The sequence below is a fragment of the Bombina bombina genome, chromosome 3 (assembly GCF_027579735.1).
Source record: "Bombina bombina isolate aBomBom1 chromosome 3, aBomBom1.pri, whole genome shotgun sequence".
NCBI lineage: Eukaryota > Metazoa > Chordata > Amphibia > Anura > Bombinatoridae > Bombina > Bombina bombina.
The window spans coordinates 409,296,455-409,368,543 of NC_069501.1; the positions used below are offsets into that span (position 1 = coordinate 409,296,455).

Genomic DNA, 72,089 nt, shown 5'->3' on the forward strand with positions numbered 1-72,089 from the left:
ATTACTGGCAGCAAGAGGGGTGGTATTACTGATCTGTGTGCATTACTGACAGCAAGAGGGGTGGTATTACTGATTTGTGTGCATTACTGGCAGTAAGAGGGTTAGTATTACTGATTTGTGTGCATTACTGGCAGCAAGAGGGGTAGTATTACTTATTTGTGTGCATTACTGGCAGCAAGAGGGGTGGTATTACTGATCTGTGTGCATTACTGACAGCAAGAGGGATGGTATTACTGATTTGTGTGCATTACTGGCAGCAAGAGGGTGGTATTACTGATCTGTGTGCATTACTGACAGCAAGAGGGGTGGTATTACTGATTTGTGTGCATTACTGGCAGCATGAGGGTTAGTATTACTGATTTGTGTGCATTACTGGCAGCAAAAGGGGTAGTATTACTGATCTGTGTGCATTACTGACAGCAAGAGGGGTGGTATTACTGATTTGTGTGCATTACTGGCAACAAGAGGGATAGTATTACTGATTTGTGTGCATTACTGGCAGGAAGAGGGGTAGTATTACTGATTTGTGTGCATTACTGACAGCACGAGAGGTGACATTACTGATCTGTGTGCATTACTGACAGCAGGAGGGGTGAAAATACTGATCTGTGTGCATTACTGATAGCAAGAGGGGTGAAATTACAGATCTGTGTGCTTTACTGACAGCAAGAGGGGGGACAATACTGATCTGTGTGTATTACTCACAGAAGGAGGGGTGGTATTGTATTACTGACAGCAAGAGGGGTGACATTACTAATCTGTGTGCATTACTGACAGGTTGAGGGGTGAAAGTACTGATCTGTGAGTATTACTGACAGCAGGAGGGTGACATTACTTATTTGTGTGTATTACTGACAAAAGGAGGTGTGAAAGTACTGATCTGTGTGCATTACTGACAGCAGGAGGGGTGAAAGTACTGATCTGTGTGAATTACTGACAGCAGGAAGGTGACATTACTGATCTGTGTGCATACTGACAGCAGAAGGGGTGAAATTGCTAATTTGTGTGTATTACTGACAGCAGGAGGGGCGAAAGCACTAGTCTGTGTGCATTACTGACAGCAGGAGGGGTAAAATTACTGATTTGTGTGTATTACTGACAGCAGGAGGGTGACATTACTGATTTGTGTGCATTACTGACAGCAGAAGGGGTGAAATTACTGATTTGTGTGTATTACTGACAGCAGGAGGGGTGAAAGCACTAGTCTGTGTGCATTACTGAAACAGGAGGGTTAAAATTACTGATTTGTGTTTATTACTGACAGCAGAAGGGGTGAAAGTACTGATCTGTGTGCATTACTGAAACAGGAGGGTTAAAATTACTGATTTGTGTGTATTACTGACAGCAGGAGGGGTGAAAGCACTAGTTTGTATGCATTACTGAAACAGGAGGGTTAAAATTACTGATTTGTGTGTATTACTGACAGCAGGAGGGGTGAAAGCACTAGTTTGTATGCATTACTGAAACAGGAGGGTTAAAATTACTGATTTGTGTGTATTACTGACAGCAGGAGGGTGACATTACTGATCCGTGTGCATTACTGACAGCAGGAGCGGTGACAATACTGATCTGTGTGTATTACTGACAGCAGGAGGGGTGAAAGTACTGATATGTGTGTATTACTGACAGCAGGAGGGGTGACATTGCTTATCTGTGTGTATTACTGATAGCAGAAGGGGTGACATTACTGATTTGTATGTATTACTGGCAGCAGGAGGGTAACAGTACTTATCTGTGTGTATTACTGACAGCAGGAGGGGTAAAAGCACTGATCTGTGTGCATTACTGACAGCAGGAGGGGTGAAATTACTGATTTGTGTGTATTACTGACAGCAGGAGGGTGACATTACTGATCTGTGTGTTTTACTGACAGCAGGAGGGGTGACATTACTTATCTGTGTGTATTAGTGACAGCAGGAGGGGTAACATTACTTATCTGTGTGCATTACTGATAGCAGGAGGGGTAACATTACTTATCTGTGTGTATTACTGACAGCAGGAGGGGTAACATTACTTTTTTGCGTGTATTACTGACAGCATGAGGGGTGACATTACTTATCTGTGTGTATTCCTGAAAGCAGGAGGGGTGAAAGTACTGATCTGTTTGTATTACTGACAGCAGGAGGGGTAACCTTGCTTATCTGTGTGCATTACTGACAGCAAAAGGGGTGAAAGTACTGATTTGTGTGTATTACTGGCAGCAGGATAGGTGACATAACTTATCTGTGTGTGGATTACTGACAGCAGAAGGGGTGACCTCACTTATCTGTGTGTATTACTGACATCGGGAGGGTGAAAGTACTGATCTGTGTGTATTACTGACAGCAGGAGGGGTGACATTACTTATCTGTGTGTATTCCTGACAGCAGGAGGGGTGAAAGTACTGATCTGTTTGTATTACTGACAGCAGGAGGGGTGACATTACTTATCTGTGTGCATTACTGACAGCAAAAGGGGTGAAAGTACTGATTTGTGTGTATTACTGGCAGCAGGATAGGTGACATAACGTATCTGTGTGTGTATTACTGACAGCAGAAGGGGTGACCTCACTTATCTGTGTGTATTACTGACAGCAGGAGAGGTGACATTACTTATCTGTGTGTATTACTGACAGCAGGAGGGGTAACATTACTGATCTGTGTGTATTACTGACAGCAGTAGGGGTGAAAGTACTGATTTGTGTGTATTATTGATAGCAGTAGGGGTGAAAGTACTGATTTGTGTGTATTACTGACAGCAGGAGGGGTGAAAGTACTGATCTGTGTGTATTACTGACAGCAGGAGGGGTGACATTACTGATCTGTGTGTATTGCTGACAGCAGGAGGGGTGAAAGCATTAGTCTGTGTGCATTACTGAAACAGGAGGGTTAAAATTACTGATTTGTGTTTATTACTGACAGCAGGAGGGGTGAAAGTACTGATCTGTGTGCATTACTGAAACAGGAGGGTTAAAATGACTGATTTGTGTGTATTACTGACAGCAGGAGGGGTGAAAGCACTAGTTTGTGTGCATTACTGAAACAGGAGGGTTAAAATTACTGATTTGTGTGTATTACTGACAGCAGGAGGGTGACATTACTGATCCGTGTACATTACTGACAGCAGGAGCGGTGACAATACTGATCTGTGTGTATTACTGACAGCAGGAGGGGTGAAAGTACTGATATGTGTGTATTACTGACAGCAGGAGGGGTGACATTGCTTATCTGTGTGTATTACTGATAGCAGAAGGGGTGACATTACTGATTTGTATGTATTACTGGCAGCAGGAGGGTAACAGTACTTATCTGTGTGTATTACTGACAGCAGGAGAGGTGACATTACTTATCTGTGTGTATTACTGACAGCAGGAGGGGTAACATTACTGATCTGTGTGTATTACTGACAGCAGTAGGGGTGAAAGTACTGGTTTGTGTGTATTACTGATAGCAGGAGGGGTGACATTACTTATCTGTGTGTATTACTGACAGTAGGAGGGGTGAAAGTACTGATCTGTGTGTATTACTGACAGCAGGAGGGGTGACATTACTGATCTGTGTGTATTGCTGACAGCAGGAGAGGTGACATTACTGATCTGTGTGTATTACTGACAGCAAGACGGGTAACATTACTTATCTGTGTGTATTACTGACAGCATGAGGGGTAACATTACCTACCTGTGTGTATTAATGACAGCAGGAGGGGTAACATTACTTATCTGGGTGCATTACTGATAGCAGGAGGGGTAATATTAGTGATCTGTGTGTATTACTGACAGCAGGAGGGGTAACATTACTGATCTGTGTGCATTACTGACAGCAAAAGGGGTGAAAGTACTGATTTGTGTGTATTACTGGCAGCAGGATAGGTGACATAACTTATCTATGTGTGTATTACTGACAGCAGGAGGAGTGACATTACTGATTTGTGTGCATTACTAACAGCAGAAGGGGTGAAATTACTGATTTGTGTGTATTACTGACAGCAGGAGGGGTGAAAGCACTAGTCTGTGTGCATTACTGAAACAGGAGGGTTAAAATTACTGATTTGTGTGTATTACTGACAGCAGGAGGGTGACATTACTGATCCATGTGCATTACTGACTGCAGGAGCGGTGACAATACTGATCTGTGTGTATTACTGACAGCAGGAGGGGTGAAAGTACTGATCTGTGTGTATTACTGACAGCAGGAGGGGTGACATTGCTTATCTGTGTGTATTACTGATAGCAGAAGGGGTGACATTACTGATTTGTATGTATTACTGGCAGCAGGAGGGTAACAGTACTTATCTGTGTGTATTACTGACAGCAGGAGGGGTAAAAGCACTGATCTGTGTGCATTACTGACAGCAGGAGGGGTGAAATTACTGATTTGTGTGTATTACTGACAGCAGGAGGGTGACATTACTGATCTGTGTGTTTTACTGACAGCAGGAGGGGTGACATTACTTATCTGTGTGTATTAGTGACAGCAGGAGGGGTAACATTACTTATCTGTGTGCATTACTGATAGCAGGAGGGGTAACATTACTTATCTGTGTGTATTACTGACAGCAGGAGGGGTAACTTTACTTTTTTGCGTGTATTACTGACAGCATGAGGGGTGACATTACTTATCTGTGTGTATTCCTTACAGCAGGAGGGGTGAAAGTACTGATCTGTTTGTATTACTGACAGCAGGAGGGGTAACATTACTTATCTGTGTGCATTACTGACAGCAAAAGGGGTGAAAGTACTGATTTGTGTGTATTACTGGCAGCAGGATAGGTGACATAACTTATCTGTGTGTGTATTACTGACAGCAGAAGGGATGACCTCACTTATCTGTGTGTATTACTGACATCAGGAGGGTGAAAGTACTGATCTGTGTGTATTACTGACAGCAGGAGGGGTGACATTACTTATCTGTGTGTATTCCTGAAAGCAGGAGAAGTGAAAGTACTGATCTGTTTGTATTACTGACAGCAGGAGGGGTAACATTACTTATCTGTGTGCATTACTGACAGCAAAAGGGGTGAAAGTACTGATTTGCGTGTATTACTGGCAGCAGGATAGGTGACATAACTTATCTGTGTGTATATTACTGACAGCAGAAGGGGTGACCTCACTTATCTGTGTGTATTACTGACAGCAGGAGAGGTGACATTACTTATCTGTGTGTATTACTGACAGCAGGAGGGGTAACATTACTGATCTGTGTGCATTACTGACAGCAGTAGGGGTGAAAGCACTGATTTGTGTGTATTACTGATAGCAGGAGGGGTGACATTACTTATCTGTGTGTATTACTGACAGCAGGAGGGGTGAAAGTACTGATCTGTGTGTATTACTGACAGCAGGAGGGGTGACATTACTGATCTGTCTGTATTGCTGACAGCAGGAGAGGTGACATTACTGATCTGTGTGTATTACTGACAGCAAGACGGGTAAAATTACTTATCTGTGTGTATTACTGACAGCATGAGGGGTAACATTACCTACCTGTGTGTATTACTGACAGCAGGAGGGGTAACATTACTTATCTGGGTGCATTACTGATAGCAGGAGGGGTAATATTAATGATCTGTGTGTATTACTGACAGCAGGAGGGGTAACATTACTGATCTATGTGCATTACTGACAGCAAAAGGGGTGAAAGTACTGATTTGTGTGTATTACTGGCAGCAGGATAGGTGACATAACTTATCTGTGTGTGTATAACTGACAGCAGGAGGAGTGACATTATTTATCTGTGTGTATAACTGACAGCAGGAGGGGCAAAATTACTTATCTGTGTGTATTACTGACAGCAGGAGGGGTGAAAGTATTGATTTGTGTGTATTACTGGCAGCAGGAGGGGTGACATAACTTATCTGTGTGTGTATTACTGACAGTAGAAGGGGTGACCTTACTTATCTGTGTGTATTACTGACAGCAGGAGGGGTGAAAGTACTGATCTGTGTGTATTACTGACAGCAGGAGGGGTGACATTACTTATCTTTGTGTATTACTGACAGCAGGAGGGGTAACATTACTGATCTGTGTGTATTACTGAAAGCAGTAGGGGTGAAAATACTGATTTGTGTGTATTACTGATAGCAGGAGGGGTGACATTACTTATCTGTGTGTATTACTGACAGCAGGAGGGGTAACATTACTGATCTGTGTGTGTTACTGACAGCAGGAGGGTTGACATTACTTATCTGTGTGTATTACTGACAGCAGGAGGGGTAACATTACTTATCTGGGTGAATTACTGATAGCAGGAGGGGTAATATTGGTGATCTGTGTGTATTACTGAAAGCAGGAGGGGTAACATTACTGATCTGTGTGTATTACTGACAGCAGGAGTAGTGACATTACTTATCTGTGTGTATTACTGACAGCGGGGGGGGGGGGTGACATTACTTATCTGTGTGTATTCCTGACAGCAGTAGGGGTGAAAGTACTGATCTGTTTGTATTACTCACAGCAGGAGGGGTAACATTACTTATCTGTGTGTATTACTGACAGCAGGAGAGGCGACATTACTTACCTGTGTGTATTACTGACAGCAGAAAGGGTAACGTTACTTATATGTGTGTATTACTGACAGCATGAGGGGTGTCATTACTTATCTGTGTGTATTCCTGACATCAGGAGGGGTGAAAATACTGATATGTTTGTATTACTGACAGCAGGAGGGGTGACATTACTTATCTGTGTGTATTACTGACAGCAGTAGGGATGACATTACTTATCTGTGTGTATTACTGACAGCAGTATGGGTGAAAGTACTGATTTGTGTGTATTGCTGATAGCAGGAGGGGTAACATTACTGATATGTGTGTATTACTGACAGCAGTGGGGTGACATAACTACTGATATGTGTGTATTACTGACAGCAGTAGGGGTGACATAACTTATCTGTGTGTGTATTACTGACAGCAGAAGGGGTGACCTTACTTATCTGTGTGTATTACTAACAGCAGTAGAGGTGACATTACTGATCTGTGTGTATTACTGACCGCAGGAGGGGTGACATACTTATCTGTGTGCATTACTGATAGCAGGAGGGGTAACATTGCTTACCTGTGTGTATTACTGACAACAGGAGGGGTGACATTACTTATCTGTGTGTATTTCTGACAAAAGGAGGGGTGACATTACTTATCTGTGTGTATTACTGGCAGCAGGAGGGTTGAAAGTACTAATCTATTTGTATTACTGACAGCAGGAGGGGTAACATTACTGATCTCTGTGTATTACTGACAGCAGGAGGGGTAACATTACTTATCTGTGTGTATTACTGAGAGCAGGAAGGGTAACATTACTGATCTGTGCGTATTACTGACAGTAGGAGGTGTAACATTACTTATCTGTGTGTATTACTGACAGCAGGAGGGGTGACATTATTTATCTGTGTGTATTACCGACAGCAAGAAGGGTGAAAGTACTGATCTGTGTGTATCACTGACAGCAGGAGGGGTAATATTACTTATCTGTGTGTATTTCTAACAGCAAGAGGGGTAACATTACTTATCTGTGTGTATTTATAACAGCAGGAGGGGTGAAAGTACTGATCTGTGTGTATCACTGACAGTAGGAGGGGTAACATTACTGATCTGTGTGTATTGCTGACAGCAGGAGGGGTAACATTACTTATCTGTGTGTATTACTGACAGCATGAAGGGTAACATTACTTACCTGTGTGTATTACTAACAGCAGGAGGGGTAATATTACTTATCTGTGTGTATTTCTAACAGCAGGATGGGTAACATTACTTATCTGTGTGTATTTATAACAGCAGGAGGGGCAATATTACTTATCTGTGTGTATTTATAACAGCAGGAGGGGTAACATTACTTATCTGTGTGTATTTATAGCAGCAGGAGGGGTGACATTACATATCTGTGTGTATTACTGACAGCATGAAGGGTAACATTACTTACCTGTGTGTATTACTAACAGCAGGAGGGGTAATATTACTTATCTGTGTGTATTTATAGCAGCAGGAGGGGTAACATTACTGATCTGTGTGTATTTATAGCAGCAGGAGGGGTAATATTACTTATCTGTGTGTATTTATAGCAGCAGGAGGGGTAACATTACTGATCTGTGTGTATTTATAGCAGCAGGAGGGGTGACATTACTGATCTGTGTGTATTTATAGCAGCAGGAGGGGTGACATTACATATCTGTGTGTATTACTAACAGCAGTAGGGGTGAAAGTACTGATTTGTGTGCATTACTGACAGCAAAAAGGAGTACAGCTCCATTAATGCTAATGCTATTTTACATATATATTTAATAGAAAATATAACAAAGATATCCACCCTTGTTTACTCTCTGTATAACTAGTTGTTTATATAACACATGGTATAAAATATAGTGTCTTTATATGCACATTTCCAGACACAATCCTCTATCATAGTTGCCAACATTTGAGAAAACATTTCAAGGGACACTTTTCAGCTGAGCAAGCAATTATTATTATTATTATTATTATACTATATTTATGAAGTGCCAACATATTCCGCAGCGCTGTACATTGGTACAAATCATTTAAATAAAACAATGGTATCGAACTTGGGTACAATTAATTTAAACCAAACAATGGTATCGAACTTGTAAGAGACAAGACAAATTTTTACAAACACATACAAGAGGAATTGAGGGCCCTATTCCCGTGGGAACTTAGTGTCAAGGTATTTGAAATATTATTAGATGATATACACAGGTATACTTATTATTATTCAATAGATCTGTGGCTGTGTACATCAAATAATTCATTTAGTTTCTAAAAACTGCAAATGGCACAGGATGGGTCACAAAGTCACTTAAAAAGAAATTGCTTTCAGAGTTGTCTTTGAAGAGGTTGTCTTTGCAGTGAGGACTGCAAGATTGAAAAAAGATGTTAATGCAGAGTTAGATTAGGGAAATGTTAGGTAAGTAGGGTTGCCACCTTTTTCTAAAAAAAATACCACCCATGGGTGAGGGCGGAGCAACAAGAGGGCGGAGCCAAAAAGAGGCAGATTCACTAGATGTTTAGCTTTAGGTGTTGGCACACACATTATACTGCATTTTGTATAAAAATTTTTTTAATAAAAATAAAATTTCTGTAAAGGGAGGATACAGATACTCTATATGCCAAATAGGTGAACCCATCCTAGACCCTAACTTTAATCATGACTCATAACTTCGATGCTAACCCGTCTCACTGTTAAATTAATATTCTCATCGTGATGTACTTGCAACTGCAACATTCAGCTAATAAAATTTTAATTGCAAATAATGCTATGGCCCAAACATGGTCATATATTTGCACATACACATATATAGTCACATACATATTGATGCATGATGTATGTTATTTTGAAAATATGTGCATTGCATAACTGTAAATCTTTTTTGTTATTTATATATATATATATTCTAGTTTAAAAAAAAGACAAAATGCAAATGAGGACTTATTTATTATTATTATTAGTAGTAGTATTATTACTTTTAGTATTATTACTTATAATCATTGCACACTAGCGCCAACTCTTGTCTTTGTTCCCATTTGACTTTATTCTAAGAGAGGTGAGGTTTCTCTTTGCTCTTCAAAGTAGGGCTGCTTATTTGTGCAAGATTTATTAATACTATTTTGGGTGTAACTATCACCTACCACTGTATTTTTAGCGCTAGTAGCTAGGTTAAAAAAACATGCCAAAATGCGAATGACTTAAAATGCTATTAGCATCAATGAATATTTCTTAAAATACACGTATGGTGTTGGATTGTTTTTTCTTTCTCATAGCAATACCCTCATATTTATATATACTATGTTGTTATGAGATTTGACGCTTAGCTGCTGTGATGTCTATACACTTTCTGCTACTAACTGCTGCAGGTGCGATCAGTGGCGTCACTAGGGGGTGCGTGGGGTGCAGACCGCAGAGGGTGACACCACCAGCCCGAATTTTTTTTTTTTAATTGGAATTTTATTGAAATTCAAAGAAATACAATGTAGAGATGCGTAGATTTTTTTTGATTAGAGGGGCCAGCAGTTGTGAACATTAGTGGGACTGGGGAAGTTGTAGAGCCCGCGCCACAATTTCCACAAATAGTTTTCCCGGCTGCTTTTTTGCTTGTTTGTACTTTGCTCCTCCCCTGCCCAATTTCACTATAAATGTTGTGGGCATGCCGTGGGGCTTGCAAAGTTGCGCTGCTAGCCTAAACCTGCCTGTCTATCTGTGCTCACTGCTCAGTGACGTGTGGAGTCACTCAGGGGAGGGGGATACCTGGCACCTGACCGCATGACTGTCTGACACTGGAGCCACGTTTGAAGCCCACCAGACCGGTAAGGTTACTGTACACTAAGTGCACACTAAAGAGGTAGGAGGGGAGGGAGGGCAGGCGGGGGTCTTAGGGTGGGCAGAGTGCAGAGATGATTGGCCATAAGAAGCGGTAGGCACGAGGCCTGGGGCTGTGCACTGACAGAATTGAAACAGAGTCAGAGAGCAGAATTTTCAGAGTTTGCGCACCTAAACATTTTCTTTAGTGATTTATTTTTAGAGTGCACTGTTTATCTTTCATTTGATGCTCTGCTGAGCCAGGGAGCAGCTCTAGGCATGAGATTTATAATTAATGCAGTGCAGTTTACATATTTTGTATGTGTGTGTGTCTGAGTGCTTTTGTGTGTGTGTGTGTCTGAGTGTTTTTGAGTGTGTGTGTCTGAGTGTTTTTGTGTGTGTGTCTGAGTGTTTTGTGTGTGTGTCTGAGTGTGTTTTTGTGTGTATGTCTGAGTGTTTTTGTTTGTGTGTCTAAGTGTTTGTGTGTGTGTGTTTGTGTGTGTGTCTGAGTGTGTTTCCGAGTGTTTGTGTGTGCATCTGAGTGCGTTTTTGTGTGTGTCTGAGTGGGTGTGTATGTCTGAGTGTTTGTATGTGTGTGTGTCTGTGTTTTTATGTTTGTGTGTGTCTGCTTTCTGTCTATTGGAGAAGTTTGCCTTTTTTATGAAATCCTCTTCTTGCAGTAAAAAAAAAAACATTACTGGGGGTGGGGGTGACACCATAACTTACCGCACCGGGTTACACCAACTCTGGGTGCGATTACCTTGGTGCCACTGGGTGCGATTACCTTGAGACTTTATCCTACACGGAGCAAAATGTTCTGATTGTCAGGCCGCTGTCAGTAATGCATTTTTTTTTATTGGTTGCCAGCTCTGTGGCTTCGTCTCTGTTGTATTTCCTGTTATACAAGGGCTGTTACACAACTCAGAGGCCCTTAGAGGAGCTGCTGCAGAAGACATGAGTTGGTGCCGAGGCTCTGCCTTTAACAGCAAGACTGCAGACTAGGGATCAACCTCTCCTTGGTTTTATTGAAACACGTGAGAGAGCAAGTGTAAATGACAGTTAGTGAGTGATGTGTGCAGGTTATAGGACCCTAAAGTGGTCTCAACATCATATGTAGTCACGTGATAGCATGGCCAGATCCATTGTGAAGCATTTAAATGGCTGTGCATCAATGCTTGACTTCACCGATTTAACGAACTGCCAAGTAAAGATAGCAGACTGATATAATGTGAGGTTCACGCTTGTGCTTAGCTGTGCTCCAGGAGAGTCATGAGCGCTTAATATCAGCTTCAACAGAAGCCTTAAACGTTTGTTTAATATGATGCCAAATAAAAAATGGCTTTAGCATTACCGGTATTTTACTAATGCCGGCACCGGATCCTAATCACTGATTACCGGCTGTGCCGGTAAAATACCGGCTGGGTGGCAACCCTATAGGTAAGTGAAAATAAATTTATTACTGAGTTGGGTGGTAGGCTTCTCTTAAAGGGACACTGAACCAAATTTTGTTCTTTTTTTATTCAGATAGAGCATGCCATTTTAAGCAACTTTTTAATATACTCCTATTATCAATTATTCTTCATTCTCTTGCTATCTTTATTTGAAAAATGAGGCATCTAAGCTATTTTTTGGGTTCAGACTCTGGTCAGCACTTGTTTATTGGTGGGTGAATTTATCCACCAATCAGCAAGAGCAACCCAGGTTGTTCACCAAAAATGGACCGGCATCTAAACTTACATTCTTGCATTTCAAATAAGGATACCAAGAGAATGAAGAAAATTTGATAATAGGAGTAAATTAGAAAGTTGCTTAAAATTGCATGCTCTATCAGAATCACGAAAGAAAAAAATTGGGTTCAGTGTCCCTTTAACTAAAAAGTCTTCAGGGAGCATTTAAAGGAAAAAAGATAAGGGCAAAGCCTGACAGCACAAGGGAGAGTTTTCCAGAGGGTAGGTGTCCTGCAGTCTAGCATGGGAAGAAGTGATAGTCGAAGATGCAAGGACTAGGAGCAAGTCATTGTTGGATCTTAGTAGGCGGGCTGGAGTATACTAGAGAGGATAGGTAAGTGGGGAGTGGCATTGGTGAGAGCTTTGTATGTAAGGGTGAGGATTTTGAATTTAATTCTGCTTTGAATGGGGAGCCAATGAAGAGACTCGCAAAGACGTGCAGCAAATACAGAGCGACGGGAAAGGTGGATCAGCCTGGTAGAGGCATTTAGAATGGATTCAAGGGGGGAGAGGCGGGAAAGAGGAAGGCCAGTAAGTACGTTATTGCAGTAGTCAAGTCAGGAAATAACAAGAATATTGACATGCCCACTGCTTGTTGTCATAGCTCTATCCCAAAGCACCTAATGTTAACTGTATACAATATGCACAAAATATTAAATATTGTAATATTCAACTTCATTTGCAAACTAAAATAGATTTACAGATGTCTTTGGATCATCAAATTGTATTTAATATTTTCTTTATTCTGCTCTATGTGCACAATATTCACAAGACCAGTTAAGATCTAATGTTTGCTATGTACATCCTGACATCTATAACAAGTGTTCACTTCACGACAGATTTGGTCAATTTGGGACAGAATATTTGGACAATTCTACCATGAAACAGGAGGCCAAAAACTAGAACTGTCCCAGGAAAATCAAGACAGTTAGTATGTATACTATATGCATAGAGAACATGGTTTATTGTTCCTCAGGAGTGTTTCCAAAACTTAAAAATCTGGGGTTCTGGCAATGGTAAAAACCTGGAGATCTGGGAAAGTTTTCTTTTGTAAAAAGCAGAACTAGGCTAAAACAGGTTGCTCCTAAATGGTGACTCGCCATAGAACAAGCTATTGAGCTGTTGTTCGTTCCTGGTAGAGCGCTTCTCTCTTTGTATGCACTAGTAGGGGGGGGGGGTGGGCATCAGTTTATGGTAGTTATTTCTGCTCCACTTATTTAAAGGGATGGTAAACACTGAGATTGTAATATAAAATGCTTAGATATGCATAATAAAATAACTTTGCATTATACATTTATTATTTATTTTGCCCCTTTACCCCTTAGTTTAAGTCTGAAAACTGTGTATTCACAATCCTAGCCCTGCCACATATATGTATCACATTTGTAGTCTGTTACCTTATCATTTCTGCTGAAGCCAAACAATGGAGATTTTGTTAGTGCAATGATGGTAACAAGCCCTAGCTTCTGCAGAGTCCATTCTGTATTGAACATAAAATAGTGGTAGAGTTTGACCATTGATAAACAATTGTAGCTAACAACATGTTAATTTGTTCTTATATTGTTGGGGGCTCTATGTACTAAGCAGTGAAAGCTGCTCCAGAGCCCTTGTGGGGCAGGTTTGCATATGCGAGCCTGCTTCCCGCAATGTAAGAAGTAGCGGTCATTAGACTGCTGCATCTTAACTCTACGCCACCTCTGAGGTGGCGAGGGAAAATCACAGAGAGCTTGCTCACTCTCAGTGATTGACAGTCTCATCTCTCACGCGATTGGCCGCAAGAGAGATGGGGCGGGCATTACACGCTCACTTGAGCGTGTAATGATACATACGGGCAGCGGAGCCTGTTCGTCCGCTGCCCATATGTTGTGAAGGCGTGCAAACAACTTCTCGAGTTGAGAAGCTTGTTCGCTCTACCTTTAACACATGGGGCCCTTAGACTCTACTGTTTTGTTAATCTATTGGAAGACTAGACTTTTTTTTGTAATTACAAGTTGTCCCTTTAAATCCCCCCCACCCCCACACTATTTACCGCTCTTCTACACCTGAACAGAGCAAATAACATGCTATCAAGGATACCCACATATAGAACTGTCAGGATGCAATAGGACAGATCACATTTTATGGTGTGTAATTTTAGAACAGGAGTGTACAACCTGGGCTTTAACAGCTGCAAAACAAACCAGGGGTCTCAGAATATCCCAGACAAACAGGTCAGGTTGAATCAGCTCTTGTCATGTTAGGGGGTAATGTGCAGCCTTTTAATTCACTGTCTGTGTAATGAATTCTTGACATATCCCTTATGTGCAAACCCAAAGAAACCAATGGTTGAAAAACACATAAGAATTCCCTTACACATGTATGAAAAGCTCAGCCTATTGTGAATGAAAGTATTTGATTTTAAAAAGGGTTTATAAGAAATATAATCTAAAAAAATGAAAGAATTCTGAGTGACCTTGTGAGATTTTTTACAACATATTTTGACATACAAAACCTATGTGCATAGTCTGTGCAGCTCATCTATCAGATAATAATAGAGCACAAGGGAAGCTCCCTCCCAGCAGTGCATTGCAGTTCCTGAGCCTACCTAGTTTTACATTCAACAAAGGATACCAAGAGAATAAGGTACATTTGTTATAAAATTAAATTGGAAACTTGATTAAAATTGCATGTTTTATTTGAATCATGAAAGAACATTTTTGAATTTCATGTTCCTTTAATGTTTCCCTTAAAATCTATGTTAAGACTTTTGTCTACTGTTACTTCCAGTTGTTAACTTTGCAACTGGAATACAATTTATCCTGTGTATTATGAGAGGAACTCTACTTACAAGCAGATACAAAATAAATACTGGCACATTACTTCCTGTTTAATATTGTGCATTGTAAGACATGAACTATTTGGGCCTAGCCTGAACCCTGATGATCTTTGTTATTGTTAGCTTATAGTATTTACATACATTTGTCATCATTGTATTTATTCAGCTGGAATGTAAAAGGAAACAATACCACTTTTGTTTTTATTGGATCATTGAGGTTATTTTTATTTTGTCTACATTAGTCCTTAGCAATAAGGAACCATCTTTGTTAATCTTTTTCTTCTCTGTGATCTGAGTAAATAAAAGAGATCACAATAAGTGAAGTCATGTATTCAATAGAAAGATGCATCCCTGTTTAAAGGACCAGTTCACTCAGTTAAGAGAGATACTTAAAGGGACAGTTTACTGAAAAAAATTCTCCCCTTTAATGTATTCCCAATGATCCACTTTACCTGCTGAAGTGTATTAAATTGATTAGAAGTATTTCCATTACCTTATATTGGAATTTGAATTAGTTTATTTAGCCTGTGGTATCCCCACCCATCTTGAAAGTTTTTGGCCTCAAGGCCAAGCTGTGTTAACACAGCCAGTAGAATAAATTACACTCCCATTGGGTAAATGGGTTATAGAAGAGATAAGGTAATAAAATGTTAATTTTCCATTGTTCTCTCCAAGTATTGGTGATCGGTTTATGGAGACATATAAGATAAAGAAGCTTTTATATGTACACAATGTGGTAAAGTAATGAGATCTGATTATACCTACAAGTTCAACCCATTTTATTAGGTTGTGGCTTCAAAACACAAAATCAGCTCATTCATATACACAAATAAGCCTTATAAAGCAAATCTCATACATTTTATACTCTGCAGCCGGTAAAAAAAAGTAATTGGAAACACATTAAGGGAAAAACTTTTATAGTATACTGTCCCTTTAACATTACTAATAGTTATGGAAAAGTAAAAAAGCATTATAAAATGGAAAACAGAGGAATTTAAAAAGTTTATATATTTTACCTTAGATTTTGCATCCAGAGTGGTTATATATTGTGTTCCTAAGATGCCCTTATAGAAGGGCTGGGCACAGAATATCGAGTAGCGAGCCCCCTTGCCAATCAAAATGATTTATTCAGAATAATTCTTTATTAGGATGTTGTGGGCGTATGGTTGATGATGTAGGCACACTACTGCATCACTGTAGGATTCACTTTATATTGGATGCGATAAATATAATATTCTATATATAAATGTCTTATTAAAAATGATATCCTTTATTCAGAATGGAATTATAACCAATAATTGTCTACAATGTAAACAAATACAGATCAATATATTGATTCAGCAAACGATAATATGAAGACATGATTATGGATGAGCTTTTATTCAGCTTAGCTTTGTGTTCACACTTCAGGTGATGTCACTTGGAAGGCTTGAGCATGCGCTGCAACACACAAGGGAACGAGACTCCAACTCCATAGGGAAAAAAACGTTTACGTGCGTCTAGAAAAGTTTTCATGGGAGGAGCTAAGCTACCTAAATAACCCAGGATAAAAAAAATACTCACATAATGAAAACAAATTGCAAGGATGCATCCTCACTCATATACATAACGGATTATGTTCTTTTAATTAAAAAATATTAAATTTTTTGGGTAAACTGTCCCTTGAATATGTTTTATTTTTTTAACAATTTCCCTTTTCAACCGACACAAACTAAAGATATATGCAGCAGATTATTTGTTTATTGCGTTAACATAGAAATGGGAATTCATTTTATTTTTATTGCCGATGTGTCATACACTCAACAATTTAAAGGGATACTAAACCCAATTTTTTTCTTTCATGATTCAGATAGAGCATGAGATTTTAAGCACCTTTCTAATTTACTCCTATTATCAATTTGTCTTTGTTCTCATGCTATCTTGATTTGAAAAAGCAGTACTGTAAACTTTAGAGCCGGACCATTTTTTGTTCAGCACCTGGGTAGCACTTGCTGATTTGTGGCTAAATGTAGCAAACCAATCAGCAAGCTCTACCAAGGGGCTGAACTAAAAATGGGCCGGCTCCTAACCTTTTATTACTGCTTCTTCAAATCAAGATAACATGAGAACAAAGAAAAATTGATAATATGAGTAAATTAGAAAGTTGCTTAAAATTGCATGCTCTATCTGAATCATGAAAGAAAAAAATGTGGGGTTAGCATCCCTTTAATTAAATACTTACCATTACTTAAAGGGATAAGAAACCCCCAAAAAATATTTGAGCTATTTTAAAACATTGTTAAAAATCAATACTATTTGTAATTAAAAGTTATTAAATGTTTCCTACCATTTACTGGTATTTTATCCTCAAAATGATTATTGCTGCCAAACCCAATGTTTTCCTCATTATACAGTCCCTTTAATGATGGTCTACCCAGGTAAAGCCATCAAGGCAGCCTACATGCTCAATTGTAGTCCACCATCGTCTCACGCTTGTGCAATGCAGATCCCATCTGTGCTCTGTATTGAGGCGCATCACCAACTAAACAGACATACAGTGGGAACATGTGGTTGTGACATCACCATCAGGGGGAGTGGCGCACCAAAGCACAGAAGTTGCCAAGGGAGAAGACAGCTAATTATCACCTAGATTACGAGTTTTGTGTTACGGTTTTAACTCTGAAATAATGTCCATTTCAGCGTAAAAAAACGTAAAGCAGCCATTACGAGTCTTGTCGGTATAGCTGTACCGCAAGCATTTTAGCCTGTAACGCATTGTCAATCCCGCACTCAAAAAAATTACGTTTTTTTGGGATTTCCATAGCGCTGACATTACAAGTTTTGTGGTAAGGCTAAAAAGCTTGCGTTACAGCCTTTATCGGCACAATCCATTCTGCTATCTGAGACCATTAGTTATGAGTTTTGCGCAACAAAAATGTTACACAAAACTCATAACTAAAATGTTACAAAGTACACTAACACCCATAAACTACCTATTAACCCCTATTCCGCCACCCTGCCACATTGCAAACACTAAAAAAAACCTTATTAACCCCTAATCTGCCGCTCCCAACATCGCCGTCACTAATAAAAAGTTATTAACCCTCATTCCGCCGCTCCCTGACATTGTCACCACTATAATAAAGTTATTAACCCCTATTCCCCTGTACCCTAACATCGCCCATACTATAATAAAGATATTAACCCCTATTCCACCGCTCCCTGACATTGCCGCCACTAAATAAAGTTATTAACCCATAAAACTCTGGCCTCCCACATCACCACCACTAAATAAACCTATTAACCCCTAAACCGCCAGCCCCCCCACATCGCAAAAAACTAAATTAAACTATAACCCCTAAACCTAACAACCCCATAACTTTAAATTAAAATTACAATATCCCTATCTTAAAATAAATAAAAACTTACTTGTGAAATTAAAATAAACTAAGTTTAAACTATAAATTGACCTAACATAACTATTATACTAAAATTAAAATAACTATCAATTAAAAAACTAAATTACATATAAAAAAAACCTAACACTACTAAAATAATTAATTCTAAAATTACAAATAATAAAAAATACTAAATTACAAAAAATAATAAACTCTAAATTACAAAAAATAACAAACACCAAATTATGAAAAATAACAAACAAAATTATCCAAAATAAAAAAATTACACCTAATCTAATAGCCCTATAAAATTATAAAAGTCCCCTAAAAAGAAAAAAAACCCTAGCCTACAATAAACTACCAATAGCCCTTAAAATGGCCTTTTGTAGGGCATTGCCCTAAAGATATCAGCTCTTTTTCCTGTAAAAAAAATACAAAGACCCCCCCAACAGTAAAACCCATACCCCAAATAAACCCCAAAATAAAAAAACTAACTAACAAAAACCTAAGCTACCCATTACCCTGAAAAGGGCATTTATATGGGCATTGCTTTTTGCATTGCCCTTAAAAGGGCATTTACCTCTTTTAAAAATACCCAAACCCTAATCTAAAAAAAAAAAAACACCAAAAAAAAGTTAAAAAAACAAACAAACACTAACCCCCGACGATCCACTTACAGTTTCTGAAGTCCGGACATTCAGACGGCAAGAAGTCTTCATCCAGGTGGCGAGGTCTTCATCCATCCAGGCGGCGTCTTCTATCTTCATCTAGGCGGCATCTCCAATCTTCATTCCGGCGGCGTCTTCTATCTTCATCCCGGCAGCACGGAGTGGGTCCATCCTTCAAGACATCCGGCGTAGAGCATCCTCTTCATACTGTCGCCGCCGTACACTGAATCTTCAATGCAAAGGGAGCCTTTTCAAAATGGCGTTCCTTGCATTCCTATTGACTAATTTGATTTTTGAAATTCAATAGTAAGTGAATTTATAATTCTTTATTTTACTTTTCATACTACTACATCGATTTTTTAGGTATGGATGTTTTCAAAGATTTATAACCCTTTAAATTTAAATCAACAATTACTTAAATTTTAATTTGTTTTAAATACCATCATTGATTGGATGCGGCTGAAAACAATGCTTTCTGATTATGAAAAATGTGTGGATGTTGCTGGTCTACCTCCTAGTTTCCTTGATTCACTCGCGGCATTCTGTCCTTTTCGTTGTTGTTAAATATGTTTGTAGTAACTTCTTTTTCTTAAAGGGATACTAAACCAATTTTTTCTTTCTTTAATTATTCAGATAAAGCATGCAATTTTAAGCAACTTTCTAATTTACTCCTATTATCTTTTTTTTTATTATCAATTTTTCTTTGTTATTTTGCTATCTTTCGGCTAGATTACGAGTTTTGCGGTAAGAGCTGCTCGGTGCTAACTTGCAAGTTATTTCCACCGCTTACCTCCCTATAGCGCTGCTATTACAGGTTTGCATAAACCCGGCGTTAGCAGGCAATAAGTGAGCGTAGAGCAATATTGAGCTCCATATCATTTCCAATACCAGCGCTGCTTTGAGCTGGTTTTACGTGCTCGTGCACGATTTCCCCATAGACATAAAAAAAAAACTAACACCTGCAATAAAGGAGCGTAAAGCTCCGTAACGCAGCCCCATTGATTCCTATGGGGAAAGAAAAAGTTATGTTTACACCTAACATAAACCCCGAGTCTAAACACCCCTAATCTGCCGCCCCCGACATTAGCGGCACCTACATTACACTTATTAACCCCTAATTTGCCGCCCCGACACCACCGACACCTACCTACACTTATTAACCCCTAATCTGCCACCCCTGACATCGCCAACACCTACATTACACTTACTAACCCCTAATTTGCCAACCCGACATCGCTGCCACCTACCTACACTTATTAACCCCTAATCTGCCGCCCCCAATGTTATCGCCACCTACATTACAGTTATTAACCCCTAATCTGCCTCCCCCACCATTGCCGCCACCTACCTACAATTATTAACCCCTAATCTGCCGCCCCTGACATCGCTGTCACCTACCTACAATTATTAACCCCTAATCTTCCGCCCCCAATGTCGCCGCCACTATACTAAAGTTATTAACCCCTAACCCTAAGTCTAACCCTAACACCCACTAACTTTAATGTAATTAAAATAAATATAAATAAAACCTACTATTAATAACTAAATAATTCCTATTTAAAATTACTGTAAAATAAACCCTAAGGTAGCTACAAAATAACTAATAGTTACATTGTAGCTATCTTAGGTTTTATTTTTATTTCACAGGCAAGTTTGTATTTATTTTAACTAGGTAGACTAGTTAGTAAATAGTTATTAACTATTAGCTAAAATAAATAAAACATTTCCTGTAAAATAAAACCTAACCTGAGTTACACTAACACCTAACCTTACACTAAAATTAAATCAATTACATTTATTAAATACAATTAACTAAATTACAAAAAAACCCCACTAAATTACACAAATTAAAAAACAAATGATCAAATATTTTAACTAATTACATCTAATCTAATAGCCCTATCAAAATAAAAAAGCCCCCCCAAAATAAAAAAACCCTTGCCTACAATAAACTACCAATGGCCCTTAAAAGGGCCTATTGCGGGGCATTGCCCCAAAGAAATCAGCTCTTTTCCCTGTAAAAAAAATACAAACAACCCCCCAACAGTAAAACACACCACCCACACAATCAAACCCCCCAAATAAAAACCTATCTAAATAAACCTAAGCTCCCCATTGCCCTGAAAGGGGCATTTGGATGGGCATTGCCCTTAAAAGGGCATTTAGCTCTTTTTCGGTGCCCAAACCCTAAGCTAAAAATAAAACCCACCCAATAAACCCTTAAAAAAACCTAACACTAACCCCCGAAGATCCACTTACAGTTTTTGAAGACCCGACATCCATCCTCAACAAAGAGGCAGAAGTCCTCAGCGAAGCCGGCAGAGGTCTTCATCCAAGCGGCTCCATCTTCAAGACATCCGGCGCTGAGCATCCTCTTCTTCCGACGGCTCTTCTCAAATGAAGGTTCCTTTAAATGACGTCATCCAAGATGGTGTCCCTTGAATTCTGATTGGCTGATAGAATTCTATCATCCAATCGGAATTAAAGGTGTAAAAATCCTATTGGCTGATGCGAGCTCAATCCTATTGACTGATTGGATCAGCCAATAGAATTGAAGCTCAATCCTATTGGCTGATTGTATCAGTCAATAGGATTTTTTCACCTTTAATTACGATTGGCTGATAGAATTCTATCAGCCAATCGGAATTCAAGGGATGCCATCTTCGATGATGTCATTTAAAGGAGAATTCATTGTTCAAGAAGACGATTGAAGAGGATGCTCCGTGACGGATGTCTTGAAGATGGACCCCCTCCGCGCTGGATGGATGAAGATAGAAGATGCCATCTGGATGAAGACTTCTGCCCGGTTGGATGAAGACTTCTGCCCGGTTGGATGAAGACTTCTGCCGCTTCCTTGAGGACTTCTGCCGGCTTCATTGAGGATGGATGTCGGGTCTTCAAAAACTGTAAGTATATCTTGGGGGTTAGTGTTAGACTTTTTTAAGGGTTTATTGGGTGGGTTTTATTTTTAGATTAGGGTTTGAGTGGAAGAAAGAGCTAAATGCCCTTTTAAGGGCAATGCCCATCCAAATGCCCTTTTCGGGGCAATGGGGAGCTTAGGTTTTTTAGTTTAGCCCCCCCCCCAAAATAAAAAACCCTAGCCTACAATAAACTACCAATGGCCCTTAAAAGGGCCTATTGCGGGGCATTGCCCCAAAGAAATCAGCTCTTTTCCCTGTAAAAACATAATACAAACAACCCCCCAATAGTAAAACCCACCACCCACACAAACAAAACCCCCAACTAAAAACCTATCTAAATAAACCTAAGCTCCCCATTGCCCTGAAAAGGGCACTTGGATGGGCATTGCTCTTTAAAGGGCATTTAGCTCTTTTTCGGTGCCCAAACCCTAAGCTAAAAATAAAACCCACCCAATAAACCCTTCAAAAAACACTAACCACCGAGGATCCACTTACAGTTTTTGAAGACCCGACATCCATCCTCAACGAAGCGGCAGAAGTCTTTAGCGAAACCGGCAGAAGTCTTCATCCAAGCTGGCAGAAGTCTTCATCCAGGCGGCATCTTCATCCAGACGGCATCTTCTATCTCCCTCTTCAAGACATCCGGCGCGGAGCATCCTCTTCTTCTGACGGCTCTTCTCGAATGAAGGTTCCTTTAAGTGGTGTGATCCAAGATGGCGTCCCTTGAATTCTGATTGGCTGATAGAATTCTATCAGCCAATTGGAATTAAAGGTGAAAAAATCCTATTAGCTGATGCAATCTTCAATAGGATTGAGCTTGCATTCTATTGGCTGATTGGAACAGCCAATAGAATGTGAGCTCAATCCTATTGGCTATTGGCTGATTGCATCAGCCAATAGGATTTTTTCACCTTAAATTCTGATTGGCTGATAGAATTCTATCAGCCAATCGGAATTTAAGGGACATCATCTTGGATGACGTCACTTAAAGGAACCTTCATTTGAGAAGAGCCGTCAGAAGAAGAGGATGCTCAGCGCCGGATGTCTTGAAGATGGAGCCGCTCCGTGCCGGATGGATGAAGATAGAAGATGCCGTCTGGATGAAGACTTCTGCCGGCTTGGATGAAGACTTCGGCCCGCTTGGATGAAGACCTCTGCCGGCTTCGCTGAGGACTTCTGCCTCTTTGTTGAGGATGGATGTCGGGTCTTCAAAAACTGTAAGTGGATCTTCGGGGGTTAGTGTTAGGGTTTTTTAAGGGTTTATTGGGTGGGTTTTATTTTTAGCTTAGGGTTTGGGCACCGAAAAAGAGCTAAATGCCCTTTTAAGGGCAATGCCCATCCAAATGCCCCTTTCAGGGCAATGGGGAGCTTAGGTTTATTTAGATAGGTTTTTATTTGGGGGGTTTGGTTGTGTGGGTGGTGTGTTTTACTGTTGGGGGGTTGTTTGTATTTTTTTTTACAGGGAAAAGAGCTGATTTCTTTGGGGCAATGCCCCGCAAACGGCCCTTTTAAGGGCCATTGGTAGTTTATTGTAGGCTAGGGTTTTTTTTATTTTGGGGGGCTTTTTTATTTTGATAGGGCTATTAGATTAGGTGTAATTAGTTTAAATATTTGATAAATTGTTTTTTATTTTGTGCAATTTAGTGTTTGTTTTTTTTGTAATTTAGTTAATTGTATTTAATTAATGTAATTTATTTAATTGTAGTGTAAGGTTAGGTGTTAGTGTATCTCAGGTTAGGTTTTATTTTACAGGTAAGTTTGTATTTATTTTAACTACGTAGTTAGTAAATAGTTAATAACTATTTACTAACTAGTCTACCTAGTTAAAATAAATACAAACTTACCTGTGAAATAAAAATAAAACCTAAGCTAGCTACAATGTAACTATTAGTTATATTGTAGCTAGCTTAGGGTTTATTTTACAGGTAAGTATTTAGTTTTAAATATGAATTATTTAGTTATTAATAGTAGATTTTATTTAGATTTATTTTAATTACATTAAAGTTAGGGGTGTTAGGGTTAGACTTAGGGTTAAGTTTAGGGGTGAATAACTTTAGTATAGTGGCGGCGATTTTGGGGGCAGCAGATTAGGGGTTAATAACAGTAATGAAGCTTGCGGCGATTTTAGGGACAGCAGATTAGGGGTTAATAATATTTAACTAGTGCTTGCGATGCGGGAGTACGGCGGTCTAGGGGTTAATATGTTTATTATAGTGAAGGCGATGTCCAGAGCAGCAGATTAAGGGTTAATAATTTTATTATTTGCGATGCGGGAGGGCCTCGGTTTAGGGGTTAATAGGTAGTTTATGGGTGTTAGTGTACTTTTAGCACTTTAGTTATGAGTTTTATGTTACGGCGTTGTAACATAAAACCCATAACTACTGACTTTCAGTTTACGTTATGTGTCTTGACGGTATAGGCTGTACCGCTCACTTTTTGGCCTCCCAGGCAAACTCATAATACCGGCGCAAAGGAAGTCCCATTGAAAAAGGATTTTTGGAAAGCTGCGGTAGTTACGTTGCGTTACGGCCAAAAAAGTGTGCGGTGCATCTAAACCTGCAAGACTTGTAATACCAGCGGTAGTGAAAAAGAGCCTTAACGCTGCTTTTTCACTCATACCGCAAAACTCGTAATCTAGCCGTTGATTTTAAAAAGCAGGAATGTAAGCATAGAAGCTGGACAATTTTTGGTTCAGCACCTGGGTTGTTCTGTCTGATTGGTGGCTAATTGTAGCCACCAATAAGCAAGCGATATTGAGGGTGCTAAACCTAAAATGGGCCAGCTTCTAAGATTTACATTCCTGCTTTTCAAATAAAGATAGCACGGGAACAAAGAACAATTTTGTGAGTTAAAGGGCCATTATACACTCATTTTTTCTTTGCATAAATGTTTTGTAGATGATCTATTTATATAGCCCATAAAGTTTTTTTTTTTTTTTAAATGTATAATTTTGCTTATTTTTAAAGAACATTGCTCTGATTTTCTGACTCCTAACCAAGCCCCAAAGTTTTATTTGAATACCATCAGCTACCTTCTCCAGCTTTCTCCTGTTTGTGTAAAGGGTCTTTTCATATGCAAAAGAAGGGGGAGGGGGGGGAGTGTCTTATTTCCCACTTGCAGTGGGCTTTCCAATTGCCTTTTCAACAGAGCTAAACTGAAAGCTTCTAAGTAAGTTTTTAAACCATTTTATACTGGATTTTTATATCAGTATCTGTGCATCTTATTATTTATAGTAGTGTCTATTACATGCAGTTATATGAACATCAGTGTATACTGTCCCTTTAAGTATCCCTTGAAATATAACATGGATCTCTTGATAACATATGCAATATACAAGCTTGATTTATTCATTGTAAGCCATTGCAAGTAGAATATAGTGACCAGTAATTTATTGCGACTGCTTTATGATTTCAGACCTTCCAGATGACATTTTTTTTTTCAAAGATACAGAATCCCCAAACAATGGTATCTTAATGGGACAGTATACACCAATTGTCATATAACTGCATGTAATAGACACTACTATAAAAAATAATATGCACAGATACTGATATAAAAATCCAGTATAAAACCTTTTAAAAACTTACTTAGAAGCTCCCAGTTTAGCACTATTTATGAGGTTCGGCTGCCCGGCTGCCCGACTGGGACACCCAGTGAAAGGGGCTGGGAAAGCAGGAAAAGCAGACACTCCCCCCTCCCCTGCATATGAAAAGACCTATTACACAAACAAGAGGAAGCAGGAATCTGTAGACATCAGCATACATGTAAAACTTTGGGGCTTGGTTAAGAGTCTGAAAATAAGCACAATGTTATGTAAAAATAAGCAAAACTATACATTTTTACAAAAACATTCCCAGATGGGCTATATAAATGGATCATCTAACAAAACATTTATGCAAAGAAACATCTAGTGTACAATGTCCCTTTAAATTTATATGATCCAGCATAGTCCAACTGTATTGGAAGAGTTCAGCGAGGTGCTTTTTCTCAATTTTTACAGTCTGTCCTGGATACCTTGAACAACATATAAATAGCATCATCAAATTTCCTGAAGAAGTTAGTGTGATAAAAATTCATTTCTTCAATAACTTCCACATTCCAAACATTATTGGATGCATTGACTGTACTCATGTTGCAGTTTCTGCACACTGAAATTTACGTGAACAGGAAAGGGTGACGTGCAAGTTGATTGTAATCGTAAGTCAAAAATAATATCCCTGTTATCATTTCCAGGCAGTGTGCATGACTCGTATATGCTAAGACAATCATCCTTAGACACACTTATGGACAGTGGTTATATACAAAATGCATGTCTACTAGCAAATTTATAATATAATATGTATTATAATAAACATGTTACAGTGACTTTATTTTTTTAATTTTTAATTTCAGAAGATGCTGGATACGCCTGTGGTAGCTGGTTACTTGCACAACTTGCAAACCCATCTACGCCATTTCAAATACACTACAAAGAGGCTCACAGCAAAGCAAGATCCAGATCATCAAAAAGACATTTAACATTCTATAAAGTCTTTATAGGTGCCTGAATAAAACAGGAGGAACACTGAAGTAAATGCCAAAAAGTGGCTGATACTGTCTCCTCATAATACAGCAATTCAACACAATCTTGAAACCATAAATGTAGATTTGTTATCTGATGAAATTATTAATAATTTTACAATTCAGTGGAAATAATGATAACAGCAGAGAAATCATATTATTAACCCCTTAATGACCATGTACGTCGCCAGTCATTCAGGGTTTTCTTGTTATAATAGCGTGGGGCCCCACTATTATACCCTCCATCCTCTCTTCTGGTCACCAGAAATAGCGCTGGTAGCGAGACATATGCTACGAGAAAAAAAAACAAAGCGTGGAGCCACAGTGGGAAGGACGGAGTGATATAGTGTAAGTTATTGTCACCACTCACCTCCCTATAGCGCTGCTATTACAGGTTTTCATAAACCCGGCGTTAGCAGGCAATAAGTGAGCGTTGAGCAAAATTGAGCTCCATACCGCACTCCATTACCAGCGCTGCTTTGAGCTGGTTTTACATGCTTGTGCACGATTTCCCCATAGACATCAATGGGGAGAGCCGGCTGAAAAAAAGCGTAACACCTGCAATAAAGCATCTTAAAGCCCTGTAATGCAGCCCCATTGATTCCTATGGGGAAAGAAAAGTTATGTTTACACTTAACACCCTAACATAAACCCTGAGTCTAAACACCCCTAATCTGCCGCCCCTGACATTGGTGACACCTACATTACACTTATTAACCCCTAATTTGCCACCCCTAACATCGCCGCCACCTACCTACACTTATTAACCCCTAATCTGCCGACCCTAATGTTGCCGCCACCTACATTACACTTATTAACCCCTAATCTGCCGCCCCTAACATCGCCGACACCTACCTACATTTATTAACCCCTAATCTTCCGCCCCCAACGTCGCCGCCACTATAGTAAAGTTATTAACCCCTAACCCTAACACCCACTATCTTTAATGTAATTAAAATAAATCTAAATATAAAACCTACTATTAATAACTAAATAATTCCTATTTAAAACTAAATACTTACCTGTAAAATAAACCCTAAGCTAGCTACAATATAACTAATAGTTACATTGTATCTATCTTAGGTTTTATTTTGTATTTCACAGCTAAGTTTGTATTTATTTTAACTAGGTAGACTGGTTAGTAAATAGTTATTAACTATTTAATAACTACCTAGCTAAAATAAATACAAATTTACCTGTAAAATAAAACCTAACCTGAGTTACACTAAAAACCTAACCTTACACTACAATTAAATCAATGACATTTATTAAATACAATTAACTAAATTACACAAAATAAAAAAGAAATTATCAAATATTTAAACTAATTACACCTAATCTAATAGCCCTATCAAAATAAAAAAGCCCCCCCAAAATAAAAAAAAACCTAGGCTAAACTAAACTGCCAATAGCCCTTTAAAGGGCCTTTTGCGGGGCATTGCCCCAAAGAAATCAGCTCTTTTACCTGTAAAAAAAAATACAAACACCCCCAACAGTAAAACCCACCACCCACACAACCAAACTCCCCAAATAAAAACCTACCTAAAAAACCTAAGCTCCCCATTGCCCTGAAAAGGGCATTTTGATGGGCATTGCCCTTAAAAGGGCATTTAGGTCTTTTTCCGCCCAAACTCTAAGCTAAAAATAAAACCAACCCAATCCACTCTTCTCATAACCCTCCCCCCACACACTCTCTCTCCAACTCTCTCCCTCTGTCATTCTTTCACCAAACCATTTCTTCCCCCACTCATCCTCTTACCTACTCTAATACTAGATCTTACTCTCCCTTTATCACTATATCTCACTCTCTATTACACTCTCTCCTTTTTACTGAGATCTATGGAACAAATGTTTGTACATGTGTATATTTAATGACTTATGGTTGTGATAATGAGGTTTATTTCATATACCCAATGTTTTAATTAAGAATATTCCGTTATTCCGTTTGAATAGTCAGTCCTGCCCCTATCCATTACGTCACTTTGTAACTTTCCCATTGGCCAATCCAGGTACACTACACCTGTGCACTCAGGTGTATTTAAAGGGTGATTTTTCCACTGAATATTAGTGTCCATGACTAAGGCAATGTTCTGCCGAAACGCGTAGGACTTGTGTATCTTTTGTCCTGGATTGATCTATGTTTTGTTTTACCTCTTTTTATTTCTCCAACATCGCTTTGAATAAAAGTATATACGCTTAGAAGGCTTGTGGGATTTTGTTCTATTTGGTAATTAAGAATATTGTCTGAAATATAAGTTTATATTGTGTTTATAAGTAATGATGATGAGGTTTAATAAGGAAGTGGTACTCTTTTGTGTGTTTCATAAACAAATCCATATCAGTAAAATGCATTTTATAACAAGACATTTATTGCCTTTCTTCACTAAACTTTCATTTTAAACAGTCAACTATATCACATGATTTTGTATTCAGTACTGTACAAAAGGCTTAGGCCACCATTAGATTTGAACAAAATGGCTTCTTCAGTCAGTATTTTTTTTTTTTTTTTTTTTTAAATATTTTTATTACAAATACAAATCATACAGACATGGCAAAACATTCCAGACATCATGAAAACAAAACAGAAAAAAAAAAAAAATATCGCCCTGCAAGGCTATCATACAATCCTTATTACTTGTAATCCAACAAAGAAAAGCTAGTCATAAATTTCGTATTTCTGTTTTATACAAAAAAGAAATAAAACAGAGCACTCGATTCCTTCATTGATAAATTCAAACCTCTATCCTTGTACCCTCCTATTGATTGCACTGACCTAGCTCTAAACCACATGCCATGTCTGGTTGTTTAATGATCCTTATTTATCATTAATAAAGCAAAAAAGAGAAACAAAAAAGGAAAAAGGAGAAAAAGAAAAAAAACAACAACAACCCCCCCCCACTAATTAATTCCAATTTGGAAATTAATTTCTTGCAATTGCATTATTCAATGTTTCTGAATCTCTAAAAGGGTATATTAGCCGCGTCTGTTCTATTTCCGAGAATGCCTGAATAAATTTCCTCCACTTGTCAAGGAAATGTTTGATCTGAGTTTCAGAGTTAACTGTCGTGTCAAATTGCTCCACTATCAATTGTCCCTTAATTTTATTAATACATTCTATTAAACTGGGGGCTTTCGTGGACTTCCAATATTTCAAGATTAATGACCTCCCTATTAATATTACTGTGTTTACAAATTTAAAATTAATCTGTGATCTGGGAGTTTGATACATAAAGATAATATCCTCTTTTTCTAGCTTGATCTTTTTCCCATTAATCCTGTTCAACCAGAAATTCAACTTGCTCCAGAATTTTTGGATCTTTGGACAGGACCATAAACAGTGTGTTAAATCAGCTAATGGGAAGCTGCATCTAGCACATTTATTCTCTGCATTTTTATCCTATTTAGCTTTTACAGCAGGTGTGATATATACCTTATTTATCACTTTCATTTGGGACTCTCTCCAACCTATGGATAATGTTGCTTTGTCTACCAAATTGAAACTTTTTTGTAACCTCTCTATTGGCTGTCGCCAACTTGCTGCCAAAGCCCCTATTCTTGTTGTTTCTTGAAACTTTTTTTATTATTTTATACCAAAAGGAGATAGAATAGTTTCCTTGACTGTACACATTTAATACCATATTCATCTTTTCACCCAGACTATCTTGCATAGATTCTTTGTTAAAAGTTTCTAGAAAATGCCGTACTTGCAAGTATGCAAAAAATTCATTATTTGGGATTTCAAACTCTCTTCTTAAATCCTGAAACGTTCTACATGCTTTAGTTTCCCTGTCTTGTAGTTGTTGTATGAAAATTAGGCCCTTCCTCTTCCATCTATGAAAGACTTTCGACTCTATTGCTGGTATAAAATTAGGATTCCCCACTATTGTCAGATACTTTGAATAATCCGGGCTAACTCGTAATAATTTCAAAAGTTTATGCCATGCAGTAATTATATTCTTAACGGTGGATAACTTTTTAACTTTATCTGGTAATTTCCCTTTATAATGTAATAATGCTTTTAAACCATATGGGGCAACTAAATATTCTTCTATTTCATTTGTGGCGAAATAGTTTGCCTCTGTTAGCCATTCTAATGCAAATTTGCCCATACATATTAGATTATATAGCTCAATATCTGGGAAAGCTAAGCCGCCCCCTGTTTTAAATAATGACAAATTATGTAATGCAACTGTTTTACGTTTGTTGCCCCATAAAAATTTTAGACAATCAGGTTTAAATACTGCTAAATCCTTACGATTGATAAATCTAGGTAAGTTTTGTAGTAAGTACAAAATTTTAGGAAATAGGACCATTTTAATTAAATTTATTTTACCTGACAAGGTCAATGGAAAATTGGCCCAGCTAGCCATATCCTTAGACATTTTTGCCCAGATTTGGGGGTAATTTAATGTATACCAGTTCTCAGGGTCTCTAGACAGTACAATGCCTAAATATTTTAACTTTCCATTTGCATTCTTGAATGGGGCATTCTTGTAACTATCTTTTTTTTCTTTTAACCAAAAAATCTCTGATTTATTAATGTTTACTTTATAGCCTGCAAACTTACCAAACTCTTCCAAAATTTGAATTAGTAGAGGAATATTTCTTTGCGTGTCTCTTAGGAAGACCAATAGATCGTCAGCATATAGTAAAAGCGTTATTCTTCTATTCCCTAGCCAAATCCATTCTATTTCCTTTCTCAGATATACAGCTAGAGGTTCAATAGCTAAATTGAACAAATAAGGGGATAAAGGGCACCCTTGTCTGGTTCCTTTCTGTAGAATAAAATTTTGTGATACAGTACCATTTATCAGAATGTTAGCCTGTGGTTCGTTATAAATCAATTGTACCAATCTGAGGAAAGAACCTGTGATTCCAAAATGTATAATTGTTGTAAATAAATGATCCCACGTAATCATATCAAAGGCTTTTTCAGCATCGATAGAAGTAATAGCCATATCTGTTTGAATCCCAGTTCCCTCTTTTTTAGCCTGGTTCCAATAATAGTCTATTATCAACTGTAATTTCCTCAGATTGGTTGTAGAAGTCCTATTGGGCATAAAGCCAACTTGATCTTTATGTATTAATGGGGTCATCATTTTCTTTAGTCTTTGGGCAATCACACTCATGAGAAGTTTATAGTCACTATTTAACAGTGAGATGGGTCTGTATGAACCCATCTCTTCCGGGTTCTTCCCTTTTTTCAAGACTAATGAAATTGTTGATGTTGTAAAATATTTAGACTGCATTTTATTGTTAATATATATTGTACTAAAAAGGGCTTCTAACATGGGGATTATTTCTTCCTTCAAAATTTTATAGAGTTCTATCGGAACCTGATCTGGGCCAGGGGCCTTGTTAGCCACCGTTTTATTGATTGCTTTCCTTATTTCTTCCTGTGATATAGGCCTATTCAACTCGTCCAGATCTTCTTTATCTAGCTTTGGTAGTCTGATTTTATCCCAAAAATCTGCTTTTGCTTCTAAATCAATCTTATCCTTTGCATACAACTTTTGATAATATTTATATATGTACTCATTTATTTCTTTAATATTTGTCAATCTCTCTGATCCCTTTCTAATCGTCTCTATGGCACGTTTCTTCTTCTTGATCTTCACTAGATTTGCCAAAAATTTACCAGCTCTACCACTATGTCTATAAAAAAAAGCCCTCGTTCTAAGGTCTTCTTGTCTTAATTTTTGCATAAGGAAAGTATCTCTCCCTTGTTTGGCCCTTATATATTTGTCCCCTGAACTATCACTTAGAAATGCATTATAGCAATTACGTACTTGCCCTGCTAGCTGTATATCTTTCTGTTGTGCTATTCGCTTATTTCTAACTAGATACGCCTTAATTTCCCCTCTGATAAACGCTTTAAAAGCCTCCCAAAAGACTTCATATCTATTTTCATATTCCTTATTAAAATATGTATATTCCTGCCATTTTCTCTTTAGCCAGTCCTTGAATTGTACATTGGCACTCAGATGTGCTGGGTCTCTTTTGACCCTTTTGAACATCAAATTTAATATAATAATAGCATGGTCCGATATCAGCACCTCTTTGATATCTGCAAATATTTCTGTACCTAATAAATTTTCTGAGATCAAAAAAGCATCTATCCTAGACATAGTTTTATGACTGTGGGATATACAAGAAAAGCATTTTACATCTTGGTTCTGGATTCTCCATATGTCTTTAAGTCTTAAGTTATTGCACAGATTCTTAAGTAACTTAGTTTCTGCTCGGCTATTTCTGTTCATGGAGGATTTTAACCTAACGTTGGATACATCACCATGTTTAAGTCACCTCCCTATATTATATTTTCCGTACCATACTTCATTAGTTTAACTTGGATCTTGTTCCAGAAGATTTTATCTAGGCTATTTGGACCATAAATATTACATAAAATCAAAGATCTTTCGTATACTACAATATGTAGAATTGCAAACCTTCCTTCTATATCTAATTCTTTTCCCATAATTTTATAATCTAGTTTTTTATTAAATATGATTGCTACGCCCCTTTTTCTAGCCATGCAGGGTGTTGCAATCACTTCCCCTACCCACCCTACTTTAAGTTTGTCTAGTTCCTGTTCTTTCAAATGTGTCTCTTGTAGCATTATTACATCTGCATTATGTTTTTTACATTGTTTCAAGATGTTCTTCCTTTTCCATAATGAGGAGATCCCTCCCACATTCCATGATATTACTTTTAATTGTTCAACCATCAGACATTATTACATACCCTATAGCGCATTGCGAGCGAAAAAAAAAAAAGCCCTTTATAAGGAAAGACAGGGGTGGGGGGATAATAGCATAAGCCAAAAACATTGTAGACAATAAACAAAGCATAATATAAAAACCAGATACAGAGGAGACCTCCTCCGTATCGCCCAAGGATGCTGAGAAAATCATACTCAGCTAAAACTATAACCATCACATCTCTTGGAGGACCTGACCTCATAACCCTAGTATTAGAGCTAATAATCCTCTCTCGAGCTTCCTTCTTTTTTAGAACCTTGTTAATATAGCTTTTAATTAATTTCCCTTTCTGGATTATTGTCACTAAGAATTCTGTCTAGAATATAGGAAATCTTTTGCTTCTTCATAATTATTCAGCAGTATGTTTCCTTGCTCATTAAAAATTTTAATTTTGGCTGGGTATATAATTGAGGCTTTCAGGCCTGATTTAATTAAGCTTGTACAAATAGGTACCATTTCTTTTCGTTTTTTTGACGTTTCTACTGAAAAATCCTGAAAAAGCAAGATACTGTACTCTCCAATCTTTACTGGGAATTTTTTCCTGTAATGACTCATAATCGTAGCTTTATCTTGAAAGTTCAAGTACTTAACAATGACTGGTCTAACCTTAGTCTTGCCATCCGCATAGGTTCTAGCACTACCTACTCTGTGCGCTCTTTCGACCTGTATCCCTTGTGGGGGGATTTGCATACCCAACCCCAAAGGTAGCTGTATTGCAGTAAAATGTATTAGATCCTGAAATTCCTCTATCTCTGGTAATCCTATAATTCTGACATTACTTCGTCTAGCTCGGTCTTCTAGTTCTTCAACCTTGTTCTGCAATAAATGTATTTGACTAGACTGTTCCTTTAATTTATTCTCATGTCTGTTATTCATATCTTCTATATCTGATATTCTGTTTTCTGCTTCTTGCAGCCTATCTGAAAACTGTTTAACTTCTACCCTTAGTTCTGAGATATCCCTCTTTAACTGGTCAAATTGAGGGAGCATAATATCTGATAGTTGTTTTACTAGGTCCTGAGACTCCATTGTATGTAAATTTGTTGTTTCTAGTAAACTTCTATTCTCACTGTCTAAACTGTTTCTTTTTAGAATTTTTTTTTCTTTTCCTTTTGGTGGCATTGCTGGTGATTTATTTTTAATAGTGACAAACCTTTCCATATGTGTGTGTATTGATAGGTATAAAATAATAAGGGCCTAGTGGCGGCCTGACAAACCCAAGTGAGGGGGCAAAAGAAGAAAAAAACAAAAAAGAAAAAAAAGGACAAGGAAGAGGGGGGGTGATTTATTAGTGCGTAGGGTACGTTCTAAATCAGTGTATTAGCACTTGTATTCGTGCGGGGTGTGATTATATATGGTAATGCCTAGTTAAAAGTCAAGAAACAGTTATCTGTATTTTTAGAAACACTCGATAAAGATGTCTGTTGGACCTGTAAACTATTAACACTGCTTTTGCTCTCTTAGGTGCAAATAGTTTATGGCAAATATCACCTTATAAACAAATTTTAATATCCATGCAGCTACATGAGATTGTTAATAATAATTCCTTTGTTTGCTGTCTCTTTCACTTAGGTTTCGTTTACCCAGACCTTTCACAGTTTAAACAGATTAGAATACCCATACTTGCTTTAGATACTTAAAGGGATACTAAACCTAATTTTTTTTTTTCATGATTCAGATAGAGCATGGGATTTTAAGCACCTTTCTAATTTACTCCTATTATCAATTTTTCTTTGTTCTCATGCTATCTTGATTTTGAAAAAGCAGTACTGTAAGCTTTAGAGCCGGACCATTTTTTGTTCAGCACCTGGGTAGCACTTGCTGATTTGTGGCTAAATGTAGCAAACCAATCAGCAAGCTCGACTAAGGTACTGAACTAAAAATGGGCCGGCTCCTAACCTTTTATTACTGCTTTTTCAAATCAAGATAACATGAGAACAAAGAAAAATTGATAATAGGAGTAAATTAAAAAGTTGCTTAAAATTGCATGCTCTATCTGAACCATGAAAGAAAAAATGTGGGGTTAGTATCCCTTTAATATCCAACTTTCCTCAATCAACCAGTATATATTTATACCCTTCACTATAGCATTTTCTATACACAGCTGCCTTTCAACCGCAAACTTGGTTTTTAGCAAATGTTTATACTCTTTAGATAGCGCCAAAGCTTGTGGCAAGATTTTTAGTTGTCATCAACTTAAAGCCAGCATTCTTTTTAAACCAGCGCCTAAACTTGTAGATAAATACCAGTATAGTTAATCTTCCTTAAATGCCCAATACTCTAAAGAAAAAAAAACAAGCATTTATAATATCTTATTACATATATTCTTCCTGAACACTGGATAACCACAATTTCACATTTGACTTTCTAGATATTTCTTGTACTACTACCAATATTCAGTACTAGTCTTAGGCTATTACAATACTTTGGGAACCTAGAGCTTTGTATCTTGCCCCAGAAACATTGAATATAACTTAATGTATGTCTCTTAAGGTTCTCTAAGCAGTCCAGCTCCTGCTAAATGATCTTATAATTAATTTTCCAGGTGATTCTGTAGCTATAATCGTTCTGCCGGTTGCTTAAAACAAATTGTAGCAGTCTACTTAAACCACAGGCTAACAGTTGTTTTTGCCCTGTTTCTGCTCAGCCGTTGCAATTGCCTTCCTGCTATGGGCTCCTATATAGTCAGATAAACAAATCCCAATCAAGCAGCTTCAAAAAACGTTATAGGTTTGTATAACATACACTTCCAAGAGCCAGTTATTTTTCCTTCAAAAAGAGGCTTTTAATGATCTTTGAAGATATGCAGCAACACCCTTAAATGTAAACCATTACCAATTAGCACAAAAAAAGGTTATATTCTCCTCTTTCCTGACCAGCCAGGGCTTCACCCACCTTGCGGTACCTGGCTAACAACAGCTGCAGTGTAAAAGTTTCCTTAATCCAGGAGATAATTATATATCACTTCCTTCCGCTTAGACATATCAAGCATTAATAGGATATAGAGAAAAGGTTGACTGTTTTGTCTCTCATGGACACTTTATTGTGCTTATTCTTTGTGGGGGGGGACCCTGCTTGTATCAATATGCTGTTTCCTATAAGGGGGGCTTATTAAAGTGGTCGTCCTTCCACAATAGGCCTTATCTAAATAAGGCAGTCCTAAGCCCTTAGACAGTATTCATCCAAATCTTTAAACACTCCCCAGTGGGAATCATCAAAAGTGTGTTCCTGGTCTTGTAATGTCTCCCTTATTGTTAATCTTCGTTCCCCCCACACACGTTCTTCCATATAATAAAATGTACCTTACATTGGGGTTGTTTGCTGCCGCTTCGGTCTTATAAACTTACTTGTGGCCTTGCCAGTTCTGAGTATCTCTCCGCTCCGGAGCTCTGTTCCTCCAAGAGGTGACCCAGGCAATGGGTCTGCAGTTACGCCTACTCCTGACGGCCGTGCTGCTCACCCTCCGTCGGGTTCCAAGCTTCCCGCTGCTAGTGCGGGCACCAGGCAGAACGCCTAAAGGTCAAGCTTGCCGAGCAAAATCCTCGGAACACTTGGGGCTTGTTGCGCGCTCTCTCCCAACCAAAGCGCTACCACACGCTGCATTCGTGTAGCTCCGCCCCTTCCGGCCGTCGGTCCTCTTCAGTCAGTATTTAGTGTGACTTACCTTGGCACTAAGCACATCTATCTTTTGGGGAGACTGACCTGAAGTTTTCTGAAGTAATTATACCATGGCTTCTTTCAGCACTTCTCAGAGTTCTTCTTTAGACTTAGGTTGTCTTTTATTTATTTCTCTGTCCAGTTGATCCCATTCTGCCTCCATGATATTCAGATGTGGACTCTGTGGAAGCCAGTCCATGACTGTCAGTGTTTTATCAGCTGTTTTTTCTCTCCAAATATGATCTCACTGCATTAGCAGTGTGCTTGGGATCGTTATCATGCTGAAAAATAAAACCATTCCCAATCAGGCGCTTTCCAGAAGGAATGGCAGGATGAATTTAAACATGTCTGTACTTTTCAGCATTAATCATCCCATCAATTTGGACAATATTGCCAACACCACTGGAAGAAATGCAGCCCCAAACCAGGACAGACCCTCCACCATGTTTCACTTAAGGCCACAATCTTCCATCACACTCCTTACATATTGTCGATGATTGGACCCAAAAATGTCAAACTTGGATTTGTCACTCCATAATACTCTTTTCCTTTGATTTTCATTCCAATCTTTGTGAGTTTTAGCATATCTTAGCTTTTTCACCCTGTTCCCCTTCTGAAAAAAAGCGGTTTCTTGGCTGCTACCCTTCCACAAAGACCATTCCTGGGGGCCCATTTATCAAGCTCCGAACGGAGCTTGTGGGCCCATGTTTCTGGGGATCTTCAGACTCGCCAGAAACAGCAGTTATGAAACAGCGGTCTAAAAAAGCTCTGAGCAGGCGGACAGGAATCGCCAGAATTCAACCCGATCGAGTACGATCGGGTTGATTGACACCTCCCTGCTGGCGGCCCATTGGCCGTGAGTCTGCAGGGGATGGCGTTGCACCAATGCTGAATATGGAGAGCGTATTGCTCTCCGCATTCAGCGAGGTCTTGCGGACTTGATCTGCACTGTCGGATCAGGTCCGCAAGACCTTTGATAAATTGGCCCCCTGGTCTAGCTTCTTTGTACTGTAGAAGGTTCAACTTTGCATCCCGATAAAGCTGCTAGATGCTGAGCCAGATCCTTGCTGGATTTCTTCCAGTCTCTCAAAGAATTAACTCTTCCAGTCTTTTTTTTCCCTTAAACTCTCCTGATTCTTGAAATCTCTTTATAACATCTAATGGTGGCCTAAGACTTTTGCACAGTACTGTATATGTATAAATATTTATTTAAAAATAAATACTACATATTCTTCTATGTGAAGAACATTGGAATGTGAAAAATTCATAATTCATGTTGCGTTCAGCGCAAAATATGGGTGTTAGTTTTTTTTGCAGTTTTCATGCTCCATTGAAGTCTATGGGAAAATAAGTTAACGCGGTCACAATGTTTTGTTAGTGCACTTCGGGTTTTCACTAGAGCACAAACCTTTTACTTTCATCTTGTTGTAATACGATCGCAACTCAACATGCGCAGAAAGCCTCCTTCTAGCGTAGCTTATATATTGCGCTTCGCTCGTCATCTACCCCTTCAGTGTTGCTGCACATTCCCCTTAGCCTGTAAAGTAACTGTCTGAGCTTAGCTCAGGTGAATGATGTCATATACAATATTTTTACTTTTGTCAAGGATAATGTGTCTTGTGATCTTATTTACACCGCCCAGCAAAAAAAAATATCTCTTTTAAATGCTTGGTAGAATCATGTGCCCACTTCAGAACACAGGGAAATGTATTTACAATTAGGGAGTAGGACATAAGGCTGTATTAAGTGCCCACTGCCCAGGGGCACGTACTTTGCCACCCCCAAACATTTGTCACCCATGGCAATGTACACATGTGTGAGGCATTAATATACAAATGAGACTCAGTGAATAAAGGGGATTGTTTCTGCCATGAGGTAAGTTGTTATGTTTTTGTTACAGTCGCTGTGTGTTTGGCAGATCAGTTTACACAACGCTAGGGGAGTTTCTCAAATCTAGTCCGTGGTACAGCAGAATGGGATAGAAAAAAGTATGTCTCTGCTTCAGCTAAAGTGGGGAATGAATCAGCAATTCTGATGATCCCAGGGACTGGAGCTGTGAAGCACTATGTGTCATTGTCATTATCATTCTGTATGCAAGATCAGCTTGTGTGTGTCATCGTATTGAATGTAAATGTAATATATGTAAATATGAATACTTCTAGTTGTTTTGGGTTCATTTGTCACAGCCACGTCAACTATTTTTTCTCTTAACCTATTACTTTGTTGCAGTGACAAATTAGCAGGACAAGTTGCACCATGCTGAGTTGCACAGTCATACTACACCCAAGGGGGTTATTAATCATTCCCAGCATTCCCAGTTAGATTTTGTTTGGAAATCACCTTCTCCTCCCACAGCTGGGAACTATAAGCATGTAAAATATTAAATCAGAGCTGATGCTTTCCAATTTTAGAAAATACTGGATGCCAGAACTGCTACCGTGTAGTTTGTCAACAACTTAAACCTGATGACTGCAAGAGGGCTTTGCAAAATATTGTGAAGCAATGATTTTTCCTGGCAGCAAATGCTCAAGAGATAATTCCGTTCATATCCTATCTCTAACTATATTCATTTCATATCAATAAACTGGATGGGATAAAAAAAAACCATATCTATTAATCTGTATCTGTTTATGTTTATCCTTCATTAAAAGTAACAGTAATGCACAACTGGGAGCTAGCTGAACAGATCAGGGGAGCCAATGACAAGAGGTATACAAGTGCCACCACCAATCAGCAACTTGCTCCCAGTAGTGTAATTGCTGCTGCTGAGCCTACATAAATATGCTTTTCAACAAAAAATACCAAGAGAACAAAGCAAAATTGGAAAATAGAAGTAAGATGCAAAGCTGTTGAAAATTGTATTCTCTATCTGAATAATGAAATAAAAAGTATGTTACATGTCCCTTTAAGGAACATGGATATGAAAAATAGATTTCTTTATAGCAAAAGAAAACTTTATTGACTAATTGTCTTGTGTAAAACTTGGTTATTATTGTGTAAATATTTAACAATTTAGGAAAATAAACTTCAGCATCACAGGTTATTTTTTTCTGCACATTGATGCACATTTGCATATTATGTTTTATTATATGTTGTTTTAGTTGAAGTAATGGCAAGATTGATTTAGTTCACAGCAAATACCAGGTTGCACCTATCACTTAACAGCTGTCATTTTATGTATTTACTACATTTGGTCTCCAGCTGCCAGCAGTTTTACTGCTATATCTAACCAATGTCTAAAAAACAAGTGTGTGTGGAGCCTGATGGAGAATAATAAATGGTCATGTGACCTGTCTATGCTTTGCATTTTGTTATTTATTGTTTTAATACCCCCATATTCCTGATCCTATTAGTTTTATATCCGTTTTCGCTATATATGCTAAACAGCTACATATGTAAACCTGAGATTACTAATTCTTCCTCTGCATTGAAGCTATCCTGAGCTAAAAGAAAGAAAGGTGAAATAGCTGCATTATTTCTGCATATGGGCATAGTTGTCCAACGGTGAAATCTGAGTACCAGAGGCCATAAATGTAATGTTTGTAGTTTATCATTCATTGCTAACACAGCTTTAGATGATATCTGGATTTTCTGATTTCCAAAAACTCAGAAAGAAAAGTATGTTTTCTTTACTGGAATGAAACTGAAACTCTTACGGCTAGATTACGAGTCTTGCGTTTGGCTTAAAAAGCATCGTTGGCCGGTCCCAACGCTGCTTTTTAACGCCTGCTGGTATTACGAGTCTTGCAGGTACAGGTGTACCACTCACTATTTTGGCCAAACTCGGAAATACCGCAAATCCACTTATGTCAATTGCGTATCCTATTTTTCAATGGGACTTGCATAGTGCCGGTATTACGAGTCTGCCAAAAAGTGAGCGGTAGACCCTCTCCTGTCAAGACTGGTACCGCATTTAAAAGTCAGTAGTTAAGAGTTTTACACTACAACGCCGTAGCATAAAACTCTTAACTAGTGCTAAAAAGTACACTAACACCCATAAACTACCTATTAACCCCTAAACCAAGGCCCCCCACATCGTAAACTTTTTTTTAAAAAATTAACCCCTAATCTGCTGAACCGGACATCGCCACCACTATAATAAATATATTAGCCCCTAAACCGCCGCACACCCGCTTTGCAAACACTAGTTACATTTTATTAACCTCTAATCTGCCACCCCCAATGTTGCCGCCACTATATTAAAGTTATTAACCCCTAAATCTAAGTCTAACCCTAACCCGCCCTAACTTAAAGGGACAGTCAAGTCCAAAAAAAATTTAATGATTTAAATAGAGCATGCAATTTTAAACAACTTCCCAATTTACTTTTATCACCAATTTTGCTTTGTTCTCTTGGTATTCTTAGTTGAAAGCTAAACCTAGGAGGTTCATATGCTAATTTCTTAGACCTTGAAGACTGCCTCTAATCTGAATACATTTTGACCACTAGAGGGCATTAGTTCACATGTTTCATATAGATAACATTGAGCTCATGCACGTAAAGTGACCAAGGAGTGAGCACTGATTGGCTAAACTGCATGTCTGTCAAAAGAACTGAAATAAGGGGGCAGTCAGCAGAAGCTTAGATACAAGATAATTACAGAGGTAAAACGTGTATTATTATAACTGTGTTGGTTATGCAAAACTGGGGAATGGGTAATAAAGGGATTTTATTTCTTTTTAAACAACAAAAATACTGGTGTTGACTGTCCCTTTAAATATAATTTAAATAAATATAAATAAAATAACTATCATTAACTAAATTATTCCTATTTAAAACTAAATACTTACCTGTAAAATAAACCCTAAGCTAGCTACAATATAACTAATAGTTATATTGTATCTAGCTTAGGGTTTATTTTTATTTTACAGCCAAGTTTGTTTTTATTTTAACTAGGTAGAATAGTTATTATTAAATAGTTATTAACTATTTAATAACTACCTAGCTAAAATAAAGACAAAAGTACCTGTAAAATAAAACCTAACCTAAGTTACAATTACACCTAACACTACACTATAATTAAATAAATTAACTAAATTAAATAAAATTATCTAAAGTACAAAAAACCCCCACTAAATTACAGAAAATAATAAAAAATTACAGCATTTTTAAACTAATTACACCTAATCTAATCCCCGTAACAAAATAAAAAAGCCCGCCCAAAATAAAAAAGCTCTACCCTACACTAAAGTACAAATTACCCTTAAAAGGGCCTTTTGAGGGGCATTGCCCCAAAGTAATCAGCTCTTTTACATGTAAAAAAACAATACAAATCCCTCCCAACATTAAAACCCACCACCCACACAAACAACCCTACTCTAAAACCCACCCAATCCCCCCTTAAAAAACCTAAAACTAACCCCCTGAAGATCACCCTACCGGGAGACGTCTTCATCCAACCGGGCAGAAGTGGTCCTCCAGATGGGCAGAAGTCTTCATCCAAGCCGGGCAGAAGTAGTCCTACAGACGGGCAGAAGTCTTCATCCAGACGGCATCTTCTATCTTCATCCATCCGGCGCAGAGCGGGTCCATCTTCAAAACATCCAACGCGGAGCATCCTCTTCTTTCCACGGCTACGACTGAATGAAGGTTTCTTTAAATGACGTCATGCAAGATGCCGTCCCTTTAATTCTGATTGGCTGATAGAATTCTATCAGCCAATCGGAATTAAGGTAGAAAAAATCCGATTGGCTGATTGGATCAGCCAATAGGATTGAGCTGGCATTCTATTGGCTGTTCCAATCAGCCAATAGAATGTGAGCTCAATCCTACAAACAATTTTATGATACAGATAGATAAAAATAGATAAAAAGTATTTTCTTTTATTATCTAACTAGTCAATAAGGCTGCCCAGAGGGCAGTCTAATTATTTTTTAAACTACAGATGTAGAAACAACCTATGTTGTAACTCTTCTTTTATATAAATATTTAAGCTACAGTGTAGCAATACTATACTTATAATGGACTACTGTCTTAAATATGTCAAAAATATTTTCTATATAATAAACTACAGATATAGCCACACTCTATTTGGACAAACTACTTTCCTAAATAATTACAACATTTCTTCTCTAACCTAACACCCCCTAACCTAACACACCCTTAAATTAACCCAAATTACCTAAACTAATACATTCTAAAGTTAAAAAAAAATAAGTTTACAAAAAATAAAAAAGGCTAACATTACAGAAAATAAAAAATCAAATTACCAAATTTAACAAAATTAAACCTAATCCCTATGAAAATAAAAAAAGCCCCCCCAAAATAAAAACACCCCCTACTTTAAGAATACACTACCAGTAGCCCTTAAAAGGGCTTTTTGCAGGGCATTGCCCCAAGATAATCATCTCTTTTACAAAAAAACACAAAGTCCCACCTAACAGTAAACCCCCCACCCCCCAAAATAAAAGAACCTAACACTAAAAATACTAAATTACCCATTGCCCTGAATAGGTAATTTGTTTGGGCATTGCCCTTAAAAGGGCATTTAGCTCTTTTACTGCCCATCCCTAATCTAAATAAAACAAACCCCTCCCAAAAAATTAAAAAAAAACCTAAGTCTAACCCCCAGGTTGCTACTCACCATTCCTGAAGTCCGGCGGAGAAGGTCCTGTTCCAGGTGGTGAAGTCTTCTTCCAAGCGCAACCTCTTCTTCTTCTAGGAACATCCTGCGCAGAGCGAAGCTGAAGACCGATGACCGAGGAGCTAAAGACCGGCGACCCTGGAACTGAAGACCGGTGACCGCGGAGCGTGGAGGATCCTCTTCAAATCAGCCAATAGAATTTCACTTGCTCTCATCCTATTGGCTGTTCAAATCAATTTTGAGTAGCTCTAATCCTATTGGCTGATTTTAATTGGAAGAATCAAATCAGCCAATATGAATTCAAGGGATGCCATCTTTAATAGCGTACCTTGAATTCACTATTCAGTGTACGGCAGAGATCGTACAAAGAGGATCTTCCACGCTCCATGGCTCTGCGGTCGCCGGTCTTCAGTTCCAGGGTCGCCGGTCTTCAGTTCCAGGGTCTTCAGTTCCAGGGATGGGCAGTAAAAGAGCTAAATGCCCTTCTAAGTGCAATGCCCAAACAAATGCCCTTTTCAGGGCAATGGGTAGTTTAGGGTTTTTAGTATTAGGTTCTTTTATTTTGGGGGGTGGGGGGTGTTTACTTTTAGGTGGGACTTTGTGTTTTTTTTGTAAAAGAGCTGATTATCTTGGGGCAATGTCCTGCAAAAGCCCTTTTAAGGGCTACTGGTAGTTTATTCTTAGAGTAGGGGGTGTTTTTATTTTGGGGGGGCTTTTTTATTTTCATAGGGATTAGGTTTAATTTTGTTAAATAAGGTAATTTGAATTTTTTATTTTCTGTAATGTTAGCCTTTTTTATTTTTTGTAAACTTATTTTTTTTTATTTTTTTGTAACTTTAGAATGTATTAGTTTAAGTAATGTGGGTTAATTTAAGGGGTTTTAGGTTAGGGGGTGTTAGGTTAGGGGATGTTAGGTTAGGGTACTTAGTTATATACATACGGCTAGATTACGAGTTTTGTGCTATGAGTGGCACGGTACTAACTTGCAAGTTATTGTCACCGCTCACTTACCTACAGCGCTGGTATTACAGGTTTAAAAAAAAACGGCGTTATCAGGCAAGAAGTGAGCGTAAAGCAAAATTGAGCTCCATACCACACTCCAATACCAGCGCTGCTGAAAGCGGCGGTAAACTGGTTTTATGTGCTCGTGCACGATTTCCCCATAGCCATCAATGGGGAGAGCCGGCTGAAAAAAAGCCTAACACCTGCAATAAAGGAGCGTAAAGCTCCGTAACGCAGCCCCATTGATTCCTATGGGGAAACAAAATTTATGTTTACACCTAACACCCTAACATGAATCCTGAGTCTAAACACCCCTAATCTTACACTTATTAACCCCTAATCTGCTGCCCCCGACATCGCCAACATTATATTTATTAACCCCTAATCTGCCGCCCCGACATCACCGCCACCTACATTATACTTATAACCCCTAATCTGCTGCCCCCAACATCGCCGACACCTACATTATATTTATTAACCCCTAATCTCCCGCCACCAATGTCGCCGCAATCTACCTACACTTATTAACTCAGTGGCGAAACTACAGGGGGTGCAGAGGTCGCAATTGCGACTGGGCCCCCAAGGGTGGGGGCCGAGCTTAAAAAAAAAAACGTTGACCTGCCACTGCCTGCACTGATATCGTGTGAGTGTGACATGATGCTTCACTAGTGTCTTTGACTACAGGGGTTAGTGTTTCTGTTTTACCCATTGGTGTTTATGTATGTGTGTGTGTGTATGTATGTATGTGACTGTGTGTGTATTTATGCATGTATGTGTGTGTGTGTATGTGTATGTGTGTGTGTGTGTGTGTGTGTGTATGTATGTATGTGACTGTGTGTGTATTTATGCATGTATGTGTGTGTGTGTGTGTGTATGTGTATGTATGTATGTGTGTGTATGTATGTATGTGACTGTGTGTGTGTATGTATGTATGTATGTATGTGACTGTGTGTGTGTATGTATGTATGTGACTGTGTGTGTGTATGTATGTATGTGACTGTGTGTGTATTTTTGTGGAACCAGCAAATTACAGACCTTGTTATTACAGCATGGGGGGCAGGGGGTAAACAGTGTCAGTTTATACAGTAGCACTTTATACAGTACGGGGGGCTGGACCATGTCACAGACTACTGTGGTCACTTTATAAAGTACTGGGGCGGGTAGGGTCAGGCCAGCCATCTCACCGACAGATTACAGACTGTGTTACTGACTCACTATATACAGTACTGGTGGGTTAAACAGTGTCACTATATACAGTAATAGGGGGTCAGACCATCTCACAGACTGTGGGCACAGGGTACCTCCTTGTGCAGACATGTTATCTGATTCACGTTTTTTTTCTGTGTTAAAAGTAAAAAAAAAAAAAAAAAAAAGATATGTATCAAATTCACTTTTTTTTTAGTGGGGGGGGGCCTTCTTAGATTCTTGCACTTGGGCCCTGTGGTTTCTAGTTACGCCTCTGTATTAACCCCCAATCTGCTGCCCCCAACTTCGCAGCCACTATAATAAACATAATAAACATATTAACCCCGCATTGCAAACACTAGTTAAATATTTGTAACCCCTAATCTGCCGCCCCTAACATCGCCGTCACCTACCTACATTTATTAACCCCTAATCTTCTGCCCCCAACGTCGCTGCCACTATACTAAATGTATTAACCCCTAAACCTAACCCTAAGTCTAACCCTAACCCTAACACCCACTAACTTTAATGTAATTAAAATAAATCTAAATAAAACCTACTATTAATAACTAAATAATTCCTATTTAAAACTAAGTACTTACCTGTAAAATAAACCCTAAGCTAGCTACAATATAACTGATAGTTACATTGTAGCTAGCTTAGGTTTTATTTTTATTTCACAGGCAAGTTTGTATTTATTTTAACTAGGTAGAATAGTTACTAAATAGTTATTAACTATTTACTAGCTACCTAGTTAAAATAAATACAAATTTGCCTGTAAAATAAAAATAAAACCTAAGCTAGCTACAATGTAACTATTAGTTATATGTTCTATCTTCATCCATCCAGCGCGGTGCGGCTGTATCTTCAAGACATCCGGCGTGGAGCATCCTCTTCAATTAAAGTCTTCTTGCAGAATGAAGGTTCCTTTAAATTATGTCATCCAAGATGGTGTCCCTTGAATTCTGATTGGCTGATAGAATTCTAGAATAGTATGTGAGCTCAATCCTATTGGCTTATTGGATCAGCCAATAGGATTGAAGCTCAATCCTATTGGCTGATTGCATCAGTCAATACGATTTTTTCACCTTTAATTCCAATTGGCTGATAGAATTCTATCAGCCAATCAGAATTCAAGGGACGCCATCTTGGATGACGTCATTTAAAGGAACCTTCATTCTGCAAGAAGACTTCGATTGAAGAGGATGCTCCACGCCGGATGTCTTGAAGATGGAGCTGCTCCGCGCCGGATGGATGAAGATAGAAGATGCCGTCTGGATGAAGACTTCTGCGGGCTTGGATGAAGACTTCGGCCGCTTGGATGAGGACTTCTGCTGCTTCGTTGAGGATGGATGTCGGGTATTCAAAAACTGTAAGTGGATCTTTGGGAGTTAGTGTTAGGCTTTTTTAAGGGTTTATTGGGTGGGTTTTATTTTTAGATTAGGGGTTTGGGCACTTGAAAAAGAACTAAATGCCCTTTTTAAGGGCAATGCTAATCCAAATGCCCTTTTCAGGGCAATGGGGAGCTTAGGTTTTTTTAGTTAGGATTTTATTTGGGGGGTTGGTTGTGTGGGTGGTGGGTTTTACTGTTGGGGGGTTGTTTGTGTTTTTTTTACAGGTAAAAGAGCTGATTTCTTTGGGGCAATGCCCCGCAAAAGGCCCTTTTAAGGGCTATTGGTAGTTTAGTTTAGGCTAGGGGTTTTTTTTATTTTGGGGGGGCTTTTTTATTTTGATAGGGCTATTGGATTAGGTGTAATTAGTTTAAATATCTGATAATTTCTTTTTTTATTTTGTGTAATTTAGTGGGGTTTTTTTTGTAATTTAGGTAATTGTATTTAATTTATTTAATTGTTTTTATTGTAGTGTAAGGTTAGGTGTTAGTGTAAGACAGGTTAGGTTTTATTTTACAGGTACATTTTTATTTATTTTAGCTAGGTAGTTATTAAATAGTTAATAACTATTTAGTAACTATTCTACCTAGTTAAAATAAATACAAACTTGCCTGTAAAATAAAAATAAACCCTAAGCTAGCTACAATGTAACTATTAGTTATATTGTAGCTAGCTTAGGGTTTATTTTACAGGTAAGTATTTAGTTTTAAATAGGAATTATTTAGGTAATGATAGTAGGTTTTATTTAGATTTATTTTAATTATATTTAAGTTAGGGGGTGTTAGGGTTAGGGCTAGACTTAGGTTTAGGGGTTAATAGATTTAGTATAGTGGCGGTGACTTTGGGGGCAGCAGATTAGGGGTTAATAAATGTAGGTAGGTGGCCGGAGCAAAGGAAGTCCCATTGAAAAAGGACTTTTTGAAAGCTGCGGTAATTATGTTGCGTTACGGGCAAAAAAGTGTGCGGGGCAGCTAAACCTGCAAGACTTGTAATACCAGCGGTAGTGAAAAAGAGCCTTAACGCTGCTTTTTCACTCATACCGCAAAACTCGTAATCAAGCCGATAGTTATTTACATTGTGGGTTTTGGTGGTTTAAAGGGTTAATAAGTTAATTAGGTTTATTGTGATGTAGGGGTTTTGCGGTTTAGGGGTTAATAGGGTAATTAGGTGTATTTCGATGTGGGTGATTGATGGTTAAGTCATTAAGGGGTTAATTAGTTTACTTTATTATTTAGCGATGTGGGGGGTTGCGGTGTATGGGTTAATACTTTGTGTAGTATTATTTTTTGTTATATTTCGTGCGTGCAGTGTTTTTTTGTTTTTTTTTAATACTTGATGCGGGCGGTTAGTTTTTTTTTTAATACTTGATGCGGGCGGTTAGTTTTTTTTTTTTAATACTTGATGCGGGCGTTTAGTTTTTGCTTTTGTAATGCTCCGTTTGCCTTCGCTGCATCCCGGTGGATTCCGAAAATGGCTGGGTGGTGAAATGAATTATTTTGTCCTCGCGCTGCCAACATTCCATTGAGGATGCGTGCGCAACTGCCGACGGTGACGGACATTACAAACGCAATTATAGTATAGATTTGCTTTATTCTCTTGGTATCCTTTATTGAAAATTACACCAAGGTAGGCCCTGAAGCAACAATGCCCTACTGGGAGCTAGCTGCTGATTGGTGGCTGCACCTATATGCCCAACATTGGTTCACCCAATGTGGTCAGCTAGCTCCCAGTAGTGCCTTGCTGCTCCTTCAAAAAAAGATACCAAGAGAATGAAGCAAATTTGATAATAAAAATAAACTGGAAAGTTGTTTAAAATTGTATGTTCCAACTGAATCATGAAAGAAACAATTTAAAGTCCTTTTAAATATTAGCAACTAATGTAAGGTCACAATAAGGCTCATGGGAAACGTAGCTAGAAGTTCAGCCCTTCAAGATGGCATTTCTGTTAATAATAATTACCATGTTTCTTTTATATGCATCACTGTAAAGTCTTGTAGCTACTGTACATCTACAAGTAATTGTCAGAAACAGTATCTTGGTCACCAAATGGTCCTTCTGCGAAAATTGAGCCTCAGCAGAATAATTTTCCAGCTCTTAAAGGAACAGTATACACCAATTTTCATATAACTGCTATAAAGAATAATATGCACAGATACTGATCTAAAAATCCAGTGTAAAACCTTTTAAAAACTTAGAAGCTCCCAGTTTAGCACTGTTGAAAAGGTTAGGCTGGACACTTAATGACATGGTCCTGGATGCAAAAATACCAGACACCCCCCCTCCCCTGCATATGAAAAGACCCTTTACACAAACAAGATCAAGCTGGAGTAGGTAGACAATAGTATACTTCTAAAACTTTAGGTCTTGGTTAGGAGTCTGAAAATAAGCAGAATGTTATGTTATTTAAAAATAAGCAAAACTATGCATTAAAAAACCTGTATGGGCTATATCACTGGTTTTCAAACCCATCCTCAGGCCTCACTAACAGGCTACATTTTGAGGATTTCTGAGCTGGAGCACAGGTGAAACAATCAGCTGTTTAATAAACATGGTTATTTTACCTGCTCTCATCCAAGGTAATCTGGAAAACCTGGCCTGTTGGGGAGGCTTGAGGACAGGTTTAAAAACCAGTGGGCTACATAAATGGATCATCTACAAAACATTTATGCAAAGATAAATCTAGTGTACAATGTCCCTTTAATCTCTGGCCAAGAGACTCATCAATCTAATTCCCTCCCAAGAAGCAAATCAAACACATACAGTGTTGTTTCTTACAGGCTTATGCATTTCCTCCATACATATCTAAATAAAATCTACACAGAAAAAGCAGTAATGTGTCAGAATAAGTTACCACACTGTATATTGTAAATGTAAAGAGGTTAAGGGCTAATAAAATTAAGTGCTCCCCTGTGGACTTGGGCCTTAGGTTGGACATAACAAATAACAGGTAGCTTAATGTCCTTAAATAATATCTATAATTTACTGCAAAGTTAAGCAAATACAGTCAGCAGAAACAGCTCATTTTATTTAAAGGGATACTAAACCAATTTTTTTATTTCATCATTCAGACAGAGCATGCAATTTTAAGCAGCTTTCTAATTTACTTCTATTATCAATTTTTCTTCATTCTCTTGCTATCTTTATTTGAAAAAGCAGGAATAAAATCTGGATTGCACTTGCTGATTGGATGGCTAAATGCAGGCACCAATCAGCAAGCCCTATCCAGGGTACTGAACAAAAAATAGGCTGGCTCTAAAGCTTTCATTCTTGCCTTTGCAAATAAAGATAGCAAGAGAATGAAGAAAATTTGATAATAGGAGTAAATAAGAAAGTTGCTTAAAATTGCATGCTCTATCTGAATCATGTAAGAAAAATTCTGGCTTTACTATCCCTTTAAGAACATAGAGCTTCCTGTTATGTGTATTTTTCTTAAAACTTTAAGCCAGTGGTCTCAAAGTACAGGCCCTGGGGCCATATGCGGCCCTTAATATAGTTTAATCTGGGCCTCCCTTGTTTATTAGGTAAATTATTTATTTGGCCCAATCTATTTTTGTAGTGTTCTAAGAGGTCATGTGTAATAAGTTTATGTTCTATATAGGCACGCACAAACTAAATATAAAGACAAGCATGCATTGTCCAATATAGACTCCCATTATGCACTGCTTGGGATAAATGTCACTTTTTATTCAGTTCCAGAATGATCACTTCACTTGGCTCTCAAAAGATAAATAGACACTGTGTATGTCTACTGTGGACTACAAATCCCACCAAGCACTACTATTTGAGTAAATGTCACTACCAGTTTCTAGTTTATTCAGTTCCAGAGCATTCACTCTGTTCAAGTGGCCCCCATGGGAGAAGAATACTTGGCTAGTGGCCCCCCAGATGCAATGAGCTTGATATCCCTGCTCTAAGCCAATAAGGTTTCAATCAGTAGCAGACCTACTCAACAGAGAACCCTGGTGTTTTTGGCCTCCTTAAACTCAGTAATAAGCAATAGTAATAATTAAAGATGTGCAGCCAAGAAATTTGTTTCAGACAAAATTGTCATTGCGAATATTCAGGGAAATACTGAATTTTAGTTAAACATTTACATTTGTTTTTGTTAAAATTAATTTAAATGTTTCAAAGCTACAGGTGAAATGTTCACTATAAGCTACAATACTTACCTTAATGTGATGTGATAGAGCATGGAGAGCACATTAAGGTATTAACCCCTTAACAAAAATTAACGATTTTCATCAGTATTTTTTCGTTGTCTTTCATTTTCTTTGTGCATTGATTCAGATATTTGTTTTGTTAAAACAAAATGAAAATCGGATTTTCGTCATGAATGCGCATTCGTACGTAAACAAATGCCCATCTCTAGTAATAAACACATGATGGGTATGCTGCGCAGTATAATGATGATGAGTAGCTATACACAGATAATGACCACATAGGCATATGCCTATGTATAAACTGTCTGGGCCTTTGTGCCACTGCACGTGCTACACCAATGGTAGTTCTGCCACCTTTAGAAAAAAAAAGAGCTAAAAACAGCACAAATAAAAAAAAATTCCTTGCATGCATTTGTTTGTAATTTGTTTCATTAAAGGGCTTTTACATTTCTCTGAAAACAAATGCATATCTAGTTTTTATTCTACATAAAGGAGGAAATGATGACATGAATAATATATAAATTAATCCTGTGTGGTTTGTTTTTATACTAAAATGCTGTATGGGACTTTATATTTAATGTAGCTTGTAAAAAGATATTCAGAACATACAGTATATTCAGCTTTAAACTCCACACTGAAAGGGTTTTTAATATTGGTTGTGCTTAGGTTGAACAACCCTGTTTGAAAGTGAATACACTTGCATTTCATTCTATATTATGGGTCAGATTACAAGTGGCGCACTATTTAGCACTTTCGATTGAACATAAACTTTGCTAGAAGTAAGCTTTTTGCTCACGCCAGGTTGCACACATATTACAAGTTGAAAGGGCCCTTGGTAGTTTATTATAGATTAGGGTTTTTTATTTTGGGGTGGGTTTTTTTCTTTTAAAGGCTATTAGAATAGGAATAATTTTTATTGTTTTGGATACTTTCGGCTGTTATTTTTTGTAATAGTAGGTTTTTGAATATTTTGTAATTTTATTGTTTTTTTATTTTTTGTAATTTTAGTGTTTTTTATTTTTTGTAATGTTAGGTTTTAGTGTATGGCAGCTTATGTTTTATTTCACAGGTACGTTTGTATTTATTTTAACTAGGTAATTAGTAAATAGTTAATAACTAGTCTACCTAGTTAAAATAAATACATACTTATCTGTGAAATAAAACCTAAGCTAGCTACAATATAACTATTCATTATATTGTAGCTAGCTTAGGTTTTATTTCCCAGGTAAGTTTGTATTTCATTTTAAATAGGTATTATTTAGTTAATAATTGTATCTTTAATTTAACAGTATTTTAATTATGTTAAAGTTAGTGGGTGTTAGGGTTAGGTTTAGTGGTTAATATAGTTTAATTTAGGTTGTTGTGATGTGGGGGGCTGGTGGTTTAGGGGTTAATAGGTTTATTTAGTGGTAGTGATGTGGGAGGCCAGAGGTTTAGGGGTTAATAGCTTTATGTAGTTGTGGCGATGTCGGGGAGCGATGGAATAGGTGCTAATAGATTTATTATAGTGTGGGCGATGTTGAAGTGCAGGGGAATAGGGGTAAATAACTTTAGTATAGTGGCGGCAATATTGGGAGCGGCAGATTAGGGGTTAATAAATTTATTTTGGTGGCAGCGATATCGGGAGCGGCAGTTTAGGGGTTAATAACATTATGTAGGTAGCGGCGATGTTGGGGGCGGAAGGTTACAGGTGCTTATACTTAGGGTTTATGTTAGGGTGTTAGGTTTAAACGTTACTTTTTTTTCCCCCATAGACATTAATGGGCCGCCGGGATACCGGGAAAAATCCCGGTAGGCCGGTAGTCGGTGGGCCGGCTGGGGCAGCTGCAGTGTGTGGAGAGCAGCGCGGCTGTTCAATAACATACACACATGGACCGTGCGTGCACTGTGAGTCGGAATGGGCAGTTGCATCACTGGGGGCGTGGACCACACGAGGCAAGAGTGGTGGTGCCATCTTGTGTAACACCCCAGAGAAGTTAGAGAACTCTTTGCTGGGCACGGAATAAGCGAGAAACTGCAGACTGCTGCCACCTGTGCCCCATCCTCTTCCCCCGCAAGCTTTAGGACGGAGGAGGGGCCAGCTCCAGGTGTGAGCAGGAGGACGATGAGGAGTAAGCCAGAGAGGGGAATGTGCGCTTGCGTGTGCCCCCTTTAAACATGGCCTTTACGGTACGTCTTTCCAGGAGTAGGCCAAGCCCAGGTCATCGGAGGCTGTTGGGTCACTTAGCCACAGGTGCCTCCTCCAGCTGTTAAAGTTAGCCGCGTCGGGCTGTGTGTATTTGGAGTCTGGTGCGCGGTGTGAGTGGAAGATGAACTTGTTGGCGGAGAAGTAGAGGCCGCACTCAGTATCCTCACTTAATGCACTTAGCCCGGGAGCTGTTGCATCTGGCTTGGATGAAGCCGCCTGCCTCTGCAGCCCAGGCGCACCCGTGTACCACGTCAAAGGCGAAGTTCTCAGACAGTTTGAAAGGCCGGTGCTTTCCTAGGAAGGACTTGCACAGTCTCTTCTCCTCTCTCTTGGTTATCATTCCGCAGCGGCGGGAGGAGATAGAAATATCTGTATATGTAAGTATACACTGCCATTGATTGCTGTTATTTAATGTGAAGGCTTTTCATCTACCCCTGTCACTTGTTTTGTTTACTTGTTTTGTATGTGAAAGAGATAAGCCCATGATCATTAGGGGAAATAAAGCTTCTAGAAGTATCAGTATGAAAAACAAACAAGATCCCTAAAATGTTTAGAATATATAATTATTCAATTGAAGGAACATTTAGATCATACCACTTGAAAGGTCAATAATATATGCTGCTATACTCATTAAAACTCGTTATGCTGTATGTTTATTCTATAGATGTGCTATTAGAATATATAAATCATAAGTCAATGTAATATTTGTTTATATTGTTTAATATTTATATATTGTAACATTAAAATGCTATAATTCAGAAGAAAATAATATACATTTGCATATTTAATATTTTGACAGCTGTTTACTACTAGCATTTTAATGTAGTTCCTTTTTGTATTTTCAAATGATTTGCAAATGAAACTGGATTGTAATTAATCCCAGGGTCAGATTGGGCCATGAGCAGGAGGGAGGGGGGCGAGGCTGTGCCAGAGGGGGCAGGGCTGAGCTGGAGGGGGCGGCGCTGAGCCAGAGAGGGGCAGGGCTGGGCCAGGCCATACAAATTTCCAGGGCCGGTCTGATTTCCCAGTCCGGCCCTGAATGCAACTTTTGTTGCGTTCGTTAAATTTCCTATAGCGTGCATAACTCGTTATCTACCTGATTGAGTTTAGCAATTCTTCATGTGCACTGGCCCAACACCGCACATGAAGAAGTACTAATATTACATTATGTTACTGAAATATTAAATATTAAAAAAATATATAATAATTATTAGAAAATATTATAGATACTGTAAAATATATATATATTTATTTATTTATTTCCCTATGGATTATTTAAAATTTTATACGGTATCTACTAATTATATTTAATATTTCAATAATACAATGTAAGATTAGTAATTCTTTATGTGCGCTAACCCGACACCGCATTAGACCTAAATCACGAACCCTGATGCGCATTACACATATTTTGCATTCCTATGTTCTTCACAAAGAAAATAAATTTAATTCTTATTATTAAAAATAAAGGTAGCCCTCAGTTTACGCCGGGGTTAGGTTCCAGAAGGAATGGTTGTAAATCGAAACCGTTGTAAATTGAAACCCAGTTTATAATGTAAGTCAATGGGAAGTGAGGGAGATAGGTTCCAGGCCCCTCTCAAAATTGTCATAAGTAACACCTAATACATTATTTTTAAAGCTTTGAAATAAAGACTTTAAATGCTAAACAGCATTATAAACCTAATAAAATAATCAAACAACACAGAATATATAATTAAACTAAGTTAAATGAACAAAAACATTTGCTAAACAGCATTATAAACCTCATAAAATAATCACACAACGCAGACTTCACTTGCATTTTTCAGCAAACAGTTCTTTCTATGCATTCCAATCTGGACTGATTTATAGACAGGAAGATCTTGTTCCTTTGAAATCTGCTCGATAGCTCAGGTCTGGTTAAACTGATTAATTTCAGCTTGCTTGGCTTTGCTGCAACACAAGCGGACAGCTCCACCTACTGGTTATTTTAATAAATGCACTGCTTCTCAATGCTTTTCAATAGCAGTCACATGACTGGAAAAAAAGGTCGTTATTCTGAAACGGTGTAAATTGAACCGTTGTAAAACGAGGGCCACCTGTAAATGTGTGTATATATATATATATATATATATATATATATGATAATGTAAAATAGATATATATACCTATATATCTATAGGCATAGATATATAGGTATATATAGAAATATGTATTTATAATACAAATTACATTTTTCTGTAAGTGAAGAATATTGGAATGTTAAATATGTACAGTAAATATACAGTTTAACACATAAATACTTAATACATCTGTATACACGCACATATTTATATATATGCATACATATCTAGATGTGTATATATACAATTTCGCCCTTCACAGTCAAACAACTTGTCATATACCATACACCTTTTAACCCTTATATTTAAAAAAACCCAACATATATATGAATAATACACACGTTATTTCCGATGCACGCAAAAACCAATATCAGTTGCACACAACAGTTAGCGCGCCACTTGTAATCTAGCCCTATGTGTTGTCCTGAAGACATTTCCTATAGGAAATAGAGGACAAATTAATTTCCGAACGACTCCTTAACGAATATCGGACAAAATGAAAGAAAATTTTTTTGTGACAAATAATTTGACCTGAGACTACTTGTTTTTCTGTGCACATGTCCTTTGATATTACCACCAGGTACTGTTCTAAAGCAGACTTTTTTTCTTCATTGTTGCTTAGTGGTAGTTGCTGATTAGTAGTATGTAAGGGTGTGCAAATGACAAACTGTAATAAACAACAAGCTTGATATGCAGTTTTCAGAGACCTTTATGGAAGGAAAATATACACCACTAAAGTGAAATTAAAATTTAAACATCTTCCAATTTAGTTCTGTTATCTAATTTGCTTCTTTTTCTTGGTATCCTTTGTTGAAAAGCTTTGCCTAGGTAGGATCAGGGGCAGCAATGCACTATGGGGAGCTAGCTGCTAATTGGTGTTTGCTCTTATACGCCTCCTGTCATTAGTTCACAAGATGTGTTCAGCTAACTCTCTGTAGCACATTGCTGTTATTTCTGCAACGGATATCAAAAAAACAAAGCAAATTTGATAATAGAAGTAAATTGGAAAGTTGTTTAAATTACATGTTCTCTCTGAATCCTGAAAGTTTAATTTTAACTTTAGCGTCCCTTTAATTTTATGAACAATAAGTTTAAACTTTTAACCCCTTAACGACCAATGACGTATGGGATACGTCCTGCGAAAAAATGCAGTTAACGACCAAGGATGTAGCCCGTACGTTGTTGGTCTTTGAAAGCGGTGGAACCGATCCTGATCGTTTCCAGCCACTTTCATGTTATTGCAGTGATGCCTCGATATTGAGGCATCCTGCAATAACACTTTTTAGCAGTCCAATGCAGAGAGAGAGACACTCTGTGGCCCTCTCTGCATCGGTCATCGATGGCCGTGATTGTTGGTGGGTGGGAGCTGATGCAGGGAGGCGGGTGGGTGTCCATCGATGAAGGAGGGGGGCGGGATTACGTGCAGGTGCACAGGGGTGGGTGCGCACGCAGGGGGGTGGGAACCATACACTATGGAACAAGTGTAAGGTGGGACTCCTCTAAAATAAATACAAAACAGTCCAAAGAGCTCTGCATGCACTTAACTGAATTCAGTCTCTGACGAAGAAGGACTTGATTATTATTTTTAACCTTCGAAACACGTAAGATACAGAACTTTGAAGACGGCTGAACACATTAAGTGCTCCGGTCTTACTCTTATACCGTGCTGAATTAAGGAGTGTTTTATAATAGGACACCCTTGTAAAAGAAATTAAAGTGGATATTGTTTTATCATGCTCATTAATTACCTCATATGTCATTGAGGGTTTTAAATGTAAGCAGGTTTTTTAGAGATGTGTGTTTAATAAAACTTGATTTAAACGGTATATCACTATTGCGTTTTTTTCTGCCTTATCTATATACATCACTGGGAAATATCTGGGAAACCTGAGAGTTTACCATACCCCAGGAAACATCAGAGGAAAATAAAGATCTTATCCAACAGAGGGTTTTTTGTGCAGCTTGGAAAGGAAGGTCCATCAGTTTACAGATATAATCCTATCCGTAAAGGGCCGGTCTGACAGCGCCCCACTCCTGAGCCTACACTTACCTTATAAGATTGGGGGTATTTCTTGTAGTTGTAAGTAGTTAATTCAGAATCCACTAGGATTATCAGTTCCACACCCGCCGAGGTGTTAAGCATATCTTTAATTATTTGAATATCAATGAACTTCAGTTTTTGAAATCCATAACTGGTTTTGCTCTCATAAAACAAAGGACTATATTATTTGAATTTTCTCTCTCTATATATATTTTGTGTAAAGTGATACCATGTAATAATTAACAAAGTATCTACATTTGGTTTTTCTCTCAAGAGTATATACATGTATTAACAAAATATTTATAATTAGGTAGCTACACGTGGTAACATTTATCATGTCAATTTTCTTAGACCTATGATACGTATATGTATTTCAATTTATACCAGGATTAGCACTATTTAACCCCTCCTTGTCCTCTTTATCCACATATTACTAAGGATTGTAGAAAGATCTTTCTGCAATACCTTTATTTGGGGGTTTCAGCTGCTTTTAATAGCCTGAATTTTTTTGGACAACCTGTGAGACAATATACACCTGTGCTCTTAGTATTTTTTTCTTCCTTTGTCTTAGCGCCTTCTCATCTGCTCTCTCTTTGTCATATATATATAGTGCTATTGCTTTTTAGTTGTTACTAATGCAAACACATACATACCTCATGGTGAGGTGAACTGTACGTGTTTGAATCGGTTTTTAAAATCTCACAATTCCCAAAGTTACCACTGACAGGTTGCAGGTTTACACTTATAGCCTGCCTTTAGCCACAGACCACTGCAACTTACTCACTTAGCCAGATAGCCACTGATAGCTATCCTTTTACTTGCTTTACAGTCTGACACTCTCTGAATACACATAGCATGTGCGCTGTTCGTGTCTACTGTCTAGCTGACGTCACTTGTAGATGCATCGCGTGACGTGTGTTTCAAAGATTACGCTGCTTCTCCAGCAGCAATCAACCTTACCAGTTGCTATTTGCACTTAGGATTCACCCAACCAGACAGCTTAGCCAATGAGTGGGACCAAGCCATAGTCAGTTATGTCCCTCACAACACACGCATATCCAGAGCCGTGGCCAGAACTTGGGGTGGGTGGAAGTTAGAGCACAGCACACAGCAAAGTCATAATGGAAGCTAATGGCTCAAGGGGAAAAAATGTCATTTTTTTTTCTCTACAGATATTACCAGACAGAAAACTAAAATACCGGACACCTGGCAACCCTACCAAGTGACATGCGTGCAATTAACCTGTTGTACACCAAAATGTGTGTGACTCTTTAAAGGACTTTAAGGGACATTCCACCTAAAATTGAAATCCAAATAGATACATTTCAGTTTTGAATAGAGGCATTTTTGTAATATACAAGTGTTTCTAACAAAAGCTATAGCGGTTTCAAATGTGTATTTTAGTATGCACCGTGCACCAGCATTTTAAACACAGCTCTTGCTCAGAGAACCTAAGGTGCTGGTACCATCTGGTAGTGACTCAATTTGTTAAAGGGATGGTAAACTCATTTACTTTACAATTTCATATTTACACTGCTATAGGTATATATGATCAAACCGCATTATTCTTTTTTTATATTTATATGTAATTTATCCTCAATTTTACTAATGTTTTGTAACCTGTTTGCTCCGCATCTCCCCGCCTTGCTCCGCCCCTCTTATATGCCCGTAACAGCACTATGTCCTTTGTCCTCTCTCCACCCTCTCCTCACGTCATACTGATTGCTCGTTCCCGATATTCTAATTTTTAACGCATGCGCATTCGTTTGCATGACGTTTTCGTAAATAAAAACCTAACGCATGCGCAATGTCTATCTACCTGTCAATCGCGATCTGCTAAATAAAACCTAACACCTAACGCATACGCAATGTCTATCTACCTGTCAACCGCGATCTGCTAAATAAAACCTAACACCTAACGCATACGCAATGTCTATCTACCTGTCAACCGCGATCCCCCGCCGCAATCCCTAATAAAATATTTAACCCTTAAACCACCGCTCCCGGACCCCGCCGCCACCTACATTAACTACCCCCTAATGTGATCCCCCTACACCGTCGCCAACTATATTAAACTACCCCCTAAAGTGAGCCCCTTACACCGCCGCCATCTACCTTACCTACTCACTAAAGTGAGCCCCTTACACCGCCGCCATCTACCTTACCTACCCCCTAAAGTGAGCTCCTACCCCGCCGCCATCTATTTTAAAATGATTAACCCCTAATTTAATCCCCCTTCCCTGCCGCTAGCTATATTAAATTAATTAACCCCTAATTTAATCCCCCTACCCCGCCGCCAGCTATATTAAATTATTTAACCCCTAATCTAATCCCCTACCCCGCCGCCAGCTATATTAAATTATTTAACCCCTAAAATACTAAACTATCCCTACCACTAAACCTAAGTCTAACCCTACAAATAGCCCTGAAAAGGGCTTTTTGCGTGGCATTACCCCAAAGCAAACTGCTCTATTGCCAGCCCTTAAAAGGGCTTTTTGCGGGGCATGCCCCAAAGAAAACTGCTCTTTTACCAGCCCTTAAAAGGGCTTTTGGCGGGGCTTTGTCACAAAGTAATCAGCTCTTCTGCCTCTAATCTAAATCCCCTTACCCGGCTGCCACCTATAATATAATGTATTAACCCCTAATCTAATCCCCCTACACCGCCGCCACCACCTATATTAAACACATTAACCCCTAATCTAATCCCCCTACCTACCTATATTAGTGTTAATATAGTTAATATCGTTATTATATTATATATATATATATATATATATATATATATATATATATATATATATATATATTAAGTATAATAACCCTATCTAACTCTAACATCCCTAACTAAACTCTTATTAAAATAAATCTAATATTAATATTATTAATTGAAATATTCCTATTTAAATCTAAATACTTACCTATAAAATAAACCCTAAGATAGCTACAATGTAATTAATAATTACATTGTAGCTATTTTAGGGTTTATATTTATTTTACAGGTAACTTGGTATTTTTTTTTAACTAGGTACAATAGCTATTAAATAGTTAATAACTATTTAATAGCTACCTAGTTAAAATAATTACCAATTTACCTGTAAAATAAATCCTAACCTAAGTTACAAATACACCTACACTATCAATAAATTAAATAAACTACAAATATCTAAACTAAAATACAATTAAATTAACTAAACGAAATTACAGAAAAAACAAACACTAAATTACAAAAAATAAAAAAAAGATTACAAGATTTTTAAGATAATTACACCTATTCTAAGCCCCCTAATAAAATAATAAAGCCCCCCAAAATAAAAAAAAAATCCCTACCCTATTCTAAATTAAAAAAGTTAGCTCTTTTACCTTACCAACCCTTAAAAGGGCCTTTTGCGGGGCATGCCCTAAAGACTAAAAACTGCTCTTTTGCCTGAAAAAAATCACACAATACCACCCCCCAACATTACGACCCACCACCCACATACCACTAATCTAACCCAAACCCCCCTTAAATAAACATAACACTACCCCCCTGAAGATCTCCCTACCTTGTATTCACCCAGCCGGGCAGAACTCTTCATCCGATCCGGGCGATGTCTTCAATCAAGCTGCAGCAAAGTCTTCTTCCATCGGCGATGTCTTCAAGCAAAGCGGCATCTTCAATCATCTTTCTTCTCTACTCTGCCGCGGAGCATCCATCCGGCAAGACGACTGAACGAGGTATGAGGTACCTTTAAATGACGTCATCCTATTAAGGTAGAAAAATCTTATTGGCTGATTGAATCAGCCAATCAGATTCAAGTTCAATCCGATTGGCTGAACCAATCAGCCAATCGGATTGAACTTGAATCTGATTGGCTGATTCAATCAGCCAATCAGATTTTTCTACCTTAATTCCGATTGGCTGATAGAATCCTATCAGCCAATCGGAATTCGACGGACGCCATCTTGGATGACATCATTTAAAGGTACCTCATTCCTCGTTCAGTCATCTTGCCGGATGGATGCTCCGCGGCGGAGGAGCGAAGAAAGAAGATTGAAGATGCCGCTTTGCTTGAAGTCATCGCCGATGGAAGAAGACTTCACTGCAGATTGATTGAAGACATCGCCCGGATCGGATGAAGAGTTCTGCCCGGCTGGGTGAATACAAGGTAGGGAGATCTTCAGGGGGGTAGTGTTATGTTTATTTAAGGGGGGTTTGGGTTAGATTAGGGGTATGTGGGTGGTGGGTCGTAATGTTGGGGGGTGGTATTGTGTTTTGTTTTTTCAGGCAAAAGAGCAGTTTTCTTTGGGGCATGCCCCGCAAAAGGCCCTTTTAAGGGCTGGTAAGGTAAAAGAGCTAACTTTTGTATTTTAGAATAGGGTAGGGAATTTTTTTTATTTTGGGGGGCTTTATTATTTTATTAGGGGGCTTAGAATAGGTGTAATTAGCTTAAAAATCTTGTAATCTTTTTTTTTTATTTTTTGTAATTTAGTGTTTGTTTGTTTTTGTAATTTAGTTTAGTTTATTTAATTGTATTTTAGTTTAGATATTTGTAGTTTATTTAATTTATTGATAGTGTAGGTGTATTTGTAACTTAGGTTAGGATTTATTTTACAGGTAAATTGGTAATTATTTTAACTAGGTAGCTATTAAATAGTTATTAACTATTTAATAGCTATTGTACCTAGTTAAAAAAAATACCAAGTTACCTGTAAAATAAATATAAACCCTAAAATAGCTACAATGTAATTTATTAATTACATTGTAGCTATCTTAGGGTTTATTTTATAGGTAAGTATTTAGATTTAAATAGAAATATTTCAATTAATAATATTAATATTAGATTTATTTTAATAAGAGTTTAGTTAGGGATGTTAGAGTTAGATAGGGTTATTATACTTAATATATATATATAATATAATAACGATATTAACTATATTAACACTAATAGGTTAATATAGTTAATATAGCTGGCGGCGGTGTAGGGGGATTAGATTAGGGGTTAATGTGTTTAATATAGGTGGCGGCGGTGTAGGGGTATTAAATTAGGGGTTAATACATTTATTATAGGTGGCGGCGGTGTAGGGGGATTTAGATTAGAGGCAAAAGAGCTGATTACTTTGTGACAAAGTCCCGCCAAAAGCCCTTTTAAGGGCTGGTAAAAAAGCAGTTTTCTTTGGGGCATGCCCCACAAAAAGCCCTTTTAAGGGCTGGCAATAGAGCAGTTTACTTTGGGGCTATGCCACGCAAAAAGCCCTTTTCAGGGCTATTTGTAGGGTTAGACTTAGGTTTAGTGGTAGGGATAGTTTAGTATTTTAGGGGTTAAATAATTTAATATAGCTGGCGGCGGGGTAGGGGGATTAGATTAGGGGTTAATTAATTTAATATAGGTGGCGGCGGGGTAGGGGATTAGATTAGGGGTTAAATAATTTAATATAGGTGGCGGCGGGGTAGGGGCTCACTTTAGGGGGTAGGTAAGGTAGATGGCGGCGGGGTAGGGGCTCACATTAGGGGGTTATAGATTTAATATAGCTGGCGGCGGGGTCCGGGAGCGGCGGTTTAGGGGTTAATAACTTTATTAGGTGGCGGCGGGGTCCGGGAGCGGCGGTTTAGGGGTTAATAACTTTATTAGGTGGCGGCGGGGTCCGGGAGTGGCGGTTTAGGGGTTAATAACTTTTTTTATTGTTAGGATAGTGAAAAATAACCTAAGACGCATGCGTTAAATCGAACGTGCACGCGCAAATTCTTAGACAGATTGAGAGGATGTTGATTGGTTGTAGGATCGTCGGAAGTGATCGTTAGGGCGCATGCGCAAATAATTGTATGGCAAAGAGCCTGTCTAGCGACTGGATAGATGATTGGACACAGGCAGGAAAAATTAATGTGACGTCACGGTGGGCTGGCGATTTTTCGGAACGGATATATTCTTTAGTTGTAAATTGTAAGTAAATGGCTATTTCATGTTTTTAGTGAAATTTCATGAGAACATTTATTAATATTTGATAATACCTATAACATATTCACCCTATACTGAGTTTACCATCCCTTTAATTGCTGACATGATACAAGCCCCACTTGCGCTCTGAGCAGATGCAGTATTTAAAATGCTGTTGCACTGAGAATATCTAGCAAAGATTCACATGCACGTGCAGAGAAAAATGCTAACACTAAAACAGTGATAAGTTTTACTAGAAGGATTTTTGCCAATATACGTATATTGCAAATATGTTTCTAGTCAAAGATGTAATTAATCTATTTGCATTTCCATTTTGACCAGAATGTCCCTTTAAGGGCATTATGGGTAGAGTGGGTATGTGTTTTGTTATTAATTTTTCCAATTTACTTCTGTTAACAAATTTGCTTCATTCTCTTTGTATCCTTTGTTGAAAGAGCAACAATGCACTACTGAAAGTTAGCTGAAAACCAATGACAAGAGGCATATTTGTGTAGCTATCAAGCAGCAAGTTCAGAGCCTACCTAGGTAGACTTTGCAAAAATTTGGAAATAAATTTGATAGTTATTTAAAATTGCATGCTCTATTTAAATCGTAAAAAAAAAAATTGGTTTTCATGTCCCTTTAAGTATTGAGAATTTGGTGTGATCAGCCAAACAGGCATGGCTCATGTAAATACAGGACCATTTTTCACCAAACCTATATTGAAAAAAGTGCTCCTGATATGTGAAAATGGCTCCCCTGATACTGATGATTACCAAAATATAAATTGTGATCAACCCTATTGTTAGCCGGTGACGTTAGTGCAAAAGTAACCTGCTCTACTACATAAGTAACAGTTTATTTCTGAGTTACAATGTCAGTTTAAGTTTCTGAGTAATATCATATAATTGATTATACTGATTAGCATTTATGGACTCTTTTTTTTTTGCAGCCCTGCAAATCCCAAGTACTAAGGAAATAATGTTAATAGTTGCACTTAACTTAGATCTGAATGTATTAGTGCTTATTTCTACACCCTGTGAATAATCCTGGTGTTGTTTTTATCCCTTATTCAGAGAATGCTTTATGTTTGAATGTGACCCAGTACTTAGAATGAAGATACCAGGTCTGTGAGTTGTTTTCTTGTCTTCTGACTGTGCTGCTTACAACTGACCTCATTCTAATGAACTGTATATGGTCAGGTATTTAGATACCTGAGAAAATGCGGTCAGTCCAGATGCCACCACATACACAAATGTGGTGATGAATGTAGGTCATGCAAGTCCCAGAGAGCGTAAGCAGACAGCTAGGTTGTGTGTGCACTTAAATGGCATTTAAAGTGTATTATGACTTAAAGGGACAGTATACACCAATTTTCATATAACTGCATGTATTAGACACTACTATAAAGAATAATATGCACAGATACTGATCTAAAAATCCGGTATAAAACTTACTTAGAAGCACACAGTTTAGCTCTGTTGAAAAGGTTAGCTGGAACACCCACTGCAAGCGGTTCTATAGCAAAAAAAAGCAGACACCACCCCCCCCGTAAATGAAAAGACTCTTTACACAAACAGTAAGTATACATCGGTATTCTCCTAAAACTTTTGGACTTGGTTAGGAGTCTGAAAATCAGCGCAATGTTATTTAAAAATAAGCAAAACTAAACTTTTTTATTTTTTTTAACCCTGTATAGGATGGATCATCTACAAAACATTTATGCAAAGGGATATTACATTCTACATTTAAAGGGACATAAAACTGCAAACAGAAATTGATCTAATGTGTATTACTAATAATTAACTATTAATGTGTATTATTACACTATTGCTTTTGGGTTTCATGTCCCTTTAGGCCCTACCCAAAGTATATATATATATATATATATATATATATATATATATTTCCAGCAGATTCAAACAATGTCATTATTATTATAATTATCATTAATTTGTATAGTACTTTAAAATTCAATAGCGCTGATTATCTTATGTAAATATCATAACGTGAAAAATCTACAATAAAATGTGTGATAAATGCAAATTTAGATTAAAGTTTTAATAAACAATTTGTAAACAATAGCCTGTTTTTTTCTTATCTATATAGTCAAAAGAATATAGGTTTATCCCCATATAGGGCTAGATTACGAGTGGACCGCAAATTTGCGCTCCCGCAAGTGCTTTATCTGCGCTCAACTTTTTTTACCATCACGAGCCCAGTTGCGCACATATTACAGGTCGCAAGTAAAACGTTTGCGCTCTCACGATCACATCCTCACACGGAAAAAAAAAGACTTTGTGAAGTTGCAAACGCAGCATCATATTCCCCCATAGACTTTAATGGAGCCTTGTTTTGAACAAAAAAAAAACTGGTCCCAGCTTACGCAAACACGAGCACAGAATTGCAATGAGATATATGTACAGGTATGTATTTCTATATATAGGTATCTCTGTATTTATATGTGTATATACATCTATAAATACACATATACATATATATATATACATATGTGTAGAAATGCATACATATATATTTATTAGGCTGACCATATTGCCGCTTTAAAAAGGGACACATATGAAAAATACATATGTCAGGGCCGTTTTCAGGGCTGTTTAAAGAAATGGTTTTGTATAAGAACCCTCACATATGTATTTTTCATATGTGTTCCTTCTTAAAGCGGCAATATGGTCAGCCTAATATTTATATACATATATATATTTATACATGCGTTCTTATGGATCCCTCTGTAAAAGCACCTGTTTTTTTCCAACTCCTGACATCTCATATCTTTGACCCCTTATAACTTTTTATTTCAAAGCTTTTTTATTAGATAGTGTTATTATGAGTGTAACTGTACTTTTAAATGTATTTTTGCTGTGTTTTGTGACACTTTTTTGATTTGTGTAACAGTTAACCAGATTTCTGAAGTTGCGGTAATCATTCTAGTGTAAATCGCGGTTTCACTCATACGTTTGCATTTACTTTCAACTTGTAATACGGGGAATTCATGGCCACAAAAACCCGATATATTGCTCACGTTCAAACGATAGCGCACCACTCGTAATCTAGCCCTTAATAAGAGCCATCATATTTATTTGCGCCAGGTGATGACTGTGGTATGGCGTAGTAATTTCAACCTAAATTGGAGGGTTTTTTTTTTTTTTAAAGAGGTCTTCTCGGGTTTAAAACAAAGTGAGTGTCTTGGGAGTCTCTAGGCCTTTTTGATAACCTATTATAAGTGTATAGAAACCGCCACCCTGCAAAAGTGCGTGTGTTTCTTATTTCCTGTATACCCCCAAGTCACACAGCTCTTGTTGCATCTTGTTGGCATCACCAGCATCCCCGGATTCATCTGACAAAACTAATCTGCTCTGTCACCGCATAACTGACCTTATATATTGTGGGGGGTGCGATCTGCTCATAAAGTAAGGGCTGACAGCTATCTTCCTATAAAAATGCTGGGCAATCTGTGACTGGGCATGATGATACACAATACCCCCACCCCCCAAAAAAAAGTTCTACCTCAGCCGCCACTCTTAATCCCACCATGCATATGTTTCACAACTGAACAATCATTTTACCCCTTAGCTGGCAGTAACATAGAAATACATCACTTTACCTCATTAGCTGACAGTAACACACGTAAACAGAAGGGATTTGACCCCCTTGACTGCCCCTCACTTTCTGCTCCATATTTGTAATAAATTGAAGCATAGGAGGCCTTTTACATTTAAGTGGCAAGACTGCGCTATTAGACCCTCCCTCCCGAAGGCTTGCTACAATAGTGCTATTGAAAAAGACACCCAATAGAAAGACCAGCATCACTGTTCATTAATGGGGTTAAAAAAAGAAAAGAAATACAAGGTAATTTTCCTTTTAGAATGATGAATAATACACATTGCAGTGATTTTACACTCTTAAGCTAGCATGAGATTGTATTATCATTATAACATCACATTAAAATGGAAACATGGAAATGGATAAATCAGGTAGCTACCTGGGGGCACTTTGTTGCTAGGAACCTCTGATATTTTTACATTTTTAAGTGACTTTAATTTTCTTTATATTTCCTTTGTCATTGATTTGTCATAATTATTCAAAGAGGGCCATAGTTGTTTCACAATATCGCAGTTTAGAATACTCTAGGCCCGATGATCTAATCCTTGCAATTTCAGACGTAGTTTTTCTCGCCGACCCTCGCAGGGGCTGATTGGTGGAATTATCATAAAAAGGGTCAGTCCTTGAGAGTTCCTTGTCTATTGAAAGTAATGGAGCTTGCTGGAAAGAGACACTTTGCATCTTGGAGGGAAATTAGTAGTGACCAGGGGGCACACTTTAAAAATTAAATCCTGCAGCCAATATAAATCACATTCTGCATATAGCATCTTACAATCGCCTATATATTTTTTATGCATGTATTTTTCTTTTAGGGTTATAAGTATTTTGAGTGTTTTGACAAAAGCTCACCATTTTTTAGTTGGTAAGAAAAAAACTGTGAGATCTGCAGTGTGAAAATATTTACATAATAAAGATGGGATTATAGAGAAAATTTCATATACACCCAAGGAACACCCATGCTCAGCCCATTTTACCAAAAAAACATAATTTATGTAAGAACTTACCTGATAAATTCATTTCTTTCATATTAGCAAGAGTCCATGAGCTAGTGACGTATGGCATATACATTCCTACCAGGAGGGGCAAAGTTTCCCAAACCTCAAAATGCCTATAAATACACCCCTCACCACACCCACAAATCAGTTTAACGAATAGCCAAGAAGTGGGGTGATAAGAAAAAAGTGCGAAAGCATAAAAAAATAAGGAATTGGAATAATTGTGCTTTATACAAAAAAATCATAACCACCACAAAAAAAGGGTGGGCCTCATGGACTCTTGCTAATATGAAAGAAATGAATTTATCAGGTAAGTTCTTACATAAATTATGTTTTCTTTCATGTAATTAGCAAGAGTCCATGAGCTAGTGACGTATGGGATAATAAATACCCAAGATGTGGAACTTCCACGCAAGAGTCACTAGAGAGGGAGGGATAAAATAAAGACAGCCAATTCCGCTGAAAAAATAATCCACAACCCAAAATAAAGTTTTAATCTTATAATGAAAAAAACTGAAATAATAAGCAGAAGAATCAAACTGAAACCGCTGCCTGAAGTACTTTTCTACCAAAAACTGCTTCAGAAGAAGAAAACACATCAAAATGGTAGAATTTAGTAAAAGTATGCAAAGAAGACCAGGTGGCTGCTTTGCAAATCTGATCAACTGAAGCTTCATTCCTAAACGCCCAGGAAGTAGAATTTGACCTAGTAGAATGAGCTGTAATCCTTTGAGGCAGAGTTTTACCCGACTCGACATAAGCATGATGAATCAAAGATTTTAACCAAGATGCCAAAGAAATGGCAGAGGCCTTCTGACCTTTCCTGGAACCGGAAAAGATAACAAATAGACTAGAAGTCTTCCGGAAACCTTTAGTAGCTTCAACATAATATTTCAAAGCTCTAACTACATCCAAAGAATGCAACGATCTTTCCTTAGAATTCTTAGGATTAGGACATAATGAAGGAACCACAATTTCTCTACTAATGTTGTTAGAGTTCACAACCTTAGGTAAAAATTTAAATGAAGTTCGCAACACCGCCTTATCCTGATGAAAAATCAGAAAAGGAGATTCACAAGAAAGAGCAGATAACTCTGAAACTCTTCTAGCAGAAGAGATTGCCAAAAGGAACAGGACTTTCCAAGAAAGTAATTTAATGTCCAGAGAATGCATAGGTTCAAACGGAGGAGCTTGTAAAGCCCCCAGAACCAAATTCAAACTCCAAGGAGGAGAGATTGACTTAATGACAGGTTTGATACGAACCAAAGCCTGAACAAAACAATGAATATCAGGAAGATTAGCAATCTTTCTGTGAAACAACACAGAAAGAGCAGAAATTTGTCCTTTCAAAGAACTTGCAGACAAACCTTTATCCAGACCATCCTGAAGAAATTGTAAAATTCTAGGAATTCTAAAAGAATGCCAGGAAAAATGACGAGAAGAGCACCAAGAGATGTAAGTCTTCCAGACTCGATAATATATTTTCCTAGATACAGTTTTACGAGCCTGTAACATAGTATTAATTACGGAGTCAGAGAAACCTCTATGACTGAGAATCAAGCGTTCAATCTCCATACCTTCAAATTTAAGGATTTGAGATCCTGATGGAAAAAAGGACCTTGCGATAGAAGGTCTGGTCTTAACGGAAGAGTCCATGGTTGAAAAGTAGCCATCTGAACAAGATCCGCATACCAAAACCTGTGAGGCCGTGCTGGAGCCACCAGCAGAACAAACAAATGCTCCTTTAGAATCTTGGAAATCACTCTTGGAAGAAGAACTAGAGGCGGAAATATATAGGCAGGATGATTCTTCCAAGGAAGAGACAATGCATCCACAGCTTCCGCCTGAGGATCCCTGGATCTGGACAGATACCTGGGAAGCTTCTTATTTAGATGAGAAGCCATCAGATCTATTTCTGGAAGTCCCCAGAATTGAACAATCTGAAGAAAAACTTCTGGGTGAAGAGACCATTCGCCCGGATGTAATGTTTGGCGACTGAGATAATCCGCTTCCCAATTGTCTATACCTGGGATGTGAACCGCAGAAATTAGGCAGGAGCTGGATTCCGCCCATACAAGTATTCGAGATACTTCTTTCATAGCCAGAGGACTGTGAGTCCCTCCTTGATGATTGACATATGCCACGGTTGTGACATTGTCCGTCTGAAAACAAATGAACGACTCTCTCTTTAGAAGAGGCCACGACTGAAGAGCTCTGAAAATCGCACGGAGTTCCAAAATGTTGATTGGTAATCTCGCCTCCTGAGATTCCCAAACCCCCTGTGCTGTCAGAGACCCCCATACAGCTCCCCAACCTGTCAGACTTGCATCTGTTGAGATCACAGTCCAGGTTGGAGGAAAAAAAGAAGCCCCCTGAACTAAACGATGGTGGTCTGTCCACCACGTCAGAGAGTGTCGTACATTCGGTTTTAAAGATATTAATTGTGATATCTTTGTATAATCCCTGGTTCAGCATACATAGCTGAAGAGGTCGCATGTGAAAACGAGCAAAGGGGATCGCGTCCGATGCAGCAGTCATAAGACCTAGAATTTCCATGCATAAGGCTACCGAAGGGAATGATTGAGACTGAAGGTTTCGACAAGCTGAAACCAATTTCAGACATCTCTTGTCCGTTAACGACAGAGTCATGGACACTGAATCTATCTGGAAACCTAAAAAGGTTACCCTTGTCTGAGGAATCAACAAACTCTTTGGTAAATTGATCCTCCAACCATGTTCTTGAAGAAACGATACAAGTCGATTCGTATGAGATTCTGCTAAATGTGAAGACTGAGCAAGTACCAAGATATCGTCCAAATAAGGAAATACCACAATACCCTGTTCTCTGATTACAGATAGTAGGGCACCGAGAAACTTTGAAAAAATCCTTGGAGCTGTTGCTAGGCCAAACGGCAGAGCCACAAACTGGTAATGCTTGTCTAGAAAAAAGAATCTCAGAAACTGAAAGTGATCTGGATGAATCGGAATATGCAGATATGCATCCTGTAAATCTATTGTGGACATATAATGCCCTTGCTGAACAAAAGGCAGAATAGTCCTTATAGTTACCATTTTGAATGTTGGTATTCTTACATAACGATTCAATATCTTTAAATCCAGTACTGGTCTGAAGGAATTCTCCTTCTTTGGCACAATGAATAGATTTGAGTAGAACCCCAGACCTTGTTCCAGAACTGGAACAGGCACAATTACTCCAGCCAACTCTAGATGTGAAACACATTTCAGAGACGCTTGAGCCTTCACTGGATTTATTGGAATGCGAGAAAGAAAAAATCTTCTTGCAGGAGGCCTTATCTTGAAACCTATTCTGTACCCTTGAGAAACAATGTTCTGAATCCAAAGACTGTGAATCGAATTGATCCAAATTTCTTTGAAAAATCGTAATCTGCCCCCTACCAGCTGCGCTGGAATGAGGGCCGCACCTTCATGTGGACTTGGGAGCTGACTTTGGCTTTCTAAAAGGCTTGGATTTATTCCAGACTGGAGATGGTTTCCAAACTGATACCGTTCCTGTTGGGGAAGGATCAGGCTTTTGTTCCTTATTGTGACGAAAGGACCGAAAACGATTAGCAGCCCTATATTTACCTTTGGATTTTTTATCCTGTGGTAAAAAAGTTCCTTTCCCCCCAGTAACAGTTGAAATAATAGAATCCAACTGCGAACCAAACAATTTATTACCTTGGAAAGAAAGGGAAAGCAAAGTTGACTTAGAAGACATATCAGCATTCCAAGTTTTAAGCCATAAAGCTCTTCTAGCTAAAATAGCTAAAGACATATACCTGACATCAACCCTAATGATGTCAAAGATGGCATCACAAATAAAGTTATTAGCATGTTGAAGAAGATTAACAATGCTATGAGTATTATGGTCTGTCACTTGTTGTGCTAAAGCCTCCAACCAGAAAGTTGAAGCTGCAGCAACATCCGCCAAAGATATAGCAGGCCTAAGAAGATTACCTGAATATAAATAAGCTTTTCTTAGAAATGATTCAATTTTCCTATCTAAAGGATCCTTAAAGGAAGTACTATCTGCCGTAGGAATAGTAGTACGTTTAGCAAGAGTAGAGATAGCCCCATCAACCTTAGGGATTTTGTCCCAAAACTCTAATCTGTCAGATGGCACAGG

The 72,089-nt window shown here is 38.1% G+C and overlaps 1 long non-coding RNA gene across 1 annotated transcript; it reads left to right on the forward strand.

The window, feature by feature from the left end:
• Positions 1 to 10,152: 10,152 nt before the first annotated feature.
• Positions 10,153 to 28,546, forward strand: LOC128651671 (uncharacterized). The gene is made up of 2 exons (XR_008401155.1): positions 10,153 to 10,284; positions 26,177 to 28,546. It is a non-coding gene; the product is annotated as an uncharacterized LOC128651671 (long non-coding RNA).
• The last annotated feature ends 43,543 nt before the right edge of the window (positions 28,547 to 72,089 follow it).